The 70,863-nt window shown below is 49.6% G+C and overlaps 1 protein-coding gene across 4 annotated transcripts; it reads right to left on the bottom strand.

Moving 5' to 3' along the window:
- Positions 1 to 23,197: 23,197 nt before the first annotated feature.
- On the bottom strand, positions 23,198 to 67,791 carry LOC116945159 (dyslexia-associated protein KIAA0319-like protein). Of its 4 annotated transcripts, none has more exons than XM_032959355.2 (22): positions 67,576 to 67,791; positions 61,887 to 62,058; positions 53,658 to 54,247; positions 52,940 to 53,050; positions 51,453 to 51,702; positions 50,834 to 50,932; positions 48,796 to 48,893; positions 47,707 to 47,794; positions 46,391 to 46,483; positions 45,378 to 45,507; positions 44,341 to 44,569; positions 43,964 to 44,087; positions 42,987 to 43,119; positions 42,027 to 42,175; positions 41,128 to 41,279; positions 40,129 to 40,267; positions 37,919 to 38,078; positions 36,333 to 36,475; positions 34,246 to 34,368; positions 33,347 to 33,437; positions 30,141 to 30,256; positions 23,198 to 28,110 (listed from the first exon to the last, which is right to left on the bottom strand). In XM_032959355.2, exons 2-22 carry the CDS (start codon positions 62,005 to 62,007, stop codon positions 27,938 to 27,940), a joined length of 3,312 nt encoding a protein of 1,103 aa, XP_032815246.1. In that variant the 5' UTR covers positions 62,008 to 62,058; positions 67,576 to 67,791; the 3' UTR covers positions 23,198 to 27,937. The 4 variants fall into 4 exon arrangements, with proteins under 4 accessions (XP_032815246.1, XP_032815244.1, XP_032815247.1 ...); XM_032959353.2 differs by having other exon boundaries at positions 61,887 to 62,047; XM_032959356.2 differs by having other exon boundaries at positions 30,168 to 30,256; positions 61,887 to 62,047.
- Between the last annotated feature and the right edge of the window lie 3,072 nt (positions 67,792 to 70,863).

Below are 70,863 nucleotides of genomic sequence, written 5' to 3'. Positions count from 1 at the left end.
ACCACGCTCAGACCGCGGACCTTTAAGCTGTGTGCGAGCAAACAAAGTGTCCTGACAAAGAAATTAGCATAAAAAATAGCATTTGATTGGCCGATTTTAGAAAAGAGGTGGTGTACGTGCCGGTAGATTTGCCGTTTGGCGCGGGGGGGGGGAAGGGGGAGTTTACCTATTGATGGTGTGAAAATGGAATTTCTAAGAGCTGCGAACAACATAGCCATTTCTATGAACAGTCACAAGCTAATCACTCAGTTATTTCAATGCTAAATTCTCTGAGTTATTTCAATGCTAAATTCTCCTGTTTGATTTGTACTATGTGCCTCTGTGAATGTGTATGCTCTGACTTTAACATAGCTATTTCTGTGACCAGTCACAAGCTAATCACTCAGCTATTTAAATGCTAAATTCTATGCTAATTCCTTTGTCAAGGGGTGCCTCTGTGGATGTGTATGCTTTAACTTTAACATAGCCATTTCTGTGACCAGTCACAAGCTAATCACTCAGCTGTTTCAATGCTAAATTCTATGCTAATTCCTTTGTCAAGGCGCTCTGTTTCTTCTCACACAGCTTAAAGGTCGCGATCTGAGCGTGGCTTTTTCGCTCCAGCGCTGTCCTCCAGACAGTTTCGTCCCTTCACCTGATGAAGGCCGCTTGTGTTGTGGCCGAAACGTCGTGAGAATTTGATTGTGTTATTTTATTTTATCAATTTATTATTTTATTCTCATTCTACGTGACTTTACCGAAATAACCAAAGAAGATTAATCCTTGCAGTCACGAAAGCTTTAAATCGAAATTTAACTATTCTATTATTGCGTATGATGTCAATTTGCCAAATGTCCACGAACTCTGCGACCAACTCCACTCTCGCCCCACGAGACTCCTCTTCCACGACAAGAGGGATTCAGGAGAGAGAGTTCATGGAGCTTTGCGTCGAAGGATACAGACAGACTCCAGTGGTTCTACTGTAGGTCCATCGTTTGGATTTCATGGCCATAGTTGCATTGTGGCTTGTCTTTGATGTATCGCTGTGTCTCTATGTATATCTATGCGTCTGTATGGGCTTACGATATGGTCCATAGTTTGGGTTTCATGGCCACAAATACGCTACCGTGGCTCGCGTCTTTAATTTCCCATTTATGAAAGAGACGTGCCCATTGCCCTGCTGATGATGTTCTGATCCGAACAATGATTTCGCCAGCGTCTTCGATATACTTATCTGAACGGGTTCTCAAGCGCCTCTTGTTTGAGCTAATACTGGTGTATGTGTACACCTCGTGCGCCATATCGGCCTTCATAATCAAGTTTCAAGTTTAATTTATTAGGTATAGCCCTGTGAGCCATGCGGCTCTTAAGTCGGGTGCAACCGAAACAAAATATGAATCTACATTGCAGAAAACTATTACACCACAACCAGACCAAAATAAAGCTACAAAAACAATGTAACAACAGTAATCATAGGAACTGTGATTTTAAATTTAACAATAAACGAAATACATAACACGTACTACAAAACCTGCAGCCATAGCTGGCAGCACGACACTCCCAGTGTATGATGTGTGAGTGAGTCAGCAGTAGCGTGAGTGAGTGTATGATGTGCGAGTCAGCGTATGATGAGTGAGTTGGTGTATGAGGTGTGAGCGAGTCAGCGGCAGTGTGAGTGAGTGTATGATGTGTGATTCAGCGTATGATGTGTGATCGAGTCAGCGGCAGTGTGAGTGAGTGTATGATGTGCGAGTGAGCCAGCACACGATGAGTGAACCTGTGTATGATGAGTGAATGGGTCAGTGGTTGTGCGAGTGTATGATGTGTGAGTGAGTCAGTGCATGATGTGTGAGTGAGTCAGTGCATGTGTGAGTGAGTCAGTGTATGATGTGTGAGTGAGTTAGTGTATGGTGTGTGAGTGAGTCAGTGTATGATGTGTGAGTGAGTCAGTGCATGATGTGTGAGTGAGTCAGTGTATGATGTGTGAGTGAGTCAGTGTATGATCTGTGAGTGAGTTAGTGTATGATGTGTGAGTGAGTCAGTGTATGATGTGTGAGTGAGTCAGTGTATGATGTGTGAGTGAGTCAGTGTATGATGTGTGAGTGAGTCAGTGCATGATGTGTGAGTGAGTCAGTGCATGATGTGTGAGTGAGTCAGTGCATGGTGTGTGAGTGAGTCAGTGTATAATATGTGAGTGAGTCAGTGCATGATGTGTGAGTGAGTCAGTGTATGATGTGTGAGTGAGTCAGTGTATGATGTGTGAGTGAGTCAGTGTATGATGTGTGAGTGAGTCAGTGTATGATGTGTGAGTGAGTCAGTGCATGATGTGTGAGTGAGTCAGTGCATGATGTGTGAGTGAGTCAGTGTATGATGTGTGAGTGAGTCAGTGTATGATGTGTGAGTGAGTAAGTGCATGATGTGTGAGTGAGTCAGTGCATGATGTGTGAGTGAGATAGTGTATGATGTGTGAGTGAGTCAGTGTAAGATCTGTGAGTGAGTTAGTGTATGATGTGTGAGTGAGTCAGTGCATGGTGTGTGAGTGAGTCAGTGTATAATGTGTGAGTGAGTCAGTGCATGATGTGTGAGTGAGTCAGTGTATGATGTGTGAGTGAGTCAGTGCATGATGTGTGAGTGAGTCAGTGCATGGTGTGTGAGTGAGTCAGTGTATAATGTGTGAGTGAGTCAGTGCATGATGTGTGAGTGAGTCAGTGTATGATGTGTGAGTGAGTCAGTGTATGATGTGTGAGTGAGTCAGTGTATGATGTGTGAGTGAGTCAGTGTATGATGTGTGAGTGAGTCAGTGTATGATGTGTGAGTGAGTCAGTGCATGATGTGTGAGTGAGTCAGTGCATGGTGTGTGAGTGAGTCAGTGCATGGTGTGTGAGTGAGTCAGTATATAATGTGTGAGTGAGTCAGTGCATGATGTGTGAGTGAGTCAGTGTATGATGTGTGAGTGAGTCATTGTATGATGTGTGAGTGAGTCAGTGTATGATGTGTGAGTGAGTCAGTGCATGATGTGTGAGTGAGTCAGTGTATAATGTGTGAGTGAGTCAGTGCATGATGTGTGAGTGAGTCAGTGTATGATGTGTGAGTGAGTCAGTGTATGATGTGTGAGTGAGTCAGTGTATAATGTGTGAGTGAGTCAGTGCATGATGTGTGAGTGAGTCAGTGTATGATGTGTGAGTGAGTCAGTGCATGATGTGTGAGTGAGTCAGTGCATGGTGTGTGAGTGAGTCAGTGTATAATGTGTGAGTGAGTCAGTGCATGATGTGTGAGTGAGTCAGTGTATGATGTGTGGTGAGTCAGTGTATGATGTGTGAGTGAGTCAGTGTATGATGTGTGAGTGAGTCAGTGTATGATGTGTGAGTGAGTCAGTGTATGATGTGTGAGTGAGTCAGTGCATGATGTGTGAGTGAGTCAGTGCATGGTGTGTGAGTGAGTCAGTGCATGGTGTGTGAGTGAGTCAGTATATAATGTGTGAGTGAGTCAGTCCATAATGTGTGAGTGAGTCAGTGTATGATGTGTGAGTGAGTCATTGTATGATGTGTGAGTGAGTCAGTGTATAATGTGTGAGTGAGTCAGTGCATGATGTGTGAGTGAGTCAGTGTATAATGCGTGAGTGAGTCAGTGCATGATGTGTGAGTGAGTCAGTGTATGATGTGTGAGTGAGTCAGTGTATGATGTGTCCGGCAAAACAACCCCCTACCTCCTCGCGGTGCCGGACGGGCAACTCTGTCGTGGACAGCGCTGTGGGGGGAGATCCAATTTTGATTGGCTCCTCCCCTCATGGCATATGTGTCCACCACAGGGGCTAAACGGGGGCTCTGGACGGGTGCGAGGGGCTGGTAACCCCTCCACCTTCAATTAATTACCACGAAACCACGAATTAAACTGAAATATGTAACAACTAAGCTTGTGCCGGAGGCCCCGGGGGGCCAGGCGTCTATGACGTCTCCTGGCCAAACCCCAATTGGCGGAGCCAGGCGATTGAATACCTACCCTCGGGGCTACTCCAGAAACAACGAAAAGCCACTACGGGTGGCCACGTGGAATGTTCGAACGCTCACTGCAGAGGAGAGGCTGCCACTCCTCTGTCGGGAGCTGGACCGGTACCGCCTGGATCTATGCGGCATTCAGGAGGTCCGGTGGACCGGCTCTGGCTCCTGCCACCATGAGGGGTGGACAGTCCTCTACTCGGGGCAGCAGACTGCCAAACAACAGGGTGTGGGTCTTCTTTTGAACAAAAGAATGAAGGGGGCGTGGGAGCGTGGCGGTGAGGTGTGGGAAGCTGTAAGCCCCAGGCTACTTTGGGCTCGCCTTCCCATCAACCGGAGGCGAGGAATGGTGGTCGTGGTTACTTATGCCCCCACCGAAGATGAACATCCGTGGAGGGATGCAGGCAAAGCCGATGAGTCAGATGCCTTCTATGACCTCCTGTCACAGGTGCTGGCTAAAGTGGCCCCTCGGGATAGAGTCATCATGTTGGGTGACTTCAATGCCCGAGTTGGTCATGATACTGGTACCTGGTCTGGAGTGATTGGAGGGCATGGGCCAGATCAGCTCAATAACAACGGTAGGAGGCTGCTAGATTTTTGTGCAGCCCATGGGCTTGTAATTACCAACACGCTGTTCCGGCATCGGCGCATCCACACAACATCATGGATGCATGCCGGGTCCAAGCAAGAACATCTGCTGGACTACATAGTGACGGACCAGCGAATGCGAGCCCATGTCCTTGACACCAGGACCTACCGTGGAGCTGATCTGCCCTCTGACCATCGACTAGTCATCTGTAAGATGCGCCTGCCATTCTTCCACTCCGGTGGTGGGTGTACACCCAGGACCCCATTCCAACCTAAAGTGGCCTGGTCTCAGTTATCTGATGAAAGTTGCAAGCGAGAATTTCATCATCGCTTGCGGCTGGGATTGGCATCGTCCCCGACTCCTCCTGATGTCGAGGGTAAATGGGCGAGATTTAGGACTGTGACTCATGCAGCTGCAATGGCTGCTTTGGGTACGCGGTCCAGACCTCCCCAGACACCCTGGATGACAGAGGAGTTGTTCAGGATGGTTGAGAAAAAGCGACAGGCCCACTGTCATCGGCTACAGAATCCCACGTCAGAGAATGAGGAGGCTTACCGCAGCCTTCGCTCGGAGGTTCGGAGAGCCGTGAGGCGCTGCAAGGATGGGTGGTGGTCGCGGGTTACTGAGGAGATGGAGTCTGCCTCAGTGGCCCGTGATCACAAATCTCTATTTAACTCCATCAAAAAAGTAACCTGCAGCGCCACACCTATTACCATCATTAGGGGAAAAAACGGTGATCCAATTTCCGACCCCCAGGAACAGGTTCGCAGATTTGCTGAGCATTTCTGTGAGGTCCTGGGGGAGGGAAAATCCCTCAGCCAGGAAAACACCGTGGCACAAAGTGAGGATGACCCTGCTGAGGCTGCGGTGCCTCAAATATTGGATGAAGTCACCCCCTGTGAGTGGCTGGCTGAGGTGCCATCTGCTGAGGAAGTATTGAAGGCGATCTGGAGTCTGAGACCAGGAAAGGCAGCGGGCAGAGATGATCTCCCAAGCGAAATGCTGAGGGAGGGTGGCGTTTGTGCACAGACTGCCCTATATGACATCATAACAACAGTCTGGACCACTGGACGGGTTCCGCAGGATTGGAAGGATGCCCTGGTGGTCCCCCTTTTTAAGAAGGGGGACCGCACAGACTGTAACAACTACAGGGGCATCTCACTCCTCAGTGTGCCGGGAAAGGTCCTGGCAAGGATTATTCAGCATCGCCTTGCCAGGCACGCTGAGGAGAGGCTTGCGGAGCCCCAATGCGGTTTCAGGAAAGGGCGGTCCTGCACAGATGCCATATTTTCTGTCCGTCTCCTACAGCAGAGGTGTAGGGAATTCCAACAAGACCTACATCTCTGCTTTATTGACCTGGTCAAGGCCTATGATACCATCAGTAGGCCTGGGCTCTGGGTCGTTCTTCGTGCTTTTGGAGTACCTGACCCTCTGCTCACGATCATTAAGGACCTTCATGATGGTGAGCGGGCCCGGGTAAAACTACGTGGCCGGGAGTCAGAGCCATTCCCTGTACACCTTGGGGTGCGACAGGGATGTCCTCTGGCTCCCACATTATTTAACATCTATTTTGACCACGTAGTTCGTGAAGCCTTCAATAGCTGTACCGGGGGAATCTCCATATGGTACAGATATAATGGGAGGCTAATCGATGCCCGGGTGCGGTCAAGGGATGGCTCCCTATTGCTCAACCACGTTATGTATGCTGATGACTTGGTAATAGCTGCTCAGTCAGAGGAGGAGTTGGAGACGCTGCTGCTGAGACTGGAGCGTGCCACTAAGAGGTGGGGCCTTACCATCAGCCCCACCAAAACTAAGCACCTGCCTGGGTATTTTGTACCATCGGACACTCCACCCCCACAACTCCCAATCGGTGATGGGGCAGTTGTGGAGAGAGTGGAGAGTTTCCCATACCTGGGCAGTGTGCTTATGACTGGCTCCAGTTTAACAGCAGAGGTTTCACTCCGAATCAGTCGAGCGGCAATATCTTTTCATCAGTTGCGTAACGCTGTGTGGAAGCTACCTGGTCTGTCGCTCCGCACTAAGCTTCAGGTCTTCTCGGCCACGGTCATTCCCTCCCTTCTCTACGCTTGCGAAACGTGGACCCCCCTAATGGAACATCTTCGCCGGTTAGAAACATTTAGGCTGGCCTGCCTACGATCCATCCTGGGTTTAACCAGACTGGATTGTGTGAGGAGCTCACAAATCCTTGAAAGATCTGGGCAGGGTCCCATCGGTGAGCTCCTCCGGCAGGCAAGGCTGCGATGGCTGGGTCATGTAGCCCGCATGCCCAGCCACCGCATGCCGAAACAGCTTTTGTTTGGCCGGATTGAGGGGGCTAAGCGGGCGCGGCACGGGCTAGAGAAGAGATGGAGTGATGTGGTACAGGAGGACGTGGAGCTGAGTGGACTTGCCGATGACTGGTACCAGCGGTGTCAAGATCGGCCTCTGTGGAGGAGGCTCGTGAAGGATGCTACTGGGCAGTTGGAGGCAGTCGCCCTCCAACAACAACGGAGGGCGGAGGAGCGACGCTCACAACAGCGAGCGGAGCGCCGGGTGGCTAAAGCACAGCAGGTTGGCACAGTAGGGGGCACAGGTGGTGCATCAGCCAGTCATCTCAGTCAGTCGACCCGTGGCACCTGGGTCTGCCCCGTGACCACCTGCCAGCGGGCGTTCGACACTTCACGTGGCCTCAGGGTGCACATAGCCTGGCACAAGCGTCGTGGTGACGTCACCGCCACTTAGTGGCGAATGGCGGTTGTTGTTGTTGTGATGTGTGAGTGAGTCAGTGTATGATGTGTGAGTGAGTCAGTGTATGATGTGTGAGTGAGTCAGTGCATGATGTGTGAGTGAGTCAGTGTATGATGTGTGAGTGAGTCAGTGTATGATGTGTGAGTGAGTCAGTGTATGATGTGTGAGTGAGTCAGTGTATGATGTGTGAGTGAGTCAGTGTATGATGTGTGAGTGAGTCAGTGTATGATGTGTGAGTGAGTCAGTGCATGATGTGTGAGTGAGTCAGTGCATGGTGTGTGAGTGAGTCAGTGTATAATGTGTTATTGAGTCAGTGCATGATGTGTGAGTGAGTCAGTGTATGATGTGTGAGTGAGTCAGTGTATGATGTGTGAGTGAGTCAGTGTATGATGTGTGAGTGAGTCAGTGCATGATGTGTGAGTGAATCAGTGCATGGTGTGTGAGTGAGTCAGTGTATAATGTGTGAGTGAGTCAGTGCATGATGTGTGAGTGAGTCAGTGCATGGTGTGTGAGTGAGTCAGTGTATGATGTGTGAGTGAGTCAGTGCATGATGTGTGAGTGAGTCAGTGCATGATGTGTGAGTGAGTCAGTGCATGATGTGTGAGTGAGTCAGTGTATGGTGTGTGAGTGAGTCAGTGTATGATGTGTGAGTGAATCAGTGCTTGGTGTGTGAGTGAGTCAGTGTATAATGTGTGAGTGAGTCAGTGCATGATGTGTGAGTGAGTCAGTGCATGGTGTGTGAGTGAGTCAGTGTATGATGTGTGAGTGAGTCAGTGCATGATGTGTGAGTGAGTCAGTGTATGATGAGTGAGTGAGTCAGTGTATGATGTGTGAGTGAGTCAGTGTATGGTGTGTGAGTGAGTCAGTGTATGATGTGTGAGTGAGTCAGTGCATGATGTGTGAGTGAGTCAGTGCATGATGTGTGAGTGAGTCAGTGTATGATGTGTGAGTGAGTCAGTGTATGATGTGTGAGTGAGTCAGTGTATGGTGTGTGAGTGAGTCAGTGTATGATGTGTGAGTGAGTCAGTGTATGGTGTGTGAGTGAGTCAGTGTATAATGTGTGAGTGAGTCAGTGTATGATGAGTGAGTGAGTCAGTGTATGATGTGTGAGTGAGTCAGTGTATGGTGTGTGAGTGAGTCAGTGTATGATGTGTGAGTGAGTCAGTGCATGATGTGTGAGTGAGTCAGTGCATGATGTGTGAGTGAGTCAGTGTATGATGTGTGAGTGAGTCAGTGTATGATGTGTGAGTGAGTCAGTGTATGATGTATGAGTGAGTCAGTGTATGATGTGTGAGTGAGTCAGTGCATGATGTGTGAGTGAGTCAGTGCATGATGTGTGAGTGAGTCAGTGCATGATGTGTGATTGAGTCAGTGTATGGTGTGTGAGTGAGTCAGTGTATGATGTGTGAGTGAATCAGTGCATGGTGTGTGAGTGAGTCAGTGTATAATGTGTGAGTGAGTCAGTGCATGATGTGTGAGTGAGTCAGTGCATGGTGTGTGAGTGAGTCAGTGTATGATGTGTGAGTGAGTCAGTGCATGATGTGTGAGTGAGTCAGTGTATGATGAGTGAGTGAGTCAGTGTATGATGTGTGAGTGAGTCAGTGTATGGTGTGTGAGTGAGTCAGTGTATGATGTGTGAGTGAGTCAGTGCATGATGTGTGAGTGAGTCAGTGCATGATGTGTGAGTGAGTCAGTGCATGGTGTGTGAGTGAGTCAGTGTATAATGTGTGAGTGAGTCAGTGTATGATGTGTGAGTGAGTCAGTGTATGATGTGTGAGTGAGTCAGTGTATGGTGTGTGAGTGAGTCAGTGTATGATGTGTGAGTGAGTCAGTGTATGGTGTGTGAGTGAGTCAGTGTATAATGTGTGAGTGAGTCAGTGTATGATGAGTGAGTGAGTCAGTGTATGATGTGTGAGTGAGTCAGTGTATGGTGTGTGAGTGAGTCAGTGTATGATGTGTGAGTGAGTCAGTGTATGGTGTGTGAGTGAGTCAGTGTATGATGTGTGAGTGAGTCAGTGCATGATGTGTGAGTGAGTCAGTGCATGATGTGTGAGTGAGTCAGTGCATGATGTGTGAGTGAGTCAGTGTATGGTGTGTGAGTGAGTCAGTGTATGATGTGTGAGTGAGTCAGTGCATGATGTGTGAGTGAGTCAGTGCATGATGTGTGAGTGAGTCAGTGTATGATGTGTGAGTGAGTCAGTGTATGATGTGTGAGTGAGTCAGTGTATGATGTGTGAGTGAGTCAGTGCATGGTGTGTGAGTGATTCAGTGCATGATGTGTGAGTGAGTCAGTGTATGTGTGAGTGAGTCAGTGTATAATTTGTGAGTGAGTCAGTGTATGATGTGTGAGTGAGTCAGTGTATGATGTGTGAGTGAGTCATTGTATGATGTGTGAGTGAGTCAGTGTATGATGTGTGAGTGAGTCAGTGTATGGTGTGTGAGTGAGTCAGTGTATAATTTGTGAGTGAGTCAGTGTATGATGTGTGAGTGAGTCAGTGTATGATGTGTGAGTGAGTCAGTGCATGGTGTGTGAGTGAGTCAGTGTATGATGTGTGAGTGAGTCATTGTATGATGTGTGAGTGAGTCAGTGTATGATGTGTGAGTGAGTCAGTGTATGATGTGTGAGTCAGTGTATGATGTGTGAGTGAGTCAGTGTATGATGTGTGAGTGAGTCAGTGTATGATGTGTGAGTGAGTCAGTGTATGATGTGTGAGTGAGTCAGTGTATGATGTGTGAGTGAGTCAGTGTATAATGTGTGAGTGAGTCAGTGTATAATGTGTGAGTGAGTCATTGTATGATGTGTGAGTGAGTCAGTGTATGATGTGTGAGTGAGTCAGTGTATGATGTGTGAGTGAGTCAGTGCATGATGTGTGAGTGAGTCAGTGTATGATGTGTGAGTGAGTCAGTGTATGATGTGTGAGTGAGTCAGTGTATGATGTGTGAGTGAGTCAGTGTATGATGTGTGAGTGAGTCAGTGTATGATGTGTGAGTGAGTCAGTGTATGATGTGTGAGTGAGTCAGTGCATGATGTGTGAGTGAGTCAGTGCATGATGTGTGAGTGAGTCAGTGTATGATGTGTGAGTGAGTCAGTGTATGATGTGTGAGTGAGTCAGTGTATGATGTGTGAGTGAGTCAGTGCATGATGTGTGAGTGAGTCAGTGCATGATGTGTGAGTGAGTCAGTGTATGATGTGTGAGTGAGTCAGTGTATGATGTGTGAGTGAGTCAGTGTCGGCTCCCTCTGCTCGCGCCGTCGCCCCCCCCCCCGGCTCCCCCGCCCCCCCCCCCGGCTCCCCCCCGGCTCCCCCGGCCCCCCGGCCTCCCCCCCGGCCCCCCCGCCCCCCCCGGCCCCCCCCCCCTCCGGCTCCCCCGCCCCCCCCCGCTCCCCCCCCTCCGCTCCCCTTCCCGCTCCCCCCCCCCGCTCCCCCCCCCGGCCCCCTCACAAACGGCCCCCGCCAGCCGCTGCTGCTGAGAGCCCCCCGGGGTGCGCGCGCTTCAGGCGGCTCGCGAACCAGCGGCGTGACTCGGTGATTTAATCAGCGTGGTGCGTCCGGCAATCGGTCAGCTGGAGCATCAACGTGATTCGTCTCGCACGGTCGCACCCAGCCAATGATTTACCGCCAATACAATCGTGACGCTCACGGTCTCGAACATCTAATGCTGCAGGGGTGCTTCGTCTTCACAAAACGCAGCCGCTACAGCTCCGCGGTTGTAGTAGCAGCACCTCTTTGCAATATTACGTTATTGCTCTAATTAAATTAAAATACCGAACGTTATTTGAAGACATTCTCATTACAAAAAAAAATCAAACCGCGTTTTAAATAAGTCTTGTTGATCTATACTCTTTGGGTCTTTCGGTAAAGTCACGTAGATAGAAAAACGAATTTTAAAAATCACGACGTTTCGATCAAGCAATCGTCCTCAGGACCGGTTCAATATATTAGTCACTGACGTTGGCCGTGAGCGGGGATCGAACTCGGGTCGCCGGGTTCGTAGCGTGGCGCGCGACCCGCTGCACTTCCGTTCCCCACACACCTACATACGCATTCTCACACACACTCACAGCTAAATGCACGTAACAATCACAATTACGTTTACTTTGTAAAAACATTACTAACAAAACGTACAACTTATTTCAGCCACAGTCCGGAGGCGTGACGTCACGGCGGCCACGTTGCACAGGGCCTCGAGGCAGCGACGGCGGCCATGTTGCACGAGGATCGTTTTCGTGGCCGCTGATTGGCCGGCGCGGCGGGCGTTATGACGTCGTCCCCCCCTGCCACCACGCGAATGTCAACAGCCTCGAAAATCCCACAACGCGTCACCCCACACGGATTACCACGCATTCTTGTACAGGGAAAGTGAGTTTTCAGGTCCATACGGCGTACAGCCGTTTTTAATGTGTTTGCCTATTCGTTTGTGTTTCTCCCTTTATAGGATGAACGTTGAGATTTACAAGGGCACGGGGTGACCAATAAGGTTTGAATTGGTTTGTAATAAGATAGGGCACTGATAAGGGGTTGACCGGTATAGTGTAGTGTATAATGTAGTGTATAGTGTAGTAGTCATACCTCTCAACCCATACGGTTTATCCGTATTCTGGTACAGGAAAATTGAGTTTTCAGGTCCACATGGTGTACAGTCGTTTCAATACGGGCAACAACTAAAAATGTGTCTATTTGTGTTTCTCTCTTGTGATGGGAGTTTGTAGGATGAACTTTGAGATTTATAAGGACACGAGGTGACCAATAAGGTCTGAATTGGTCTGTAATAAGGTAGGGCACTGATAAGGGTTTGACCGGTATGGAAATCCCTTCTGTTGAAATCGTGGTAACTTATAGATACCTGGTTAGCTGGTGCTTGGGCCCACGAATGCATTGTTGTTTGTATTGTTTTGTTGGTGTAACTCGCTGGCCCGCACCGACTGGACAGTTGTGAGAAAAGAGCTTCACAGCTCACCGGATTCCTCCAGGATAAATAAATAAACATTCTGATGCGCTGGCGTGTTTGTCCTCACGATAACTAACGTTCCAACTAAAGCGTTGTGGCAGCTTTATTTTATAATTGTACTTGTCATATAAGTTGGTTCACTTAGTGTTGTTTTAAATAGTTTTTGATTATTTAATATTTTGTCCGGTGCTCAACTATTCACCTGCCTATTTGCAGAACAGGTCTTCAGAAAACATAAAAACACATTAACATCAGGCCCCACGGTTGTCAGTGCAGTCTCCAACCCTCATGAACACTGCGGCATCTCTGTTTATGTGCCACGATGAAGCGATATTGCCCAAAACGTCGCCGATTATTCTGTAAATGGTTTCCTTTTAATACCACAGTGTTGTTGACTAGAGTGTTGACGTTTTTTTGGAGAAAATATTTTTTATTGTGCTGATACACTACGTACTACTGCCAAAGCAGGATCGCCAAATGATGTTCGCAAACTCATGGCTGGGACGAGGAATCATTATCCGAGTTTTTCATTCCGCAATCCTGGAGCCTCCGAGAATTGCTACTGTTTGTACATTCTGTACAGTGTGTATATATACACACTGTACCGTAGTCGTTTACAAACATGAAGGCAGACAAAGAAATCGGTTTAACCACACGCATACAATAACACCTGCACACACACACAACGCCAGCGCTCCCCCACACACCTACGCTGCATGTGTGTCTGTGTGTGTTTATTTAACCATTGCAAATATCAATCCCGTTCACTGTCTTGTTCAGACTAAATTAGTGCAGGCAGCAATAGTGAGAACTCTCCTCCCAGCCGTGCCAAATTCCCACCCCGAGATCAATTTGGACGCCGCTTATGAGCGGCCCGAGAGCACAACATGGGAATGGAAGGCCCAACCCAGGCTCCCGACACAAAACACACGGGCCGCTTATCTCGTTTGTCTGCTACACGAAACAACACCGGACTTTTGCTTTCTATTAAGATCAGTGCGAAAGGTAAATGCATGAAGGCGTGGCCCTGCGATTGCTTGCTCGCGGCATTGCTAGCGGAAGGGTCTCCCGCGAGAGGAAAGCTTTGGAGAAAGCTCAGAGTTTCGATTTAAAGCTTTCGTGACTGTAAGGATTCATCTTCTTTGGTTCTTTCGGTAAAGTCACGTAGAATGAGAATAAAATAATAAATTGATAAAATAAAATAACACAATAAAATTCTCACGACGTTTCGGCCACAACACAAGTGGCCTCTCGGGAAGCTCTGTCGTCCCGACAGGTTTGTTCCTTTCACCTGAAGAAGGCCACTTGTGTTGTGGCCGAAACGTTGTGAGAATTTTATTGTGTTATTTTATTTTATTATTTTCATTCTACGTGACTTTACCGAAAGAACCAATGAAGATGAATGCTCAGAGTGTTTTGGTCTACTCTTCCACACCGGCCAGACGTCTTGCAAGCGGTATGGGGGGATACCCATACTTGACCCTGCCATACGCGACCTAACCGATCGACTGTGGAGTTATCAATTTAGGGGCCGTCTATAAATGACGTCACGCGATTTTGGACGATTTTTGACCCCCCCCCCCTCGTCGTCACACGGCGTCACAAAAAGTCAGACCCCCCCCCTCAAATATGACGTCACAAAGCTCTGCCCCCCCCCCCCAAAAAAAATAAAACATGCTTCAAATCGCTTTAAACTGTTGTCATTGTAGTGCGTATTTAATGTGGCGCTGCACTCTGATGTTGTAGGAGAAAACATTTATTAAAAAGTATATTTAATTAAGTAGACCGTGTTGTCTATATTTATTTAAAGTTGCGCATTTTGATGTGACGTCACATTTCTCAACCCCCCCCCCCCCCCATCGTCACACATCGTCACAAATATCTGACCCCCCCGCCCCCCGTCGCCCCTAGGTGCGTGACGTCATTTATGGACGGCCCCTTACACCCCGCCGCGTGGGGATATCGAATCGGCGTGTGCGTTGCAAGTCCGGTGTGCTGGCCATCACCCCGCTGGGGGCGACGTGCCCCCCGACTTTAATAATAACGGCCACATAGGTGTGCGCTTTTCGGGATGCAGCCGTCAAATCTCACACCATCCCGCTCAAGCCCGAACCCAGAGCCATGCCTTAGGGAGGCACGGGGAGGAGAAATGAGACGTGGGTGGGAGGTGGTGGGGTAGCGTGGCGAGCAAAGGAGTGAATACCCCCCCCCCCTTCACTATTACAACCCCTCTCGCTTGCATCGTCCGGCGCCTGGACACACCCTCTGGTGCAGTTGGACCGCCTGCACACTCGATAGCGACCTCCAATAGGTTATAGTCCATGGGTCCGATGTGTGTCAACTGATCTCTGGGTGAGTCTGTGTGTCTCTATTTGGGGTCAATGGGTCTCTCGGTGAGTCTGTGTGTCTCTATTACGAGTCTATGGGTCTCTGGGTGAGTATGTGTGTCTCTATTTGGGGTCAATGGGTCTCTGGGTGAGTCTGTGTGTCTCTATTACGAGTCTATGGGTCTCTGGGTGAGTATGTGTGTCTCTATTTGGGGTCAATGGGTCTCTGGGTGAGTGTGGGTGTCTCTATTACGAGTCTATGGGTCTCTGGGTGAGTCTGTGTGTCTCTATTATGAGTCTATGGGTCTCTGGGTGAGTCTGTGTGTCTCTATTACGAGTCTATGAGTCTTTGGGTGAGTCTGTGTGTCTCTATTACGAGTCTATGAGTCTCTGGGTGAGTCTGTGTGTCTCTATTTGGGGTCAATGGGTCTCTGGGTGAGTGTGGGTGTCTCTATTACGAGTCTATGGGTCTTTGGGTGAGTGTGGGTGTCTCTATTACGAGTTTATGGTATATAAATCAAATATATGATTAACATTTTAATTAAATCCCCACACACTAAACATTTTAGTCCACTCTTCGATTGGCCGTCCGGTCTGATACTAATTCATCATTCGTCTGCCATGATCAATTCGCTGCTGGATGTAAGGCCTCCCTGCCCACGCGCATGCCCATTTTATCCTGCCGCATCCGTGTCAGCTTTCGTTTCAATGGCATCGGCTCCGCCTGTGGATGTCATCGGCACCTGGAGGACAATGGAAGGGAGGCGTTCCATGTCGACTCACCAGGTGAGTCTAATTCGCCCTACGCCCCCCCCCCCCACCTTCGCATCAATTAAGTAATTACAGTCGGCACGCGCTCTTCTCATCCACACATCCACACGGCACGCGAGGGGGTGGGTGGTCAGGACCACGCCCGGCTGCCTTTGTCTCCCCAGTGGCGATGTTAACACATCGCACCAGGCACTCATCTGAAGCTTAGTCGACCTAGGGGAAGGCCAGGACCAATTCAAATAATCGTCACTGGTGTTAGCCGTGAGAGGGAATTGAACTGGGGTCACCGGGTTCATAGCGCGGAATCGGAATATGTATTTACACTGGAGGAATCCGATGAGCTATAAAGCTCTTTTTCAGAGATGTCTATCAGCGCAATGTGCTAACCACTGCGCCACCGGTCACTCCACGCACACTGTGGAGTGAAATCACCCGGAATGCGCCGTTCTCGTCCGATCCTCGAAGCTAAGCAGGTTTAAGCCTGGATGGGTGTTTGGACTATCTTATTATTATTACTCCGCTTGTTTACCCGGAAAAGCCTCACCGAGTCTCGCGCCTCTTTTTCAGGAGGGTCCTGCCAAGTTTTCACAGAAGGTTGGCCATGATCGCGATATTTCTATCGACTCATTTGCGGTGTAATTTTTTTTTGTAAGTTTGCATCGTGACGCCGGGCACACGACGGCCTATTATTTTTAGAACGACGTTACGGGGCGCGTCGTAGCATCGCGTAGTTAATACACCCACGGTATTAACCAGGGCGGGCAATGGGTTCGAACCGCGAACCTCTGTAAAAACGCGCTGGTTACTCCCTTCCCCACTTTTTTCACCCCCGTCCCCCACACTTACACCCTAAGAATATCTGGACAAGACCCAACGGTGTTTTCATCGTGCGTTTATTTTTGTACATTTGGAGCTTGCGTCTCTCTCTCCCTCCCCGTAGTCGCGTGGATTTTTCTCCGGGTCGTCCGGTTTTTCCCTCCACGTTTAGAATAAACATCACGCGTTTAGAGTATTTGGCTGTTATACATTTCCACACGACGTTAAGCCACTTCGTTGAGCTATCATTTGTGGCCAGGTCGCTTTTTTAAAAAGCTGCATAGCTCAATCAAGTTAAAGTAAAAAAACCCAAAAAAATGCAACTCTTGTTTCTCCCGTTCGTCCACCCTAAATGGTAACGCGATTACCGCGCTGACGTCAATGGTTACCCAAATAATGACGGGGGGCGGGCCTTGTGTACACACGCACGTGTACCAGTGTCTGTGTCTAGCACAGACCTGTCAGCCACCCGAGACACACAGAGATGTAGAGATATATAGTATGGAGACAGAGACACAGACACACACAGAGATGTAGAGAGATTCACAGAGAGACAGATAGAGGCAGACACAGACAGTCCGAGAAATACACAGAGACAGGAGAGTGAGATGAGAGGGGAGAGGCAGGAGAGTGCGTGGAGGGGAGTGGAGTGAGATGAGAGGGGAGAGGTAGGAGAGTGTGTGGAGGGGAGTAGAGTGAGATGAGAGGGGAGAGGTAGGAGAGTGGTGGAGGGGAGTGGAGTGAGATGAGAGGGGAGAGGTAGGAGAGTGCGTGGAGGGGAGTGGAGTGAGGTCAGAGGGCAGAGGTAGGAGAGTGGTGGAGGGGAGTGGAGTGAGATGAGAGGGGAGAGGTAGGAGAGTGAGTGGAGGGGAGTAGAGTGAGATGAGAGGGGAGAGGTAGGAGAGTGCGTGGAGGGGAGTGGAGTGAGATGAGAGGGGAGAGGCAGGAGAGTGGTGGAGGGGAGTGGAGTGAGATGAGAGGTAGGAGAGTGCGTGGAGGGGAGTGGAGTGAGATGAGAGAGGAGAGGCGGGCAGCACTGAGTCCATCGACGACATTGAGGGTAGTGTTGTCGTTAATCGGGGATCGTGGTGCTGGGTGCCCGTGGAGGATCTGCAGATGCGGTGATGTGGTCTGGTTTGCGGTCTGGGTGCTGAATCTGGATTTTATGTTTTTATTCATAGCACAGCCAGGGCCGCAAGCGTGCACACGCTCAGCTCTGCATACAATCCCTGGGGCCAAACAGCTGCAGATAAATATTTGGCATACGGATCATATTTACACATGGAGCGTATACAATACCCACGCACACTTGTGCTCTCGTACATTTTATTTACCAACTTCGCACACGGCCGCGTGTCTTAATGAACGTTTCAATGAACACTCCACATCCAGTCCACCTCTGTGGATGTGACGAGTCCTGTGCCACCTTCCGGTCTACCTGCGACAACAGAAAACCATTTCTGCACCCAGCACACCACATCCAGAATACCTCTGGCTATGGCTCGGAATAGCCACCTATTCCAGTCCACTCAGAGCGACTTGCAAAGTATTCGGTGGCAAATGATGCCTGGCGATGAGGTTACAAGGAATGGAACGCAGCCACAATGGACGTTCTCTGGGCAGATGGAGTGATGGAGTCGCCTGGTATGCAGGAGGTCGCGGCTTCGATCCTGACCCTGAGATCTGTATGGAGTTTGCATGTCTCTCTCCCCGTGGTGAGATGTTAACTACCTCGCCTGGTATGCAGGAGGTCGCGGCTTCGATCCTGACCCTGAGATCTGTATGGAGTTTGCGTGTCTCTCTCCCCGTGGTGAGATGTTAACTACCTCGCCTGGTATGCAGGAGGTCGCGGCTTCGATCCCGACCCTGACGCCTGTATAGAGTTTGTGTGTCTCTCTCCCCGTGGTCGCGTGGATTTTTCTCCCGAGTCCTCTGGATTTTCTCTCCACATTTAGAAAAACGCGTTAAGAGTATTTGGCTGATTTAAATTTCCACGTCATAAGCAACTTCGTTCGGCTAGCTATCATTTGTGGCCAGGTCGCTTCTGAAAACGAGCAATATACAGTAGCTCTGTGGACCTTACCTGGTTAAATATAAAGTAATTATATTCGCTGCAAAAAAGTAAGCAGGCTTTTGGCAGGACACGGTCCTGGAAGAGATGATTGCAGCTGGTTGAGACTATCGATGGAACGGCAGACGAAGGAGGGAAAAGACGCACCTGACGACAATGACATCGGCTCGTGCACGAGCAGAGCCTCTGGGTGCATCTTTACGTCGCGGCGTTGTGAGAGACGGCGGCGACGACGGCGGCGGCTTGGGGAAGCCTTCATCCAGCAGTGGACCGAGAACGGGCGTGAAGTCCCGGGCATTCGGTGGCGCGTGAGTGCGGCGTGGGAACGCGCTCGGGGAACTGCGGACTCGATCCCGCGACGCTCGCTGAGCGCCCCGAACGAGGAGTCTGAGACGCGTGAAGTGAGAGCCCCGGAGAGTGGAGAGAGAATTGAGGGCAGGAGAGAGAGAGTGGGAGATCAGGTTCAGAGAGGTAAAAGATTGGAGAGAGTGGGTTTTTTTATACTCTTTGGTTCTATTCGGTAAAGTCACGTAGGTAAAAAATAAAACAACAAAAAATCACGACGTTTCGACCACAACACAAGCGGCCTTCATGAGGTGAAGGGATCAGGCTGTCTCGAGGACAGCGCTGGAGTGGAACACAGCCACGCTCAGACCGCGACCTTTAAGCTGTGTGCGAGGAAACAAGGTGCCTTGACAAAGGAATTAGCATATTCTTAGTTTTTTCGGTAAAGTCAACGTGACTTTACCGAAAAAACTAAGAATATGAATTACTGCAGTCACGAAAGCTTTAAATCAAAAAGGAATTAGCATTAAAAAATAGCATTTAATTGCCCGCCTTAGCATAGAAGTGGTGTACATGCAAGTGCACATGCCGGTTGGCGCGGGGGGGGGGGGGAGTTTACCTATTGATGGTGTGAAAAGGGAATTTAAGTGCTGCGAAAGTTTGGGGTACCACTACTTGAAAAATATACTGTACCATTGAAAATTAGTTTAATGTTTGGTTCGATTTAGAACATCTTTCCAATGGTTGCTTAATTTGAAACCATCTTCTCGGTTGAAATTGTGTCTGTGCTTGTAGATCTGAATTGCCTCGTGAACAAATCTCTGATAAAAACCCGTGGGTTTGCAAAGAACCTTGGTATCGGAGAAAATGATATCGTGATCACCCACAGCGTTGTAACAATGATCAGCTACGGAAGAAGAATTCGTTTTACCGTGTTTCAAATCTGATTTGTGCTCGTGAATTCGGTCAGAGACATGTCGCTTTGTCTCCCCGATATAGCAATCACCGCAGGTACAACTCAATTTGTAAACCCCGGGGTACTGTAAGTCAGGAATGACATCCTTCACGGATGGTATCAGATCACGAATTTTGTGTACTGTATTGAACCGGACCTGGATCTTGTGTTTGTTTAGAATTTTGGAAATCCTTTTAGTAACGCCTGCTATATATGGTAGTGTGATGGTTTTGACCGGAGTATCAAGTGGTTGTTTCTGTATGGAGGGAGAAACAGCTTGGCGGATGGTACGGTCAGAGTATCCATTCCTTTTGAGGGCCAGGTGTACATGTTTTAATTCACTGGTCAGGTGGTGTTGGTCCGAAATGCAATGAGCCCTATGGTATAAAGTTTTGATGAGAGAATTCTTCTGGGCTGGGTGGTGGTGGGAATCAGGCTTCAAGTAGGAATCCGTGTGGATGGGTTTCCTGTAGACAGAATTCCCCAATGAGCCATCAGGTCTCCTCTCAAACAGAACATCCAAGAATGATAGCTTGCCATCTTTCTCCACCTCCATGGTGAATTTGATGGCGGGATGTCTGGAATTGATGTGGTGTAGGAAAAGGTTCAGAGCTGGGAGGCCATGTGGCCAAATGACGAAAGTATCATCCACATATCTCTTCCACAGGGAAGGTCTGAGGGTGGAAGTCTGGATGGCGTCTGATTCAAATTTCTCCATGAAAATATTGGCTATCACTGGTGACAAGGGGGATCCCATGGAGGTACCCTCATTTTGTTTGTAGAAGGAGCCATTCCAAGTAAAGTAGGTATCGTTGAGGCAGTGCCTAACCAGTGCAGGTGTATCGAGGTCTAGTCCATGTTGGACCAAATTTTCAATTATTTCAATGGTATCAGGCACTGGGACCTTGGTGAACAAAGAGACCACATCGAAGCTGAGTGGGTTTTCCCTCCACAGTTAGAAACATGCGTGTAGATTATTTAGATTAATTGGCTGCTATAAATTTCCATATAAGCCACTTCCATAAGAGGTTGTTTTGGGTTAGATCGCGTAAATATATAAATGTGTCGTTAAAACCCGCCACCACCCGACACAGCCAACTAGTAAGGGTTGTCACGTAAACAGAACATGCCAATTCGTTACTAGTACAGCACTAGTGTGTAGTAGTGTAGTGTATAGTGTAGTATGTAGTAGTGTAGTGTACTCTATAGTGTAGTGTATAGTGTAGTGTATCGTAGTATAGTGTAGTGTATCGTAGTATAGTGTAGTGTATAGTAGTATAGTGTAGTGTATAGTAGTGCAGTGTATAGTGTAGTGTATAGTGTAGTATACTAGTACAGCACACCGGTGTTGGAGAGTCAAGCCACAACATTTACAACCTGAGTACGACGTTTCGCCAGTAATTACAACTAGCTTCATCAGGCGACATCCAGAAGTGTGGTCACCACATCTCCACCTCTATATAAGGAACGAAACAGGTCGACTTCTCCACAAACCTGGCTGTGGTGGTGGCGGTTTTTAACGGCACATTTATATATTTACGCGATCTAACCCAAAAAACCTTTTATGATGGATGATATTGGTCACCAAAGCCTCCTACGAGGTGTTAAAGTAAGCCACTTCATTGAGCTATCATGTGGCGAGGCCGTTACTGAAACAGAAGCTAATAGCTCAGTGGGCTTTACCTGGTAAAATACAGAGTTAAATTTTATTTCTATTGTGTTTTTTTATGATTTGTTTACCTTTCCTATACTTTGCACTCCGATCGTGTTTTTGTTTTGTTGTTGTGACATTCTGACCCGCCCCCTGCTGGATATCTGCGAAAAAAAGCTTCGTAGCTCATCGGATTTCTCCTCCAGTAATAAATACAGATTCTGATTCTGAAAGATTTGACAGTCATGAGAGTTGGACGGGGAGGAAAAGCGGATAGGGGGAGAGGAGAGTGCGGAGAGAGTTTGGTGGCAGTGCGTCTTGAACCAGCGGGGCTGTGCTTGGTTAATATAATGACATCGCCACAGTGGCTAGGAGATATTAACAACCTCGTCGAGTATGCAGGAGGTCGCCCTCCACATTTATAATCACGCGTTTAGAGTATTAATTCGGCTGCTATACATTTCCACGTGATAAGCCACTTCGTTGAGCTTTCATTTGTGGCCAGTTCGCTTTTGAAAAAGCTGTACAGAGCTCAGTTGATCTTATCTGGTAAAATAAAAGTAGTTTTAGCTTTATGACCATTATTGTTACCGGAGATTCTGCAATGACCGATATGGCACACAAAACACGATTCCTGCATATAATCCCAACCCTAAATCGCTACAATTAGATCAAATCGTGAGCCTTACAGAACATCACAAGATTTCATGAGGTTTTTTGGGTTAGATCGCGTAAATGTCGTTAAAACCCGCCACCACCCGACACAGCCAACTAGTAAGGGTTGTCACGTAAACAGAACGTGGCCAATTCGTCACTAGTACAGCACACCGGTGTGTTGGAGATCCAAGTCATCACATTTAAAATCTGAGTACAACACACCGAAGGACAAGTTCAAAGAGCTCACATAATCAATAATGTACGTTGCCTAAGTAATCCCCCCCACTTTGGGCAAGCGCGCAGCTGCGTGGTCACCACATCTGCGCCTCTATATAAGGAACGAAACAGTAAGACTTCTCCACAAATCTGGCTGTCGCCTGATGAAGCTAGTTGTAATAACTGGCAAAACGTCGTACTCAGATTGTAAATGTTGTGACTTGGCTCTCCAACACACCGGTGTGCTGTACTAGTATACTACACTACACACTACACACCGGTGTGCTGTACTAGTGACAAATTGGCCACGTTCTGTTTACATAACCCTTACTAGTTGCCTGTCGGGTGGTGGCGGGTTTTAACGACACATTTATATATTTACGCGATCTCACCCAAAAAAAACTCTTATGGATGATATTGGTCGTGAAAGCCTCCAACGTGCCACTAGATTTATGAGTGCCGACTGGAATCCCAAGCCAGCAAGGGGATGCACGGATTCATGGATTAAAAATTGTTTATTCCCATTACACATTCATCCCCCATCAATCGCGTCAGAATGTTTTTCAATTCGTACGCGTCGTGCATATTTAACGGTACAGCGAGTTTGGGGAGGCCTTCGTCCGGCAGCGGATCGTCCGTGGCTCATGGTAATTAAAAGGTGGACGTCGTCGATTCACGTGACCACTCCGGCCACTAGAGGCGCACACATTGTTCCATTGAAGAAACGTGTGAACACTTATCCATTAGGGTGCCACGGTGGCTAGGAGATGTTAGCTCCCTCGCTTGATCTCGACCCTGACGTCTGCTGCGGTATATTTGGAGTTTGCGTCTCTCCCCGTGGTTGCGTGGAATTTTCTCCGGCTTTTCTCTCCACATTTAGAATCATGCGCTCAGAGAATTTGGCTGCTATACAGTTCCACATACGCGTTGAGTTATCATTTGTGATGTAGCTGTATCATTTGTGATAGCTAGGTCGCTTCTGAAAAAGGGCTACATATAGGCTCAGTGGGCCTTACTTGGTAAAATAAAAAAAATAGTTGTATAGCTATTCAAGCTTTGACAGTGCTGTTTGTTGCTGGCCTCTCTTGACGTTTTGGGCCTCAGGCCCCGCGCTCGGCAGCAGTGACAAGAAACAAGACGACACCCACCGCTTCCGAGAGGGACAAGACGCACACCCACCGAGGCTTTTTTGCAAAGTGGGTGGAATTTTTATTCGTCGTTTCATTTTTACTTTACATTCATTTGTTTCCAGACACAGCCACAAGGCATTAGAATAAATAATCCCTCCGAGAAAGGACACAATTGTAGCCGGGGAAACAATACCAGGCTTGAATGATGCGCGGGAATTGCACCAGACCCCAAAAGCAATTTTCATCTACGGACAACGGTAGTTTAATGCGGAGGAGAAGGCATGGCAGAGCGGGAATTGCTGTCAATTATTGACAAAAGAAAATAACAATTCTTGGCATCAAAATGAAATTGATAACAAAAATCAAGGCCCGACGCTATGTGGAAGCCGTTACAAGCTTGGATAGACAGCCGATATCACGGGGATTCTACTCCAGCGTGGTAAAAACATCCCCAAAAATATATTTGCACGTGGACAAGCGGAGATCTCTCCAAAGCTCTCCGACACGAGTTTGGGGGTTTTGCCGCGCGTCCTTCGGCAAGAAGTCGCACGTGTTCCGTTCGCGCGGAAGCTCTGAGCGTGCCGCAGGGGAACGTCGGACATCGTGCCGGACGGCACGCGGCACGACCCGCAGACGGAGCGGGGGACCCAAACAGCGAAAAACCGACGCAGAGGTTTCCTCTAAGCCTACAGCCGCGCAAGCATGATGCAAAGCAGGTGAAGAGCATTGCCAAATGTGGCGTCTTTTGCGAGAGTTTGTAATTGCACGTGGCGACCCTCATGACCTTTTGAGCAAACTCAACGCAAAACTGAGAAGCAATGTAAAGATGTGCGAGCGTTCTTTCACAGTAGTACGCATCGTGTATGGGCACGCACACACATACATATATACTACACATCAGGAATAAAGCAAATCCTCCCACAGAGTGGTTTTACCCTACGACCGCAAAATAATATGAACAATTCCAGTTTAATGGAAAGTAAGTAGTGCCGAAACAGGTAGCGGAGAATGTTTCATCTGTGGCCCGAGTCGATGGTTCGAATTAACGAGGACGAACAAAATTACTGGGCTGACATTGTGTCACGTGCAAGGCTTCATTTCAACCAGGCAGGTCCGGGATGCTGGCGACCCAGAAAAGATTTCCACTCCCGGCACACCGCATCCAGTATACCCCCTCTCGCCTACGCTGCTGCTGCAAGTCACGTGCCACCTACTCTCGTAGAGTATCAGCCAGCCAGAAAACAATCGGTGAAAATAATTACGCTCCCGGCCGTGTGAATTGCCCAAAACGTAATGCTCACGTGCCCGCTGACGACTTCCAGCTGACCGCCTGGCGCTCCCAAGGGAAAGACGCTACTTCCCCTCCGATGCGCTTTCAGGTTTGTACCACGTGTAGTTCGGCACGATACTCGAATATTCAGTGGCTCAAGAAGCTCCCAGCAGGAGCTGCGAAACGTCGGGCATCGTGGCGGATAAACCTGCGGTACAGACCGAAGTACACTTTTCCTCTCTCTCTCTCCGACAGGGTAAAGGAGAAAAACATTTAGCCTTGCATTACTTAACAGCGATGCAATTTTCATTCAGCTCATTGGGCTTAATTTAATGAGGTGAGATTCCAGCGAGTTGAATTATCACACCTGTGAGAGGGAGACCTGGACAATTCCACCTATCGGGGACAGTTACGCCAGCTTTGTTCGCACCAACATTTTTAGGCGCGAGTCGTGTTCACATTACGGGTGCCCGTTTGGGGCTCGGGCACACGGCGGGGCTGCTCGTGCGAACGACGTCGCAGACTCGATAACGTCCTCCGCGCAGCGGACGGCGCACGCGAGACAACAAACCGGGTGGCAGCAGCCGCAGGAATCGAACCTTCACATCGGTTCAAAGTGGCTCAGGGGCGAACACTCGGACACGCGCGGCCACCCAACTTTGCATTGCGAACACCCGTAGCGTCATTCAGCTCTGCCCTTCCTTCTGGAGGCTAGGTGACTGGGTGCGGTACAGGTGGCTGGGCATGCCCCTTGGAAAAAAAAATATTCCGTGACACCTGATCACAGGGTAAAGGTGCAGCCCTGCAGTTGTTTGTTTACGCCACTGCTGGCAGAACGGCGTTCACTAGAGGGAGCTGTCGACAGCCCCATCGAGAAGGTATTTTTTTGGCCTACTCTTCCACGCTGGCCAAACGTCTCGGGGTAAAGAGTACCCAGACTTTACCTGCCGATCGACCGTGGTGTTAACCGCTTCCACTTCTGGGTAGACAAGACGCGGTTGGGTGTGGTGGGGCGGTTTAAGAAACGTGTCCAATTATTTCAACCTCCCCACTAGGAGGTCGAACAGAACCAGCGACCTCTGCATCGCAAGTCCAGTGTGCTGACCATTGCACCGCAGCTCGTGACAAATAATGAGACGCGGCGGCGGCGCAAGCGGCCGTCGGCCGAGCTCCGGCATCGCCAGTGCCCAGCCGCGCTGCCCACGCCACGGCTTCCCCTCGAGCCGGCGTCCAGACCCGCGCGAGTGGATCGCCCATTCAATTCGCGCAGGCGTCCCCCCCCCCCCATCCCATTCTCCCATCCCGTCCCCCGCCCTAGCCGTCGGTCCCATCGGATTGTCATTAGCGGTCGCAGATATGGAGTCAAGCTATGCCGCTGGATTGGCTACGGGTGGCGTGGCGAGTCGGGGGTGCGAGCGCTACGTTTTGGCAAACGCAGGCTCCGCCGTGACGACGGCCGAGGTTCTAGTCCCCAGTTTGCCGACCCGGTTGGAGGAGCAACAGGTCGCAATGTAGTCCCAACGTCCGCACGACCAGCAGCTTCGCGTCGTCCCACTGCGAGCGCGAGACGATTCTTTGTTGCCGTAAACCGGCGGGTGGGTAGCCTCAATTACCTCGAGCGCACAGCCACTCACTCGTTCACAAACGCGCGCCTCGGCCGCTTCCACCACCCGCGAGAGAGGCCCTTGCGGCAATTGAGGTGATTGAGCGCGGCGCTAAAATTAGAAACCGCCAGGTGAAGAAAATATTCCCTCTCCCCTCGTGCGGCGAAGACGCTTGCAGCGAGGGATAAATGTTGTGTTGGCCGATGTTTCGAAGCGGGGGGCCTCACGTGGCGGCCGCGGGCCGTGTGAAGGCCAAGTCGCGGGGAGCCGTGGCTTCCCCCACCACTCCCGTAAACAAATCAGGTAAACATTTCGGCCCCCCTGGAGTTAAAAGCAACTCCCCTCGTCGGGAGCTTGACGCGGCCCATGTGCTTTGGCCAGCCGGCTCGCCCACGCGCGTGCGACTCAATAAACACGACCGGCTAATTCGAAACAGACAACCCGACCGTACTGCAGAAACGTCACGCGGCACGCACACGCTGCGCGGTGTCTTGACGCAGGATTTTCCCATATCTTCGTGACCCCCCAATCCCGCGTCAGTTTTTCCACATTCTCCCATTTACCTCCTTTCAAGTACAAATTGAGTTCATAGGCAACGCGAGCGCCTGACTTAGTTTGTTGTCCTTCCCCCGCACCTCCGACTAGCACGGTTGGCTACGTACGGTGCGCGAAAGAAGTTCAACACGTGTACATCTCGCTAAGCAAGGTCACACGGCACACGCAGAGAAGGGCGATCCGAGCCGAGTCGCGATCGCAAAGCGGCGGCGGGTTTACCGACCGTCGTCGGGCGTGCGAGGACGTGCGGCGCGCAACGACGCGACAATTTGTCGTTGAAGCGGAAGAGACCGACGACCGTGACATGGCGGTCCGTGGCGTCTGGGAAAACGCCGCTATAAAGTGACCCCTCACCCCTACCGCTCCCGCGTTGCTCACAAACCAGACAACCCCCCCCCAACTCCTTCTCCGTACACGTCGGAGTGCCGGGGGGGGGAGAGGATGGGGGCTCGGCGCCGGCAGCCCCTCCGGCTTTCAGTGCGACTGTAATGCACCGGCACGTGACACACGGTAAACAATGCACTGCTTCAGTGGCGGTGTCGCATTTCGGTTAATGCACCGGTGTGTGGTACAGTATTCCGTATTTCCAGTCTCCCCTTCTCGGCGAGCGCGTCAACACCGGACACTGCGCGACACGTCAACGGGCCGCGAAACGCAATCCGCTCCCCGAGAAGCGATGGCTGTGGGGGGGGCGCCCCCTCCGACGCGGTCGGTCCCCGGGAGCGAGTCGCTTTCTCGACGACAGTCTCCTCTCTCCCGTTACTACGGGACGGACCATCGGCGAAGGCGCGCACTCCCAGGGTTCGTGCCGTCGCTTCGCACCGCGTTGCCTTTCCTTGTTTTTTTTCCTTCCCGTAGATTGCATTTGTTTGAACGTTCAAGCAATGCCACAAACCGAGGCTCAAGTCGGTTCGGCAACAGGAGCAGCAGTAGCAGCAGCAGCAGTAGCGGCGGCGAGACTTCCACATTCTCCCCTGGGTTCAGAGGGTTCAACCAGCAGAGAGCGCTTTCGGAAATCCCAAGTGTTGCTCTGCACCGCTTTTTTTTTTCTTTCTCCAAGCGTTCACTGGCGGCGCCGTCGCACGACCCCCGCTCCTTACATTCGAGAGTCAGTTCGGCGACGGTCGTGACAGCAGCATCAGCAGCAGCAGCTTCGGCAGGAGAACATCGCAGCTGTGCGTTGTTCGTCTGGCTGGCACGGTGCGACCGCTGCGTCTTAGCGTGGGACAAATCTACTACAGGGGAAAAGAAGGGAGAGGCCGGGAGCTGGGAACGCGAATGCGGAGAGAGGGGGCAGCCGGGACGGGGGGCGGCGGCGCTGGCGGCGGCAGTATGGGTCGTCCGTCTCCGCTGTGCGGCGCTCTCATCAGATGCTGGGTTTGGACGCGACGCTGCCGTTGCGGAGGGCGCCGTTGTGGCCGGCGAAGAGGCGCTGCTTCTCGTTGCCGTTGCGCGAGAAGACCGTCTCCTGGTCCGAGTCGAGGTCCGAGTCGGACACCATGATGCTGGTGCTCTGCTGGGGCCGCTTCTTCCTGATGCCTGTGCCGGCGGCGCCCGGGGGAGACACGCGGGGGTCAGGGACGCGCGGGGGTCAGGGACGCGCGGGGGTCAGGGACGCGCGGGGGTCAGGGACGCGCGGGGGTCAGGGACGCGCGCGGGGGTCAGAGAGACACAGGCATCATACGACTGCGTTGCCCCCACTGCACCAGCCATGTGCTAACCTCTCTGACTTCTCATCACGTGTTTACTGCGCCACTTTGTTTGACCCGGGCCTCCTCTTGAGAAACAGATGGTCTTGGTCTCAATGAGTTCTCACGTACAGCCCTTCCGTTAAACCACTGCCGGATGAGCACCATCCATGGTCGTGGCGGCTATTTTGACATTTCACCACACTCGTTGGTGAATGCAGGGGACATAGATGCGGGTGCACAGAATTACAGTTCAACAATTAATTTTGCTGCACTGCCTCTGCCATCCACCGCGTAGCAGCTTGACTGTGCGTGGTTGGTGCTTGTATGGGCACCAAGGACCGGTTCAAGACGATATCACTCGCCACTGATGTTAGCCGTGGCCGGGAATCAAACTCAGGTTGGTCATCGGGTTCCCAGTGCAGTGCGCAAACCACGGCGCCACCACTTGCCCCCGCATCCCTCTCTTACTCGAAATACAATTATAGAACATTTCACTTGAAAACACTGTGCTCTTCAAAAAGTACGGCTTGAATTCAAATAATGTCGCGCGAATGTTAACTCCTCTCTGCCTTGTTGTGATGACAGCCCTGGCTATTGCTCAATAATCCGTGTCTCTATCCTCGCGTTCTCTAGACCAGCCTGCAACACACAACACAGAGCGGACGCGCGCACACACACGCAAGCACAAATGGTTGCAGTTTCACGACAGCAATATTGGGTTTGGAAGTTAAATCGTCCGACGTAGAATGCTTCAAATCATCATGACCCGCCATCGCGATTCAAGCATCGCTTCTTGCGAGACAATTACGACACCAGCCGAGAGCAAATCATTGATTCCCACTCGCACGTTTTGACTCACGGGTCGTGGAATGACGATCCTCAGTCGTTAAAACTCATCGACTTATGGAGGTTGGTGGGGGGTTGGTGAATGATTACACGCCGCGTTATTGCAGTGACCCCCCCCCCGCCCCCCCGGTTCATTACTCAACGCGGACGACCTCTGTCAACGCGGCTCAAACGCCCCAGGACGGTGCTCGCCGAGCCTGGACGGTGAACGGCGAGTCCGGGCGTGTCAGGGAGAGCGCCTCGGCTGCCCCGATGCTCACTCTGGCATTGTCAGCCTTCTCACAGGCTCCCCTGCTCGCCCCTCTCCTGGACAAAACCTCGCCAGTTGAGGCGCCGTGGCACGTCAAGACCTCAATGGCACCCTCTGCTGGCCGACCTGCTGGAATACAGCCCGTCACTCCTTTGGCACGACCACCAACGGCGGCCACCGTTATTGCGAGGCTCACGCCGTGAAGCCTTCCTCGACGTCGAGGGCTCATTCGACCACAACGACCGGTTGGTTCCTCTCATTCAGGCTGCGTTAATAATAATGATTATCATAAATACAATTTATTACGGCGCACGTCTAACCGAACGGACGCATTGTGTTCAACCACCAAGATTCATCTTTTTTCCTCACACTGCTCGACTTTGGAGCTCCCTAACGTCGCATCTTTTCCCGAGTAACCTTGTGTCAATTCAATGAACACGTTGGTTCTCATCTCCTATATTATCACATTCGTGCTGTCCTGTGTTCCACCCAGTTACGTTCCGATTGTGCCGTTGGTATCAAATCGTAAGAAGACATTTACATTGGAGACTATCGCAGTGCACTGCCTTGAGTCGGAGAGCAATCCTGGGAGAGGGGCTGGATCTCTAGAGAGCTCCCCCTCGTTGGAGTCCCTTCCGCCAGCAGTGGCGTGAGCGAGCGATTGCAGGGCTGCACCTTTACTGTTACCCCGCCCGTCAACTGCGGACCAGGCCCCCCGCACGTTACAGGCTTTCAGGCCGACGCCGGACAATGTTTAGAATAAGTTATTTATTTTTGTTTACCCGCGGTGCGACTGCGGGAGCACCCACCCCTGTGGCTGGGCTTCATCTCCATCTCGTGGTCGTCCATGTTGTTGAGCATGCTGTAGCGTGGCTTCCGGCGATCCTTCGAGCGTGCCCTAAGAGCGAAAACCCACACGGCAGCGTCAGGCCCCGCGCCCCCTCCCGCGGCCAAGACGGCGGTGACGGCGGCGATGGTGGTGATGCTGGTTTTGGCGGTGTTGACGGTGGTGGTGACGGCAGTGGTGATGGTAGTGGTGGTGCTAGTGGTGATGACAGTGGAAGCGTTGATGGTGGCGGCAGTGGTAATGGAGGTGGTGATGGCAGCGATAGTGATGGCGGTGGTGGTGGAAGCGATGGCGGCAGTGGTGGTTCATAGTTAGTTAGTTAGTTCATAGTTCGTTTATTTGGTATAGCCCTGTGAGCCATTCGGCTCTTGAATCGGGTGCAACCGCAACAAACAAAAAACATGAACAAGAAAACATCTTAAAGTGATTATGTGACTGTGCAAACAGAAAATACAGGAAAAAATATCAAAATATTCCTGAAATAGCACCGTACACCAACGCTGTGTGCAAAAATCCCAGTGGGATGCAAGTCAAAATAACAACAACAACCACAAGACAACTAAGATTAAGGCCATCAGTCAACTCCGTACTACAATAAACAAAAACATGGCCAAAACAAAAAAAACGTTTTCGAAATCACCAAAATAAAAGCCATAAATCTAATGTAACAGTGATCATAGGGACTGTGACCGAATTTTTTACAATAAACTACATAAATTAATTATAACACCAAAATCTAGAGCCATATTTTAGGCCACTGAATAGCAGTGGCAGCTAGGGTTGTACAACTCCTCTAGAGCAGTTTTGAGTGAAGATCTCATAGGTAGTGATTCAAGTTGCAGTTTATTGGCAATAGCATTCCAGACCCTAGAGGCATCAATAGCAAAGGCCCTTCCTCGAAGTTTTTGTACAGCAATAGGGAATGTGAAGCTGGTAAATGAGCGAAGACCTGAGGTCAAATTTGTTCTTTGAAACAGAGAGGAGATCCAGTAGGTAGTCTGCGGAATTTTTTGTAAGTACATCGTGAATAAATAATATCTGGTGCACAAGCCGTCGAACATTAAGAGATGTTAAGTTTGACCCAATGTAGAGATCACAGTGGTGAGCCCTATATGTGCAGTTCAATGCAAATCTTAAGGCCGAGTGATAGATGGAATCAAGCTTCTTCAGTACAGTACTTGGGGCTGATTTATACACGATGTCACAGTAGTCAAGTAGAGGCAGTATGGTAGCTTTTATCAATTCCAAACGGAACATTGGGGGGAAGCAGTGCTTGTGTCGATACAGAAAACCAATATTTATTTTTGTCTTTTTACCAATATAATCAATGTGATCTTCAAAACTAAGTTTTGAATCCAGGATGACCCCAAGATACGTATAGATCTTGACTTGCTCTATTTGATAATTATTCAAGGAATGTAATTGGGGAAAAATAACTTCCTGCTTTAGTCCCGGAGAGAAGCATAGCACCTTGGTTTTGGAGGTATTCAGGACTAGTTTAAGAGAAACTAGCTGATGTTGTAATTTGTTGAAATCACCCTGGAGCTTAGCAATCACGTCATCCGGAGTGCGGCCAGCAGTAATCAGTATCGTGTCATCTGCAAAAAGATTTACCCTGGAATGATCCAGTTCAGTGCCCAAGTCATTGACATAAGGAGAGAACAAGAGGGGGCCGAGGATGGAACCCTGTGGAACCCCTTTTGTTATCTTAACACTGTTTGACCTCCAACCATCTGTGAATACAGTTTGGGTGCGAGAAAAGAGGTAAATTTTTAACCATTGTACTGTGTTCTCGGAAAAAACCGAGGCAACTTAGTTTACTAAGCAGGGTGTTGTGGTCAACTGTATCAAAAGCTTTGGACAGGTCAAGAAAAAGACAGGCACAGTACTGCTTATTATCAAGGCTATTGTAAATTTGATTAAAAGAGTCTAATGCAGCAGATGTGGTGCTGTATTTTTTCCGGAACCCAGATTGTTTTAGATGTAGTAGATTGTTGGTGGACAGGAAACTGCTCATTTGGTAGTTCAATAATTTTTCAAAAATTTTCATCAGTGGGGACAAAATTGAGATAGGTCGGTAGTTATTGGGATCATCTTTAGGGCCCCCTTTGTGAAGTGGACGGACATAGGAATGTTTCCATTCTAGAGGAACTGATGCTTCTTTGATGGACAGGTTGAAAATATGGGCTATAGGTTTGTATATTAGGTGACCAATAGTTAGTAGAGCAAAGACGGGAAAACTATCTGCTCCGGTAGAGGAGGACCCTTTGAGGTAGGACAGTTGTTTCAGAACATTACTTTCGTGGATTGGTTGGAAACTAAATTCGTTTAATGTTTGGACAGGAGTGTAGGAATTTGCAGGAGCAGGGGTGACTCCCAATACATTATCAAAAAGATTACCAGCTTCAGAAAAATGAAGGTTAAAATTGCACGCCTGTGCTCTGGCGCTTTGCAGACGAGCGTTGCAGAATCTCACAGAAAGTTGTGAACCTCCCAGACCCGCTGCCAGGCTGCAAGGTGGTAGCCAAGAGCAGGCAGCAACGTGGGTTTACTCTGGAAACTCCGGTCTGCTGCCACATGCCCAGGGCAGGATAGAGACAAGGGTTCTATGGGGTGCTGCAGCATAGGGTCTTGGATTTTGAGGGTTTCCCAAAAAATATATATTCTGCTTAAAAACATTTAAAATGCAATACTGTTGCAATGATATACCCTTGAGTGTAATTTGGTAATTAAAGCCATAGCATATATATGTGTATTGCTTCTGCCCAAACTGAATATCTGTGAAAAAGAGCCTCATAGTTCATCAGATTCCTCCTACAGTCGAAATAAAGATTCTAATTCTGACTTCCAATGTGCCAGAAATGTAATGGTTTTGTTTGTGTGAACTTTGATTTGGCTTTACAAAGCGTTTTTACATCACATTTAAAAGCCAGAATGTAAATCACCAAAGGTGATTAACAACGGAGAAGTTGGCATCATCGGGCACGGCTGGTGGCAAAAGTCAAGGGATGTAAGTGAAAGTACAAGATACTCAAACTCAACCCAGCCCTGCGCACGGCTCGCGTGCATCACAGGGGAGGGGGGTACCCCCCCCACTGCCGCTCTCCCGGCAAACGAGAAGGGGCGAGCGGACGCTCGTACCTCCGGCACCAGCACACGGTGAGCCACGCCAACAGCCCCACGGTCACCGCCACCGCGAACGTGGTGAGCGTCACGTAGAGCACGCTCCAGTCTGGGAGACACGAAGACGAACATCAGAGATCCGCCCACGCCCCCCACGTGCACCGTGTAACAAGGCTGTCAGGGCAAGCGCTGTTGGGCGAGGACCCTACGAAGGCCGGCACAGTGTGTGAAGGGGTCAAGGCACAAACGCGACGCTCGGCCACCTTCGTCTCCCCAGTTGCACAACGATTCTGGCTAACAAAGGCCCAGGCCTGGTTCTCACACGACTGCCACCGACATTATCTGTATCCAGAAACCAACTGCAGTGGATTTGTAGCACAGCACGTGAGCCACTACATCACTGCTCTGCAGACCAACATGCAACACGAAGATCCCACCATGTATAGCCCCCAAACTATGAAAACAAGTTATCTTAGCAAGCACCTAACTAGGCCTATGTGGCACACGAGGGAGTGGTAAAGCCAGAACCACATCCGGCCGCCTATTCACCCCAGTGTTGATGTTTACACACATCACCAGGTACCCATGTAGGGCTGAGTCATCCCAGTAAAGGCCCAGGAGCAGTTTAGAATAAGGGAATTTACATGGCTCAACAACTTGAAGCGCCTCGCATAAGATCGCCAACGTTCCGATGGCCCAATGCAGTTTAGCCAAGGGGACCCCCTGTCCCTGCACGGCACAAGGCCTACGTAGCACCGGCTTGCGAGTGGGCATCAGTCTGCCGGTTCAGATAAGCGCCATCGACGTTAGCCGTCGCCGGGAGCCAAACTCGGGCAACCGGCTTTGTGGCGCAGCACCAGATCCGCTGCACCGCCCGTCCAGCACGCCCGAAGGCTACAACGTCACCGAAGACTTACCGCAGTTACTCTCGCCGTCGCCCAGCTGCGTGCGGATGACGTTCTCCATCCAGAACGGGAAGCACGTACAGCGCTTGGTGAACGAGTCGCAGCGGCCGTGGCCCGAGCACGCCAGCTGGCACACTGCTCGCAACGCGTGAGCATGCATGCGCGTGCGCAGAGATTAAGATCACCCACGTAGCCTTTTCGAGACTGTTTGCGCAAGCGCTGCTCGTGAGCGGGAATGAAGGCGGGCACGGCGCACGAGGGGGGCGGGTGTGGGGTTCGGAACGACAGTCAAGCCACCTTTGTCTCCCCAGTGCTGATGTTTACACTCCGCACAAGGTACTCATGTAAGGCTCGGTCGACCTAGGGGAGGCCCGGGAGTGGTTCAGATATCACGGACTACCGAGGTTAGCTGTGGCTGAAAATTGATTTCAGGTCGCTGGGTTCATAGCGCAGAACACGCTTTCGCGACCAATATAATCCATAATACATTTTTTTGGGGTTAGATCACGTAAATATATAAATGTGTCGTTAAACCCGCCGACACAGCCAATTAGTAAGGTTTGTCACGAAATAGAACATGTCAATTCGTTACTAATGTAATAAACGATTTCCACGACGACTCTTGACCGGTGTCTTTTTAATAATAGGGACGGCTTTCTTTTAAAGCCGTCCCTTGGTGTGGACAAATCAGTTTCAAGGACAATGCATATATTATCATAGTATGTTTTTTGTTTGCATTTTGACTGCAGGTATTGTGGTTCATGCAGACATGAATCCTTGTAAAAAGGTTTCAGTTTTGTTGCCAGAAAAAAGGGGGAAAACCCTATTATTATATTTTGGTACTGGCAAAGGAGGTCTAATGATGGTGGTTTTTTTTATTAACAGAATTTCTGCACAGCTCCACTCTTTCTCTCTCCGAGTATTTCTCCTTTTTCTAACTGCCGTGGACGAGCCGTTCTCTTCGTCCCACTGTCGAGGTTCACCTCGCCCTCTTTCTCCGATCCCGCCGCTGGCTGGCGGAGTGGCGGGAGGAGAGGCGAGCTTCGCTGGGGATCCGCCACGTGGTTCATGGCGAGGAGAGATTGAGCAGCGACGCAGTCCGGACCGAGACTTCCCACAACGACCACGAGTCCTCCCCTGCCTCCGCTTATATCCCTCTCGGCGGAGCAAAGCTCCGCCTCTAGCCACGCCCCCTCGTGGAACCTTCCCCATGGTTTCCGAACGTTCTCACTGACTCCGCCCGTTAACTTTGGCACAGATATATCCCCGCTTAGGATTGGATACCGGTTACCCGATAGTGGCCATGCAGTTACCCCTTGTCGCCCACTAGATGGCGCTCTCTCATTACACTAGTACAGCACACCGGTGTGTTGGAGAGCAAAGCCACAACTAGCTGTCGCCTGATGAAGATAGTTGTAATTACTGACGAAACGTCGTATTCAGATTGTAAATGTTCTGGCTTTGCTCTCCAACACACCGGTGTGCTGTACTAGTGACGATTTGGGATGTTCTGTTTACGTGACAAATCTTACTAATTGCATTGCCTGGTATCTACCGCATGCCTGGCCATGGCTATCATCCGTGGCAAGCGAGATATCTTGACACATCCTGGGGCACGACCCTTCACAAACCCGCCAGTGACCAGCATGGTGAAGAACGGTCAAACAACCCCTTTCACCGACACGGCTTGGGGAAGGAGGCCTTCGTCCAGCATAGGATTGAAAAAGGGTTGTAACTTGAACTTCTTTAGCACTGTACATAGCCAACCGTGTTAATCGAAGATGACTTATCAAGTGGAAATGCATAGCAACCAAAGAGTCTAAACGTGTGACGTTGATTCTAAATGTGAAAAGGAAAACCGGAGGACCCGGAGAAAAATACACGCGACCACAAAGAGAGAGACACGCAAACTCCAAATATACAGCAGGCATCAGGGTCAGGATCAAACCCACGACATCCTGTAAAGCAATCTCTAAATCCGTACGCGTTTTAGAATGATTCGTGTATGAACAAAGTAGCCTCTCTCTTTGCTAGGCACGTCATCCGTCACTACGACGCTCGTATGCGAGATGGGGGCGATGGGGGGGGGCGGTGCTCACCGAAAGTGTCCACGCGCAGTGTCCGGAATGCCAGCAGGTTGGTCTTTTCCCTCTGCAGCAGTCGCCGTAGCATGCGGGCCACGTCCACGCCCTTGTAGATCATGTTGGGCTGTTCCGTGAGCACGTAGAACACCAGCTGGGTGCTGCGCAAGGAGGGACACGGGCCGCGTGAAGAGGACGCGCGCTCGGGCGGAGACCGCCGGCAAAGGCACGGCTCGACCACCGAATTTCATTTGACCAGTAAGGCCCCACTGAGCGAAGAAGCTCTTTTTCAGAAGCGACCGGGCCACAAATTATAGCTCAACAAAGTGGCCTTACACGTGGAGATTTACAGCAGCCAAATACTCTAAACGCATGTTTCTAAATGTGGAGGGAAAACCGGGAGTCAAATCCCTGCGCCCACAGGGAGAGAGACACGCAAACTCCAAATATACAGGCGTCAAGATCGGGATCAAACCCACGACCTCTGTTAAAATCGCGTCACCGTAGAGCATCCGAGGGGACAACCGCCGTGGAGATATCGCGATGAGATCAGTTCAGCAGCACTGAACCGTGAAGCTTGGCGATACCGTGGGGAGGCTTTCATCCAGCAGTAGATAGATACAAACCAATGATATTGCAAAATCCTACTCACAAGTCAGCGAAACACAAGACCTAATGAAATGACCACTGACTAGCATCATCACCTCGGTGAGATGTACACACACTTGCCTTAAACCGCACATTTGAAAGGCTCGATAAATGGACCGCCTCTCACCAGTAGCATAGCGCGGTTAACATGTGCCCTGCAATAAAGAATACGAATTTCCCCCCCCCCCGCCCCGGTTGCACCGCTCCCCCCACACAGCGATAGCTACGCCGCCGAGCTCTCGCGGTCATCGCGGAGATGGCAGCTGACGAGACGGTTCATAAGGAACGGGGATCCGGCCCGGGTCTTTCGCACTGCGCCGGCGTGGCGAGCGGCAGGTGCGCTCCATCAACGACGTCGCTTACGTCGGCGCCACGTTAATTGTGTGCGCGCGTGCACCTGCACTCACATGGCCTTCCCCACTGACTGTGATGAACGGATTAATGTGAAGTACGCTGCTGCTGCTGCTGCCGCCTCAATGGACACATCAAAGGCCCCGCTGTTAACTATTCTAAATCACGGCCATCAAGAAAAACTCAGCAAAAATATATTAACGTTCAGGCGTGCAAGTGGCAGGTCGCTCACTCTTCTGCTCTCGCCATGGTCTGGAGCTCTCTTCCCTCAACCATCCGTGCCACTGTTCAAGTCGAACCTCCATACCTACCTCTTCTCCTCTGCCTATAACCGATTGCCTCTATAAAAAATTTAAGTAAATTAGTATGCCCACTGTATCCCTGATATGAGGTTGCATTGCATTACTCTTGTAGTATCTGCACACACGCTGCCAATTAACTTCTCTTTACCCAGCCGAAAGGTGCCACGGTCAAAGCACCTGACCCACAATTGGAAGGTTCCAGTTCAAATCCGAGTCAGGGGTTCACCAGACCGATAAACCTCACCGCCATCCCCACAACCACACCCAACGGCACAACCACCACCACCAGCACAGCCCACGCACCTGCTCTGCGTGTAGGCCTGCAGCCTCTGCACGTGGATGTCCGAGTCTTGGACGCTGAGCAGCACCGACAGCTGGCGGATCAGCAGCTCCTTCTGCTGCTGCTGCAGCTGGCTCACCGGCACGTCCAACACCAGCTCCACCAGCTGCGAGCTCTTGGGGTCTGCGGGCAGTGGCGGGTGGGTGGCGGCAAGTTAGTTTGTCCGTCCATCCGTCACAAACCGCTCCGTCGTGACCTAACACACGCAAATGTTGGCGAGGACCAAACACGGCATCAAAACCCCGCCGATGTGTGTATGTTGAACTTCTTTCGCACCGTATGCAGCCAACCGCGCTAATCGGAGGTGCGATGATGGCGGCTCTGCGACCGAGGAGCGCTCCCGATGTCCCGAAATGGGGCGATCACGACTCTCGGTGACGGCAAGCATCCGTGTCTGTCGGTCTCTCACCGGAAAATAGCACGCGCTGCGCAGGAGCTATGGTCAGGGTGTGCGGCTGCGCACGCGAGCAACGGGCGGCCAACCAGTAAATGACACGTCCATGGTGACGCGCACTTAGCGGCAGCTGCTGTGGTGTCGATGCTGCCGCTTGGCTCTATTCAGGAAAATGAGATGCAAGGTTGAAGAGGCGGGGCTCAATTTCGGCCGGGTCTGTATGGCTCGGAGATCCGCAAAATATATCTGCGCTCGGCACACGGATATAGGATATCTCCCCCGCTATGGCTGTGGCTACGAACGGAAAATATTTGGCAGGAAATTAAGCAGCTCCCGATAGCAGCGATTCGTTACGCTCGTGATGCGTGCGCGGAATTGTGCGAGCGAGCGTCACTTACTAATGATCCCTGGACATGATACGGAAATTATAATTTCGGGTAATGAGAATGTACAAAAACTCTACATTCAAAACAAAAATTAAAGCAATACAATTAAACCATAAAAACAAGACCAAAAATAAATATATAAGCATTTGATTCTTGAATCTAATCGTGGACCCCGAATCGTGCAACAACTTAATGGAATTACCCAGGTGGGGAAATTGTTACACGCATACTGCGAAGCGCAGCGAATTAATGCACAGATCAACCACATTTCATTTCCCAAGCAGAAAAGACAACGGTTTTGTCATCCAAAAGACAAGGGGATAGCGGGGGGGTTATCATCTTCAACGTGCGTCTGTACACAAAACCGCAATGCACAGTAACACAAGCCCACACTCTTGGAGTGCGTTTCCGCTCACACCGAATGAATAGTGGGACAGCGCAAACGGCACCGTAGATGAACGGGGCCATTCCCCTGCCCACGGCTTGTCGCTCTATTTGGCACCAAAACAGATGGCGCAACAAAGAGAGTGAAATTGAAAATGAAACTTAGATTAACATAATGAACCTTCTCTCCCGTGTGCATTTCACCATGAAGCCGACATATGCCCATATTGTGCAAACGTAAAAGACATATGCAGCGAGGGGGGGTGAACAGTTGGGGGGGAGGGGTCGGGGTGGCGCGGCCTTGCTGAAGAGGGATTACGGTGGGTGGGGATGGAGTTCACGGAATTGTGTTAAAAATGCGCAGTGAATGAGCCTCTAATTGAGCAGCCCTGGCTGGACCACCACCCGAGCTCTCGCTCTCCCTCTCCCTCCTCTTCTCTGCTTTCAGAATTTCTCTCGTACAGCGGAGGAAATGGGCTCGCTGCCGTACGGCGCTGCCTGGTATTAACAAAGCGGTTAAATGCTGACCGCATCTCAAGACGCTGTTTAGAAAGACACGCACGTTGAGGGTGGGAACGGGTGCCATGACGCGGCCCAGTGGTAGAGCGCTGGCAGCTTGTTGCAGAGGTTCACGGTTCTGATCCGGCAGGCCAGCCTGGTTATTACTGCGAATGTATTAACCATAAATACTCCGCGCCGTCTGCAACACAGCGGATGGTAAAGAAACCCTCACGAGCATGACGTTGTGTGCCGGCATCTGGGATCATGTCCTTCCCTCGCACCTCCGATTAGAACAGTTGGCTACGTAAAGCGCAAATGAAGTTCGACATGCGTTATCAAGGCCCCCTCCTGGCAGACGACTGCCTGCTGAAGTTATTGCGAGGACACGCCGTGGCGATAGAAGATCGACAAGGCGGGCGCCCAACTGAGCGCGATGCGGAACGGGGAACGGCGGGGGGGGGGGGGGGGGGGGGTGGAGCGAACGCGCTAGGGCGCAGCAGCGGCCTACCCGGTTTCACCTCCACCGTGGCCATGTCCTGGCTGCTTTCGCCCTTGTTGTCGGTGACCCTGAGGCGGAACACGTACGTTCCCTCCACCAGGTTCGTGAGCCACAGCACCGGATGGTGCTCGGAGCCGTTGAGAACCACCTGGGACAATCGCACGCACGCACGCCGCCCCGCGGTCACCCGACCCGTCCGTCGCTCCGTCGCGTCCCGACGGTGGCGCGTTCGTCGCTCGTTGCAGATGTTCGCGGTTCGAAGTTGGCAGGCCGCCCTGGTTATTACTGTGGTGCCTATTTAACCGTGATAATACTAAGCACTGCGGATGTCATTTGAAACGAGTAGACCATTCGAGTCGGTGCCACGCTCCAAATTTGGCAACTTCTAAAAATTACTCGCTAATCACTCAAATGGGATTACACATATCAACATCATCCCCTGCTGTACAAATACTGCGGATTGTGTGAAACATAGTAACTTCCTTCGTGATAGTCTTGCCCTATAAGAGTGGCACAAATACCAAAATCACTAAATCAATATGATTAAAAGTTTTGCAGCTAAACACGTGTGAACCGATACCAAATCATCACAAGTAGCAGTTTGTGGCTCCAGGTTGAGGAGGCTACAAGTCCACCTCAGGTTTTCCAGTCTCTGGTGGTACCTTGTGGTAAAGGTGAACTGACTGAAAAACTGGAATGTGTTGGCAGTAAGCGTCATGATCAGTGCTTTCTCACATAGAGACCCTCAGCCTCGCGCAGAGACCCACAGTCTCACACAAGAAACCCACAGACTTAAACAAAGACCCACACTCACACAGAGACCCACAGACTCATAGACCCAGACTAACACAGAGACCCACAGACTTACACACACCCATAGACTCACACAGAGACCTATAGATTCAAAGAAAGATCCACAGACTCACACAAAGACCTTCAGAATCATAGAATTAAGCTCAGTTGGAAAGCAATACAAATTGAGAGGCGCCGGCGCGACGGAGCACTCACGCCGGCGGCGGGGCTGCTGCCGTCGCGCGTCCACTCGTACGACAGCGAGCCCTGGTCGTCCCAGGAGCGCGACCCGTCCAGCATGACCGTGTCGTCAGGCAGCAGCAGCACCTTGTTCCCGCCGGCCGTGGCGTGAGGGGGTTTGTTGTTCTCTGCGTGCGTGAGCGGGGAGGGGCGCGAGCATGAGCGGGGCACGGCGCAAGCAGCAACAGCGCCCGGAGTGGGGAACGACGGCACGGGTGTGAACGTCGCGCGGCGCTCGGCGACGAGAGCGCGGGGGTAAACAGCGCGAGCGCGGAGGCAGCGGCAAACGTGCGAGTGTCGACGGGTGACCAGGAGAGGGGGATGTAGCTACTTCCCAAACAGATCCGCCGTTGGTGACTCGGACGTCACGGCACCTGGGGTGAAACCGGGCTCTCGATTGAAGCCTGCCGATGGTCTCGGCAGAGTCGGTACGACCCGAAAATACGTCGGACATCTACAAAGCACAACCGCAAAAACCCACGCAGCAGCGTCGCTCTAGGCCAGGGGTCGGCAACTAAATTAACAAGAAGAGCTTTTTTTTTTATTCAGTATATTTCAGGAGCCGCAATGCATGTGGCGAATACGAGACAGTGGTCCTTAATAAATAACGTCACGAAGCGGTCCTTTAAAGAGCCGCGTACGGCTCTGGAGCCGCAGGTTGCCGACCCCTGCCTTCAGTCTACAGCCGCAAAGCAGAGCGCAAAACATCTGCGGAGCGCCTCCGAGCGTCGCATCTTCTCCGGGGTCCGCGCTTGCACATGGCCGTGACCCTGCGACCCTCTGTGCGGACAGCCGTTTGTTTCGTGGGCCGCTCGTGTTGCCATCGAACCGCCGGGCGGGCGTCATGAAACTGCCGCGCTGGCGCCGGGCCTCACCCTCTTTGACGGTGACGGTGACGGACGCGGAGCTGCTCAGGCCCTTGGCGTCGAGCACCGTCAGGGAGAAGACGTAGGTGCCCACCTGCAGCTCGCTCACCGTGGCCACCGCCTCGTCCCCGTGATCCAGCCGCACACCGGGCGGCCCGCTGCTCGCCGCGCACACAAAGATCCCTCATGTAGTCCTTGCAAAGTAAATGCTGGTTAGTGAGCACCTACGAAGGCCGGAAGGGCGCACGAGACGGGTGGCACAGCGAGAACCACGCCGGGACACATTTGTCTCCACGGGTGCTCGTTTACTGCTGAGTCAGCCTGGAGGAGACCCAGGACTGGTTCAGATCAAACTCGCTACTCGAGTTAGCCATGACCCTGAATGGACCCCTGGGTTCCGGGTTTGCAGGGCGGTGCCCTAACCACTGTGGCACCGCTCCATCCGCTCGCTGAAAGCCCAGATAGCTCGGTCAGTATAACATTATCTAAGGGCCCAGGGTTCAAGTCCCTGTTCGGGCAATTATATCTTCTTACACATTAAATAATATTTACATACCCAAAACATTAAAAAGATATACTTTGGCCACATTCAATGCTGTTTCAAATAAATCAGACAAAGATCTCGCATGTAGCGTTTAACAAACTGTTGGGGTAAGTGCTGTTGGCCAGCACCTACGACTTCTGACCTGGCGCATGATGAGGTGGCGTGGCCAGCATCACGCCTAGCCACTTGTGCCTCCCCAGTGCTGATATTTGATACACCTTATCAGGTAACTCATTATAGCGAGTCCAAAGACTGGTTTAGATAACTGCCACTGATCTTAACGCTGAATATACAATAATCCATTTGGCTATGCTGGTCTCTCCTGGCCACCTCTCAGCCAAAGCCGATACAACTCCCTCGTATTCCCAAGGCAGTGTGCCTCATCCAAGCATTAACCGAGCTCAAACTTACTCAGCTTTGCCCACCTGATTTTCTCCCAGTGATAGGATGCAATGCCCTGGTCGTCGGTGCTCTTGCTGCCATCCAGGCTGGTGCTGTCCACCGGGATGGTCAGCTCCTTGTCAGGCCCGGCCTCAGCCACGGGGGGGCGGTTGTTCTCTGCATCGCATAGCAAACAAAAAGCAAGCCAGGAAGCTAGTCCGTTAACCAAGCCTCATTCTCATTCGGGGCCTCGGCTTGAAGGGAATGTGCCATCGGGTACGTGCCGATGTGCACACAGACGCATATTGGCGCTCGTTCTTTAGAACGCGCACCAAACGTACTAGTTTCCCGCATATTTTTTTCATAAAAATACATTCAAAATTCTTGATTTGCCAATGTTTAAAAAAACTACAGACCTGGGCATTGGTGTTTGGACGAGCTGTACGTTATGCTTGATAGAGAATGTTTCTGTAACACGTTAAGGATTGACAGACACAATAGTTCCCAGGCATCCCAGTAAAGCCACTCCCAAACTCGTTATGAGGTAGGTATGCAACAACAATCAGCCCCCAGCTTCCCACTGCATGGCACAGACATGCACAAACACACATGCCACCAAAATACAAAGATGCCCTGTATAGCCTGTAACACACTGTTAGGGCAAGTGCTGTTAGCAAGCACCTATGAAGGCCAGAACGGCACACGAGGGAGTGGGTGGCCAGCACCACGCTGGGCCGCCTTTGTCTCCCCAGTGGCGATGTTTACGCACCGTACCAGGTACTCATTTGAGGCTGAGTCGACCTAGGGGAGGCCCAGGACTGGTTCAGATAATCGTCACTGATTTTGGCCGTGAGCAGGAATCGAACGCGGGTTGCCAGGTTCGTAGCGCAGCACGCTAACCACTACACTACTGCACATGCCACCTCACACACACACACAAGCAACCACACACTAAAAGCTTCACACAATGATCACCCATGTAGCCTTAAACAGACTGCTGGGGCAAGACCGCGCAATTCACCAGGCTGAATGACTACGGTGACCTCTGCGGTGCTTTGCTGTTCGGCCGCGTCGGTGACCGTTAGCTGGAAGGTATAGTCGCCCTCCTGCATCGATGACAGCTGTAGGTAGGGTGTCCGCACGCCCTGCACACACACACACACATAAAGACACCCCCGGTTAACCTTAACAGACTGTTGGGGCGGGTGTGTTTAGCGAGCACCTATGAAGACCGACACGGCAGAAGAAGGGGTGATTTGACTAAAACTACACTCAGTCGCCTTTGTCTCCCCAGTACCTGATGTAATTACGAGCCTCCTGGGCAAACCAGCAGAAGCCCGGGCAATCGAGGACTAGAGAGCGGTTAACTCCTTCAACCAGGGTCACGACCTCTCTCACCTGCATCTCCAGGACCTTGCCCTTGGTGTTGGAGCCGAGCGTCCACTCGTAGCTCACGATGCCGTGGTCGTCGGAGCTCTGGTTGCCGTTGAGCGTGACGAAGTTGCGCGGGAGCGTGATCGCTTGGTTGGGCCCCGCGTTGGCCACGGGGGGGTAGTCTACCGCTTTGTTCACCGTCACGTTGGCCGTCGTCCAGTTGCTCACTCCGTCCGAGTCAACCACAGTGAGCCTGGACGAGAGAGCCACAGACCCCCAAACCATCGGCACCTAGTTGTCCATGGTCACACGCGCCCAAGTTGGTGGGTTTTCGCGGACGATGTTAAGTTGGTGGTTTCGGTTCTGTTCGCATGGCCTCCGTATGTAAGAGGTCCACAGGTGTTGCTGTCATCAGAAGGAGTTGTAACACAGAAGGCCTCTGTAGCTCTGAGCATATTTTGTGGATACGATCTCGACTCTGCAAGCTGGACTGTACTGCATGAGTCTGAGGATTTCTTTACTGAGAAAAAATAACTGATGATGATGGACATTGTTTGTGTTGCTCTAATCATCAAGTCTGCGACTGCTGATGTAGATGACAGCTGCTGCCAATGCCACTGATTATGTTGTTGCTTCGACTGATTATGCAACTGCTGCTGCTGCTGATAAAGACGATGATGATCATGCAGCAGATGGTGATGGCCTCTGCATATATCGTTGCTACTGCTGCTGTTAATAATGCTACAGCTGATAATGATACTGCTCCTGATGCTGCTGACGATGATGAGACTGCTAATATTTTTCTGCTGCTGTTGATGATGTTGTTGCTGCTCACTCTGATAAGGACTCTGCTGCTAGTGGCTATGTCCCCGCCGCCAGTAATGATCGTACATGCCCGTACCGAATCTGGCAGCCTGCACGACTCCCAGACCCGAGAGCAAGAAACGAATGCATTGCGTGACCATCCCGTATCCTGGGTCACTCTCGCAAACGCGACTGCAACGGTTTATTTCGAGCTCTCGCCTCGATGAGCCAAGCAAACCGGACATAACTCGGTTCACCTGAAGGTGTAGCTGCCGGCCACCAGGCTGGACAGGTGCAGGATGGGCAGGTTCGTGACCCTCTCCTCGTGGAGGGGCCCACGGATCTGCTCCCAGCGGTAGCTCGCGATGCCGTCGTCGTCCTGGCTCACTGCACGATCGGCACGAGACAAGTGCCGGCGTCACGCACCGGCGTCACGCGCCGACGCGCGACGAGGGTGGGGCGCAAAATACTCGTATCGTTATCCATTGATTGTCGGCAACATCAGCCGCCAAGACCTCTTGCTAATCAATCCAGATCCTGTGCATGATTTTATCTCATCGCTCCATCTCCTGGGTGGACGGACTCTCGGATGCATTCAAAATCCTTGGCCTGCACTCCGTGATTACTCGTGAACATCTACAAGACGATTTGGATGCCTTTGACCAAATTAGAACTTTATCAGCGGTCACTAATATTATATATGAAGGCTAAGTGCTTTGGACACATGTTTATATAGACAAAGAACGATGCAATTAGACGGGCTATGAAGAGCAAATACTATTTAAATGTGTACAGCGACTTATAGACTCACAATAATCCCATAGTCTCACGCAAAACCGCAAAGAGCCTCATAGACTCACTGGGAGATCCACAGAGGGGCAATGGAGATGCGAAGGTTGCAGGGCAGAGGTAGTAGAGGGAGACCGAGCAAAAGATGGGAGGATGCAGTGGAGCGAGATTCGACCTGGATGAATTGTGCCTTATGTCAATTATTATTATAAAATGAACAGAACAGGACATGGAGAAAGAAAACCAGAGCAGCAAGCAAGGGTTGACAGTTCTTGAACATGAACTGGGGAAGCCAGCACAACAACAATTAAATCCATCTGTGTGGAGCTTTGCGTGTTATCCCCTGAGAGTTACATGTGTTTTTCTTCTTCTCTCAATGAACTCCAGCATCCTGACATAAGCCAAATCCTCTTCAAAGTCACTAGTCACCCAAACGCAGGACCCCGTCAGGAAAAGGAGTGTATTGGCCAAGTAAGCTCACGTTTGCCGTCGATGAAGGTGGAGGAGGTGGGCAGAGAGATCTCCTGGCTCTTCGGAGACACGATGGCCACAGGGGGCTGGTTAACCCGTGGGGCTGTGAGCATCACAAGACAAAGATCCCCAATATAGCCTTAACAGACTGTTTGGAAAAGTGCTGTTCGCGAGCGCTTATGAAGGGCGGCACGGCACACCAGGGGGTGGGTGGCCAGCACCACGCCAGGCCGCATTTGTCTCCTTAGTGGCAAATTTTAGAAAACCACACCAGGTACTAATTTGAGGCCGAGGAGACGCATGGGAGGCCCAGGATCGGTTCAGATAATCGTTACTGGTGTTGGCCGTGAGCGGAATTCGAACTCGGGTCGCCGATTCATAACGCAATGCATTAACCACTCCACTACCGCTTCTCACTGTGAATATCCAGGCACACATACACACGTGCGCAGAGACGCAAAACGACAAAGATCCCCGATATATCCGAAAACAGACTGTTGGGGCAAGTGCTGCTCGGGAGCACCTATGAAAGCTGGCATGGCACACGAGGGAGGGAGTGGGTGGCAAACACCACACACATACGCTCATACACACATTCACTCACTCACACATCACAAACACATTACGAGACATATACAAACATGTGTAATCTATAACTTATACGGTACGCATTTATGCATATGCATATCACACTCGGGCAAACAGAGAAATATATATGTAAATACAGGTTGTGTCTTTTAAAAGTGTACCCAGCTATTTTGAAAAAAACGTTACTTGGGTGCACTGTTAAACGACACACCCTGAATATAAACAGTGCACACCATCAGTCCATATAAACCGTGCTGTAACAGTTGAAGATGTTGTGCAAGTGTGTTTGGGAGATTTACCTAAGCTGAGTTTGGCGGCATATATTAGTGTATACGGGACATGATTCCATGCTGAAGCAGCTATGCGTCTGAGCGAGTGTGCTCATTCTGGTTTTCACTCTCAGGAAAGTTATATTGTTACGAATTTGGCATTGAGGAGCAGAGTTATAGTTGGAGTAAAGCGATGGTTGTTAAGTGGCAGGGGGGAGCATATAATTGTTTCCACGCGGATGCCCAATGAGCCAGTCTTCTATGGTGGGAGGGGAATGCCGCCGCCACCACCAATCAGTGGTTTAATCACAGGAAGCTTGCTGGATTCGAATCCAAGATCTTGGCGGCGTTCCCTTTGCAGCGTCAGCGGTGCTATGTCAGCGCCGGCTCGTGGTGTGAATGTAATCGGCAGTGCCACAACGCGTTCGGTGCAATCGTTCCACAAGACGGCGGGACTACGTGCACTTACCCGGCTTCACCGTCACGTTTATGAAGCCCTCTCCGTAGGCGTTCTTCCCGATCACCGCCACCTTGTACATGTAGAGCCCTGCAGACAGCTGGGCACACAAGGATCAAAAGTACCCCCGTGTAGTCCTTAACGCACTGTTGGGGGCAAGCATTGCTAAGCGAGTGCCTCATAAGGACTGGCAGGGCACATCAAGGGGTGATGTGGCCACATCACACCCGTCCGCCTTTGTCTCCCGAATGCTGATGTTTAAACGCTGCTCCAGTTATTCAGTTAAGGCTGAGTGGGCTTATGGGAGGCTCAGCGCTGATAATCACCTGTCTCTGACGTTGGTCATGGCTGGAAATTAAACCGAGGTCACAGGTTCATAGCACAGTGTGCCAAGCACCGCTATCACCGCTCCTCCCAAGTACAAACTCTTCTCTGAGTAATGGCCACAACTAACATCACAATCAAAGCGTATCCCACTCGCATAAGCCAGAGGTGACGCTGTTCTCCACAGGCCAAGGCAACCTCTGAGCGTGCGGTGCAAAGTCCACATTCACAAGGCAGGCCTTGTGTGACTATTGGAGCAGAAAACAAGCTGCCGGGTAAGTCCATTAAGGGAGCCTTCATTCATCAGTAGTGAAAACTCACACCCAGAGGCACACATTGTAGCGTGCGTTGATCGCTCGGGAACACAGGCAGCCGGTTCGCAGTTCCCTTCAAAAGCTCCTTAAATGAATGCATTCACATTCACAACACATTTCTGGTTTAGGCCACCTAACCAGCTGTCCAAGTGTATGCCGTAAGACCCTCCACCACCCTACACAGCAACGTGTATGAGCGTTTAGCAACACGGCAATTATTATGTCAGCTCACCAGTAAGTTCTCCAAAAATACTCACAAGTAAACCTGTAAATTATATTGTGTCGAAATACATTTTCATTTCCGTCTCATTTTGGGAAGGCATATTGCTATGCTCATTTTCATCATCAAATACACATTTACAAAAGCACTCCGCCATGCTCTTGGTCGTTTTCCTGCACCTCCAATGAGCACGGTTGGCTACGTATGGTGCGGAAGAAGTTAAATATACAGTACATACGTTACCTTGGACAGCTTGAGGGTTTGCGGGTGCTTATCCTCGATGGCGCCCTGGTAGTCCTCTGGGTGGCTGATGAGCATCCACTCGTACTGGTAGGTCTCGCCTGCACCACGTCGCATTGTCGCAGGCACAGCAGTGTCGTCAGTGTTGACAAGGGATCGCTCGTCTAACCACAGAGAGCTTGACATATGGTCGCACAGTTCTACGTGCTGATCATGTCCCAGTGACAAAATACAGAACGTGGCACATCCTCCACCCACACTGAGGTGCCGGTCTACCAGACCGACTGTGTCATCTTATCTATACCGTATTCAACAACCATTCTCACCAACACTGCAGGTCGCAACAACACAGCCACTCACCACACTGCAGACCCACCAACACACTCACTCACCACACTGCAGACCCACCAACACACTCACTCACCACAATGCAGGTCACAGCAACACACCCACTCACCACACTGCAGGTCACAGCAACACTCCTACTCACCACACTGCAGACCACAGCAACACACCCACTCACCACACTGCAAACCACAGCAACACACACACTCACCACACTGCAAGTCACAGCAACACACCCACTTGCCACTCTGCAGGTCACAGCAACCCACTCACCACACTGCAGACCACAGCAACACACCCACTTACCACACTGCAGACCACAGCAACACACCCACTCGCCACACTGCAGCTCACAGCAACACACCCACTCACCACACTGCAGGTCACAGCAACACACTCACTTGCCACTCTGCAGGTCACAGCAACACACCCACTCACCACACTGCAGGTCACAGTAACACACCCACTCACCACAATGCAGGTCACAGCAACACACCAACTCACCACACTGCAGACCACAGCAACACACCAACTCGCCACACTGCAGGTCACAGCAACACACCCACTCACCACACTGCAGATCACAGCAACACACCCACTCACCAAACTGCAGGTCACAGCAACACACCCACTTGCCACTCTGCAGGTCACAGCAACACACTCACTCGCCACAATGCAGGTCACAGCAACACACCCACTTGCCACTCTGCAGGTAACAGCAACACACCCACTCACCACACTGCAGGTCACAGCAACACACTCACTTGCCACTCTGCAGGTCACAGCAACACACCCACTCACCACACTGCAGGTCACAGCAACACACCCACTCACCACACTGCAGATCACAGCAACACACCCACTCACCACACTGCAGGTCACAGCAACACACCCACTCGCCACACTGCAGGTCACAGCAACACACCAACTCACCACACTGCAGACCACAGCAACACACTCACTCGCCACAATGCAGGTCACAGCAACACACTCACTTGCCACTCTGCAGGTCACAGCAACACACCCACTCACCACAATGCAGGTCACAGCAACACACCCACTCACCACAATGCAGGTCACAGCAACACACCCACTCACCACTCTGCAGGTCACAGCAACACACCAACTCACCACACTGCAGGTCACAGCAACACACCCACTCGCCACACTGCAGGTCACAGCAACACACCCACTCGCCACACTGCAGGTCACAGCATCACAGCAACACACCAACTCACCACACTGCAGGTCACAGCAACACACCAACTCACCACACTGCAGACCACAGCAACACACCCACTCGCCACACTGCAGGTCACAGCAACACACCCACTCGCCACACTGCAGGTCACAGCACTTGACTTTCTGCTTTTTCCCTCCCACTGCTCCATTTTGGATTCCCTCCCATCATCATCATTATCGTCTATTTGCTCCAAGCTCTTACAACAAATAACCTTGCTCAATTCAAGGAAAGTGTTAGCTCGCATCAAATTAACAACTTATATTGTGTTGTTTGTTTCTGGCCGCTTGACGTTTTTGGCCTGTGCTCAGCAACTGTGTTATGAATATGAATGCGTGTGTGTGTGTATGTGCGTGCGTGTGTGTATGTGCGTGCGTGTGTGTATGTGCGTGTGTGTATATGCGTGCGTGTGTGCGTATCTGCGTGCGTGTGCATGGTGTCGCTCGCGAGTCCCACCTGCCGGTGGCTCCGGGCTCGCCACCGCGTTGAGCTCCACCTCGTCCTTGGGGAGCGTCACTTCCACGCTGCCGCCAGCCGACACGACCAGCGCCTTCACTGTAGGCACATGTGCACCGGCGAGGGACGCTCGCTCACTCACTCACCCACACACACATACCTACCCTTACACACACTCACTCAACCCGTTCAACTCACTTGTTCACTAACCTACTTATTCAATTACTCACTCATTCACCTATTAACCTACACACCCACTCACTCACTCACCCATCCACCTACCCACTCACTCAATTCACTAGCTCACTCATCTACTTACTCAATCACTTACCGATCCCCTTACTCGTTCACAGTTTCCTCTCATCCACACTGTTTTCAATCACCATACTGAACATCACCACACTTCTCTTTCTGCTTCATTCCTTGCACTGCTCCACTTTGGAATTCCCTCCCATCATCACCGTGTCTTTTCCCAAGTTCTGATAACAACCTTGCTCAAGTCAAGGAACGATTTGGACTCTCATCTATTAACACATTGATAGTGCCATTTTTTTATAATCTCATGACGTTTAAGCCCTCTGGACCTGCGCTCAGTTAACTGTGTAAAAACAAAAAATACCCGGCTTCGTCGTCGATGAAGTGCTCATGGGCATTGGCGTGGTGGCGGTGGCGGTGGTGGGAGGCCAGCTGGCGTTGGATGGCGGACTGGCGCTGCTCCACGTCTCCGAGGTGTTCCTCGAGGAGAGTGGCAGGGCTGGAAGCTGCCCAGTCGCACCGGCCAATCTGTCTCCTTTCTGTGTAGTGTCGGCACCGTGCGACGAGGAATCCCCTGCCGGCTTCCGTTTCTCAGTGGGGTTCCGAGGGGACGGCTGGCAAGTGGCAGCATTCGTATGAGAGACAGAACAATTCGTCGAATAAGTCGATTAATGATTCGATAAAAATTTCCCATCGACCGCTTTGCGTGTGGTCGGTAATACGGGCCCCCTTTAAACATGGCGGCCGGCCCCCGACATTCTGTATCCCCAAGGCGAGAAACCCCATACAAGCCACGGGCCGCGTGACGCTGCTCACAACGCCGATGACATCACTAAGCCAGGCCCATCACCTCCAGTCCAGCGGCACACGCGTGAACAGAGTTACTACTTTTTTTTCCCCCCAACTATTTTAGAGCTATCCGATTAATTGGACAGCTAATCGGGAGATCAAATCAATCGGATAGGCTAGCTCTAACTTGTTACTCTTAATCTAACAAAGAGGACAAGACTCCACATAGCTACCGCAGAAACTATCCATTTATTTTCTTTACCTTCAACCGAATTTCCCAGTGGGCCACATTCTAAAATCGGCCACGTGATGTTATGACATCACGGGAAAATGTGTATCTCTCGTCTACAGGCCTCCCGCTTGTGCATCTCACTTTCATCAAATTATCATCGATTGGCTACAGCTTTCTTAACTCAATCACTTATGTCTCAATATTTTTGTCCTTCTTAAGTGTGGTGGTGGAGTTTTCTCTGGGTCCTCCGGTTTCCTCCCACGTGAAGCCAAACACTCATTGGTGGAATTGGTTCAAGATCACAATACAGCAGGACCCTCCCAAAATCATTCTCGTGGCTTTCTTGGGTAAATAATTGCCATTGCAAACAGAGTAGTCTCCAACATGCATGACTGTTGCAAAGCGAGAGTTGGCGATGGCTTGGGGAGGGCCTTCATCTGGCAGTGGATTGATCATGGATGATGATGAAGATGTCGACACACAATTTTACGCATGTTACGTGAAAGCGAGAAACAATTTTAATTTTTTATTTAAAGCTTTCGTGACTGCTGGGATTCATATTCTTGGTTCTTTCGGTAAAGTCATGTAGAAGGGAAACAATAAAATAATAAAAATAGTTTTATATTTTTATTATTTTTATGGTTCCCTTTTACTTAGAAGGGAAACAATAAAAGAAAAAAAATAGTTTAATATTTTTATTATTTTATTGTTTCCCTTCTACGTGACTTTACCGAAAGAACCAAGAATATGAAACAATTTTAAGTCGATGAATCAATTTAACGTTACAAGATGAGAGATCGGTGCAGTTAAGGTTGGCTTATGTCACATACCGGGCTCGTGGAGGAGGCCAAGAGGGCTTTGCCGGTGGTAAGACTGTTGCCATTCAGTTGGTCTTGGCTGAGGAGCGTCCTGACGTAACCCTCCAGGTCCTCGTCGAGAGGCTGTGGGATGGGAGACGTCTCCATTGAGTTGTCAAACATTAATGAGAAAAATCGTGCATTCATCCTTGCCAGCATGTAACTAGCAGTGCGGAAGCCGACGGCTAGACGCAGGGCAAATGCAGTTCCTTTTGCTTTGGTTTGTGTCTCAAAGCTTTGGGAATCCCAGCACGACGAGCGATCCACATGCGCTGCAACACGGTGGAGAGCTACCCATCATAATTATTTCTCAAGAAGCTAACTTTCGGGCCACGCCTGTATCATCAGGGGCACCGTGAAGGCGAGATGTTAATTGCCTCGCCAGGTATACAGGAGCTCGTGGGTTCGATGCCAACCCTGACTCGTGTATATTTGGAGTTTGCATGTTCTTGCTATGGTCGTGTGTATTTTTCTCTGGGTCCTCCAGTTTTTCCCTTCACATTTAGAATCAACACACGTTAAGATCATTTGGCTGCTATAAATTTCCACTAGAAAAGCCACTTTGCTGAGCTATCATTTGTGGCCATGTCACTTCTAAAAAAATAGCTCAAGTGGGCCTTACCTGGTAAAATAAAAAATAGTTGAGTTTTTTTAGTCTATAGTTTCATTATCGTCGTCATCGTCGCGGTACCTGGGCCGTATTCATAGCTCCAAACAGCGCTGGCGTCGTCTGCCGCTGCTCCGGGCTACTCAGCGGTTCCGTGACCACACTCTGCGCTGCTCCGGTCGTGGACGTCGCAGGCCCCATCAACTGCTGGATGTACTCCAGCTCCGAGGTGGCGACCAACTCCGGCAGGGAGCTGGTGCCATTCACTGCCGGCTCCGCTTCGGGCACGCCCTTCCGGCCCATCACCTTTCCCGTGTGGGCACGAGTGGACGCAGACCATCGAGCCTCCGTCACCGGCGCCCCTGAGTCGGCTCGATCCGTCGCGTTAACTGGTCCCGCCAATCGCTCGACAACGGCCATGGAAGTCTGCTCCAATTTCTCCCCCTGGAAGATGCAGTCCCCGTGCACCCGGCAGCTCACGGCGTAGCAGCGGTTCCTGTAGAGCCACGCCAGGTTGCAGGTGGGCCGCAGGCAGCAGGCGTGCAGGCAGGCGTCCCACAGCGAGCCGTTGGTGACGGGTGGCAGGTCGTTGACGGGGGTCACGTTGTCGGAGACGTTGGCCAGGACCACGTGCGACACCGTGTCGTGGTAGTTGCACTCTTCAACGCAAATGCCTTGCGGCGGTGGGCAGGGAAACGTGGGAAGGCAAACGACAGTTTTTTTTCAGCCGTTCGGTCAAAGGGTTTGTTTGATCAGACGACACCACACAGGTCAGTGTGGGTCAGGAAAGAGGGAACCCAGGACCAGTTCAAATATCTTTCGATGTTAGCCACGGTCGGGTATTGAATTCTGGGCACTGGATTCGTAGTGCGGTGCGCTAACCACCACTCTGCCACTGCCCCCCCCCCCTCAATCCCCCCCAACGCCAACCCCCAATACATTTAATACTTTCTGGTTGTGGTACTCTTGCAGTGAGCAATAGACCACCTCATGTAAGGAAATGGTCATGGAAGGTCACATCACATCCATGCTAGGTGACACGCCGTTTATATGCCCTGCGAGGAGTGTTGTGTATAAATCAAACCCAAACTCCTGATTCTCGGAGCTGGAGTCAGCTAAATTAAGTGAGACGCCAAATGTAACGTGATTTATTCATGCGGTATTTAATAACCAGTAAGCACATAATACTTCACTGATTAATCAATTAACGTCGATTCTTACGCTTGTAATAAATGCATCGAATCATGCATATTAGGGTCCATTGTGGCCATTGGCTCTCGTGACCTCTGTAGCCAATAGAGGTGCTGCATTCCCCACAATGCCAAACAAAGAAGCGATTCTTGAATTTAATCACCACCCCGGGGGGTGGGGAGTAGTGCAATGGCAGCTGTAAGTGCTGCCCTGGCTGTCCCTAGAGCTTGTTAAGTGCGTCGGCTGCCCTGATGATGCCCGAATGCTCGTTAGTGCTCCCCTAGCTGCCCGGGCTGCCCCTGGGACTCGTCGTTGTTGTTGTTTCTGGACCTTGGTTGCTTCATTCTGGGCTGTGCTGCGATGTTGTTCTCTCTCTCTCTCTCCAACCCTCCCCCCAACCCCGGACACCCCCTCACCCCCATTCTTGTAAAACGTCCCAGGATGCAATTGCATTTGGACGCTTTACAAAATTAAATTATTGTTCTAATATAAGAGATTAGGCAGACATCTATAAGAGCCACATGGTTATTTTTTTGTTGCGTCTCCTGTTACATACAGACTGGTGCGTTCCAAATTGTCGGTGCGGCACAGGAAAATGTTCCATCCACCCAACCGCAACATCATCCGTGGGGGGCACCAGAATCAGAATATTTATTTATGCCTGGAGGAATCCGATGAGCTATAAAGCTCTTTTTCACAGATGTGCAGTAGGGATGGGTAGGAACGTTACAACAACAAACAATACAAAAACAAGATAGCAGTGCAAAGTACAGGAAAAGAAAACAAATCACCCAAAAATACACAAATAAAACTAAACCATCCCCATCCTACCATGCAAAGCCCACTGAGGTGTTAACTTACTTTTCATAAGCGACCTGGCCACAAATGACAGAGTGGCTCATCACATGGAAATTTATAGCAGCAAAATAATCTACACGTCAACTTAGGACATCATCAGGCATGCCCCTAGGGAACCAGGCTGACTCCAACAACGCCGCCGTTGCACTGGAGAAGCCGGTTCACACCGCGCCGGAGAAGTCGTGCTCTCACAGTGGCCTGGCGGTGTCGCACGATCCTTCTCTCGGCCTAGCCCGGGCTGGAGCGTCACCTGCCACGTCGTGTCGCCCCAGTCGGCCGTGACGCAGACGTGGCCAATGACATTTGTCAGAAGCCGAGCGGTGAACTTTAAGCATGAAGCCAATCTCGACGAGGGTCAATGAAACATAACAAACGCAACGGCAGCCACAATAGCACGCGGGTCACCCCGGCCCGAAGCAGGCTGCGGCTGACACGGCAGCGCGAGGACAGTCGATGAGTTCCATCAGCACTGAGATTCTCCGTTCACCGCCAACCTAAACACTCCACAAGGCCAAGCTATCTTCGTACATTCGTACTGCCAGATATCTACGGCACGTGGTAATACAAAATTGTAACAGCTCGCACGATGCTGCAACGTCAGGACGATATTACCGTTACGACTTTTATTTCACGCTATTCCGTCGCATTTTTTATTCTTACTTAAAGGAGTATGCGGACATGAACAATCGCCCTAGGAAGGGGACTCTCGGGCATTTTGCCAGCAGGGACCCCGAGGAAAGGGGCTCGGTTGGGGGCTTTGCCAGGGGTTGACGCCGCAGGGTAGATGGTGCTACATTGCTGTCTCAGCGTATGTATCCCACAAGTAACTTTAACACAAATGTTTGTGAACCCCCGGCGGCTATGAGAGTTTGCATGTGAACGTTTTGAAGCGTGCTGAATCCAAATATGACATCAGATATATATTTCCCATAGAGCATGAATAATTAATGGAGGCTCAACCGCGAGCCTCCCCTGTTGCACGAGCAATGTTGCTGGCCCGGGATGCCTGTCAGGAGACCTACGAAAGCAACGCCACCCACGCAGCCTAAGATTACAAAACAGGTCGGGAAACCTCATTCATATACATAGACGTAACACTTGCCTCAAACGTATTTGATGAGCATAATGGAAGCCGATAGGTTGCTGTTACCTGTGACAAAAAAATTTTTGCATACTTGTGAAGTCTTTATGATTTTCTTTGCACCCCCATATTTGTGAGCAGCAGTTTGAGTAATTTCGCCGGATTTCAATGGGGATAGGTCCCTAACAGCCAAACAACTTTGAATTAAAGTTTGGTTCATGTTGGATCATCTTAATGAGAGTAACACTCTCCCTTCCACCCCCGCTATGCACGGATGGACAGACGGGCGGGCAGGCAGAGCTAACGCGTCAACTCTTTCAACCTTGGTTGTTGAAAGCGTTAATAAAAACCAACAGTTATATTAGATGAGTAAAAAACGTGGAAAAGTCGCCTCACAACAGCCTGTTACCGCCTTGTCTATTGCATGGTGGTCGCCTATCCAAAAATATTTCTGGACTCAGCCCCGAGATCTGGTTTGGTCATAAGCAACCTTTAGGACAAACCAGAACAAATAAGAATGTTTGTTTTATGTATACACTTGGAAACTTATTTGCCTCAACACCTTTTGAATATGCATTTCATATAAACTACACGGAGAGTTGAAACGGTAACTCCGAGTGACAAAGTCAAGAAAAAACATCTGTCCTATCTATTTTCATTTTACCAGGTAAGGCCCACTGAGCTGGACAGCTCCTTGTTCAGAAGCGACTTGACCATAAATGATAGCTCAACGAAGTGGCTTATCACGTGTAGATTTATAGCAGCCAAAAACTCTAAACGCATGTTTCTAAATGTTGAAGGAAAAACCGGAGGACCCGGAGAAAAATCCACGTGACCACGGGCAGATAGACATGCAAAAACTCCAAATAAACAGGCATCAGGGTCGGGATAAAAACCACAACATTCTGTATACCAGGCGAGGCAGTTAACATCTCGCCACTGTGGGTATCAAAAAAAGCTGACGATTTGCTCTGGGGCAGTACGTTTTCACGTGGCAATACTGTACACGTCGCCAAAACGCAACAAACGCAACAAACACGCTGCGGGTGGCTTGCATCACGACTCGAGAGTAGCGACGTTATACTCCATACAGACATGGGCATGATCTTAGCACGGCCTTGGCACAACAGGCACTTAATCACGGACTAGACGTGCTTAAAACAATTACGCTTATTATATTATTCTTGGTTCTTTCAGTAAAGTCACGTAGAAGGGAAACAATAAAATAATAATATTATATTTATATTTTATATAAATATAAGCTTTCGTGACTGCAGGGATTCAAGAATATGAATCCCTGCAGTCACGAAAGCTTTAAATCAAAGTTTATTTTATTGTAAAGAGGCTCTTGTTATCATGAGGCAAACAGTGCTTTGATACCCATCCAGACAACACACACACACCGAAAGTGTTCAGCCTCAAGTTGTTCTAATCTCTGTTTGCCAGACAGGGTGATGTATTCACCACAATATTATTTTTCTTACCAAAAAGCTAATTGGCGACATTGCTCGCAGAATAGTTTAAAAAATACTAATTCAGCAAATCAGCCAAATAATCCAATGCAGTATAATGAGACTCCTTGTGACCTTGCTGAGTACTCTAAACATTTTTAAATATCATTTTGTGGTGATAACAGTGCATTGTCGTACTGCTCTTTCTATGCTCCCCGACGTCACCAACCCCACACTTCTTCAGAATGAAGTGTGGTCTAACAACCCACACGGCATGAGGAGGCCCAACATCCAGCAGTGGATTGACAAAATAACATTTTACGAACAATCTGATGGTCACAAATTCAAAGGAAGATAAGGCCCTAGCTTAATCGCAACCATGTACCTTGCTTAATCGCAACCATTATTCTCTTTGCTTAAACCAGGAGGGCCTTGCCGAGTCTCGTTACCATTTTTCAGGAGGGTCCTGCCAAATTGCCGCAGAAGGGGGAACACATTGCCGCTACGTGGTCTCCAATTGAGCAATACGCGGTGTAATTTTTCATATTTGGGGAAAAGCAATTGGACGGTGGCGCTGGCAAACAAAAGTCACCACTCTCCCGAATTAAGTCACGCAGATCTATAACCTCCGCTGCGAAGCGGACGGTACGTATCTTTATAGTTACTAACACAACCGCAGTAACAACCAGGCCGGCTGCAAGATTCAAACCGTGAACCTGTGCAATAAGCGGTGGACGCGCTCCCGCTGGACCCTGTCACCGCCCTCACTTAAACCCCCCGGGGGTGGCTGTGAAGGGAATCTCAGAAGGGCCGCTCGTTTCACCCTTGAGGGCCACTTCTGTCCTGTGGCAAACACGTTTACACAGAGTGTGGAAGCAACGCTGTCATCTGGAGAGCACCCTTGGAGCTAATGGAGTATGTTTGTCTTGATCTACTGCGAAAATATTAAACTGGTTTTTTTAGCTGCCGGTCGGACCGGCAAGACTGGATTTGGCGGCATACCACAGCCACCTTTCTGCCAATAAAACCAAATGTGCGGTCAACAGTTTTCAAGGCATCCTGTTCATCACGTGTGCGTGCATTAATCTAGTGCACAGATCAAATATTTCACTCGCACAGATCAAACATTAAAATAAATAAACAAAATTAAACAATTAGGTGACTCATTTAAAAAGGTTACTTCTATGCATGAAATGATTGACAACCCACACTCAGCAAAGTGATGATTTGTCACAATTCAGAGGGGCCATTCGTATAAAGATGTAAATGTTCTCATCTCGTTTTCACCATCTCCTTTGTATTGCTTGGAGTTTTCGTCTCATTTGTATGATTGTGTCCACACCATTAGCCTGAATTTCAACATTCATACTCAATTTGCAGGTAATTTGTGTACATTGCATACCGCTGATTTTTTTTTCCTTCGTAAGAAAGCACTTTATGAAAAATGCTTTCGCAGGGTGTGTGTCTATCCGGGATGGCCCTTCCAAAGCGCAGTGGTCATAAAAAATGTTTTAATAAATGCAATTGCTAAGCACAGTAGGCCCAAAGGCCCAATATACCAAGCGGCCAGCAACAAACTAGCACCACTGAAGGTGTAATCGATAAAGAGTTCGTGTTTCTTGAATTGAGAACACGGGATGATTGGGTGCTTGTATCGTAATTTACCCATCATTCCATGTCTGTCGATCACAAACATAAACCGGCAGCGCTAAAGATTTACTGCCTCATGTGGAGTGGAGTGGAGTAGTCTCCTCTGGCCTTTGGGCAATGTGGTATTACTAAACTCCAGGCCATGAGCCACCGTGGGGGTGATGGGCTTCACCATCGCTCACTCACTCCACGCTTCGTTCTCCATACGACGAGCATTAGCACACCCAAATCAAATAATCTGTATGAGAATCATTTATCTGCAATGTATGCAAATGATATGCCAATTATATACACATTTGATGTTTAGGGCTTATGGGGCAAACAGTACCGTACAAAAGAGATGGGAAAATAGGAGCCCAAAAAACACAGATTATTGGATTAAATGTTTTGACCAGCCATCGCATGGCCAAGGAGAGTAGTTATTACAAGCCATAGGCAGTGGTTGCTCAAGCAGAATTAACAAAAAAAAGATCAACACATTCGTCAAAAACAGTGGCCTTAAAATAAAAATATATATAATAGGTAACATTCTGGGCAATGGCCTTTCTTCATTGCACGTAAAATAAGATAAGGGAGAGGCCACACGGTGTTTTTAAGTGGATAAGAGTTGGAGACTGCAGCCTATGGTATAAAGTGCAGTCTCCATCTCCTATCCACTCTGTCTCTCTGGCCTCTATATGTATGAAGGGGCTTTGCCCGAAATGTCAGCTGTTTTTATTGTTCATTTTAAGGCCACGGCGTTATTGACTGATGTGTTGAGAGTTAGTTTCTGGAAACACTGTAAAGGAGCAAAACGTGCAGACTGCAACAAAACCCCATCTCCCAACAGCGCGTTCTCACGAAACGTAGCTTTTTCTCGAAGTTCTGCGAAAACCGAGCCAAATGCCATTGCAATTGCTGATTAATTCGTTATCAGCGTGGTAAGTAAAACTGCTTCCCTCCAGATCCCAGAGCAGCCAGATGACCCACAGCCAAATGTTTCGACTCCTGCTTATCGTGAGTTTACCCTTCAGCGCCATGACCGCGGGTGCAAAAAATACTAAAACCCAAAACAATGGGAAATGCCACGCCCATTGCCGCCTCCGAGATAAATTGGCCAAGTGGGTGTCTTGAGCTGCTGTGATGAGACAATAGCGATGATCGATGATGAGCACGGTTGGTCAAGTACGGTGCAAAAGAAGTTCAACATATGTACATGATGATAATAGGATGCATTGTTATAATGAAAACATCCATGACCAAAGCACGAATTTGCCACCACTTTCACGTGCTGGGAATTTCTTCAGTTCCTGAAGAAGCTCCCTGCACGAGGAGCGAAACGTCGGACATCGTGCCGAACAAGACGCGGAACAACCCGAAAACACATCGGAGCGCTACATAGCACAACCAAGAAATTATACGTGGTAGGAATAGGACAGTTGAGAAAAGTTTAATTGTAATAAAAAATATTATATTTCCATTTTTACAGGAAAGTCTCATGGAGTCTCGAGGGTCATATTTCTGAGGGTTCTGCATTGGGATGTTTGCGCAAGTTAAATTTTTATATGTATTGTGCGTATGGGGAGGAATCCAGCGGCGGGCAAAAACCCACCAAACACGAGCGAACAACACTCCAAGCCATGCACACATAAATTCAATAATTAATCGATCGACTGCTGTCTCTTGGCCACCTTCCAACATAAGAGGGTTGTGGGAGTTTCAGAAATTTGTCCATAATCCACAAACACTTGCCTCCAAAGCACCAGATCACCAGGCTTGGATGACTGAAAATGCCACCCCTACTTTCAACGAGCAAAATTAATCAGGCGGAATCGGGGCAGGCCACATCGTGAGAGCAAATTATGAGAGACGAGAGGCTATTTGACCACCGAGTGAAAATCCAAGGCAAAAAAAAAGCGGGGGAAGACAGCGGAAGAGACAGTAGTACGCAATATGAAATCACAGAGTTTGGAGGCCACTGCTGGATTGGAGCAAATGGGGACAGGAAAGAATAGCAGAAAAATAATAGAATACTTCCCACCGCCGGGCAAAGGCTGACAACAACAACCGCGACAACTCCGGTTGCATGCGAGTGCGCATTACCTGGCAAGATCAGGAGGCTGAGGGTGCACAGCAGCAGAGCAGCCCAGTGCAATCCTGTCCACGCCGAGCGGCGGAAGGGCGGCGGCACGCTCCGGTGGACTTTATCCAGGTGACACTCCATGACTAAGGTCTGCGTGTGCCCCAGCTCACATCACCTGCCACTGCAAACCGTCTCATGTCCACAACGCAACGACATATAGGGACAAAATGTTCCACATGTAGCTCACACAGGCTGTTGGGGCAACTGCAATTAGCGAGCACCTCGCATGTGAGACGGTGGTGTGATGTGGCCAGGGCCATGCCTTTGTCCCCCAATGCTGTGCTTTCCACACGACACTGGGTACTCATTTAAACTGAGTGAAATTAGAAGAGGCCCAGATTAGGTTCAGAAAAAAACCACTGATGGCAACCATGGCCGGGAATGGAACTCGGGATGGCCGATTTATGGTGCAGTGCCCTAACCACTGCACCACTCCCAACAATTCAACTAAACACACAGAGTTAAACACATGATGCAACCTCTTCGTAACGAGTATTTAATGTGACTTTTACTGCTCTGGTGAAACGCGATACAGATTTAACAATCGCTATAGCCAATGTAATGTGTTGGACCAACTAAGACAAAGTTTGGCCAAGACTGTGGCGTGAGTCATACATAGGCTGGCATTATCATTCACTAGATGCACATGTGCACACATATGCCGGCACTGTGGACTGTATGCAGGGTTTATTATCAGCCTGGTCTGTCTAGATTGCTAAACAAGAAAATATTTATACACACTTGCCACACAAACATCCAGTATACCTCTCGTTATGGCTGCGTGGTAACTCCTAGCCACGTGCCACATACTCCAGTCTACGAGTGTCTCGGAAAATATTCATGAGTAAAATGAAGCCCCGGCTATACGTAAAGGGTATGACCTAGTGTCATATTTATTGTGCGAGATATACATGTATAATATTATTAATGTACGGCCCTTAGTCAATCCACCGTTACGATGATGGCCTCCCCATGACAGTCAATCTTGAGATTTGTTAGATCACACTTCACCAGCCCTGTCAGGCGAAGGGGAGGGGTGTCCTGTACCAGTTCCACTTACTTTATCCGTGGCCAGAAATTTTACTCTGGTAGCAGGGTTCACATAGTTCATGCTAATCACTGTGCCACCATTCCCCTCATATACTGTGCATGCATAAATAATTGCACAGCAGATTATTTTCATATCAAAAAGACACACGGAGAGTCATGACAATTCTCATGGACGCACTAAAAACCTGAAATGTGGGACAAGTATAGCCCAGTCTATGCTTGTAACTCAACAAATCTGGCAACAATGTTGAAAGTATTTGTTTAGAAACTTAGAATAATGAACCTTTGTATCTGGCGGTATTTGAGGGGAGGCTGAATCCACATGACATCAAATGTTAAATTTGAAAATCGTCAAAAGAAAATGTCAAGGTAAGATGAACAATCGAATAAAAGTTTTAGTTTTTACTTAGGCCTATAATAATCAAGTTGTGTGGGTTAATCGCGTGCTTTCATAAGACTATGAAGCTAAATCCAATAAACCCACTGAAGCCTGATTACATTTAATAATGTTGTACAAGAGACAATTATGCTGCCGAGTGGCAGCTATGATGAGACAGCTTGACTCAAGATCAGAAGGGTTCCGAGTTCAAATCCCAGTCCAAGTTGACTCAACCCATCATCCACTTCGGGATAATAAAATAATCACCACTGTGTGGAAAAGTCAACAGTGATGGTTCTGTTGAAAAGAGTGTGAACCCCTCTGCTGCTGCTGATGATCTTGCTGCTGCAGCCAAGGGTAATTATACAAATGGTGATATGCCTTTTCAGCATATATGTTCATTGTTCACTGCTACTGTGGTTGCTGATGATGATGCTGCTAATCTTACCAATGCTAATGATGCAGCTGATGATGATGATGATGAAAAAACGAGAATGCTACTGTTGCTGCTACTAATCACGACGATTATGATGCAATGAATTTCCTTCTGCTGCTGCAACAGCCGCGAAACTATTTGAGTTGACTTTGAGAACCAAGGTGAGAACACATTGGCACACACACACACACGAGACAAGGATCACCCATATAACGGTTACAAGACTTTTGGGGCAAGTGCTGCAAGCAAGCACCTATGGATAATCATAATCAAAACATTTATTTATTCTGTACTGGAGGAATCCAATGGGCTATAAAGCTATTTTTTCAGCAGGTCAGCACCATGCTCAGCCGTCTCTGTCTCTCCAATGCTGATGTTTACAGACTGTACGAGGCTGAATGGACCTTGGGAAGGCCTAGCTGGGACCCGTTCAGATATACGGCACCAATATTGGCTGTGACCGGGAATCAATTCGGGTCCCTGCACTAAACCACTGTGCCACCGCTCCACACAAATGCAGCATAGACAAGGATATGCTGTATATAACGGCGCTGATATTATTACATACTCTAATTGTGAGCAGACTTGTACACGTGTACAGGAAACAGAGCACACTGCCACGTTAGATGCGGGGTGTGTGCATGTCTATATACTACTGCCATCACATATCACATAGGGACGTCACCATTAACAGTCTGATGGAACCGTAATCAACATTGCACAATAAGTACGCGTGATTCAATGACATAACACTTAGATTGCACCACTCACAAAACCAGAGGTTTGTGTAATACGGGCTTTGTCTACTTGCAATGGCAATCTAATTTAGACAACTTATTACCCTCCGAGAATTAAAATGCATAATCAGCAAATGGTGAAGCAACTCTACACGACCAACTTCGATTTTCTGGGTCTCATCAGCAGTCAGACTTGCCAAGCATCTGGTAAACAAGCAGTAACACAAGAAAATATTGATTTATATAGCTACTAAATGTGACCGCATCTTAAGACACAGTACAGAAACACAGGGCATATTCAGTACATATGTATATTTTTAGAGTCGGTCAGTCATAGGTCTCTACGCGAGTCTATGGGTCTCTGTGTTTGTTAGAGGGAACGGCAGTCGGTGACAGGTAGAGATGAGGTGTGGTCCTGAGCGTCACAGGGAGTCGACAGCAAGCATTAGAGGGGGAAGGGAGTTCAAAACAATGCGAGCAGCAAAATAAACGGAGGGAATTTCCAGCGAAAGCTAACAAAAGCATTCGTTTAACAAAGCTGACTTTGCTGACGAGACTCAGATTGTTGAAAACATTCCTAAACTTTGATTTTAAAATCTGATGGTTAGTAAAAGTCTGTAAGTCCAATGAGTCAATATATTAAAATATCCTTTGATTTTATGGGAAAAACATAACTGATGTTAATGCACTTAACTGCCTCATTACGCTCCACTGTGGTGGTGCCATGGTTCGTTCACTGCACTATGAGCCTCGTGAACGGAGTTCGATTCCTGGCCAGTGCTTAACACCAGCGGGAAAGTGTAATCTGACCCGATCTTGGGCACCCTCTCGCCCAACCTGCACTGACCAGCTTGATGAAGTATGGTCATACACAACCAATGAACGACAAATCATGGGCAAGCTTTCATGCAACAATGGATTGACAAAAGGCTGTAACAATGCAGTACTCCATTCAAGGAACACCAAAGAGCGGTGAAAGTTGGTCTCAAGTAAAGCGATACAATTCTCAAAATGTGGCGATTGTTGTGATGGCCAATGGCTATGTGGCTTAAGCCATGGGCCATCACAACACACCCACACACCCATACCTGCCCACCTAATTTATCCAAGCCCATAATGCTATTACCGTACTCGGACATGACTCCAATTGTGTGAGCAACATTCAGTACAGTAGACTGCCGTGCGTTGGTCCCTGGCAGCTCCTGTAGATTTATGAAATGTTTCATAACTTGCCAGTTGTGTTTTTTATAATGCACTGTTGACTTTAGCCACGGTAAACAATATCACCACCACCGTCAGCCATGATCTGCCTCCACTGCTAGATGACGGCCTCTGCAATGTGTTGTCATCTCTCACAATCCGCAAATACTACTGGACAACAATCCATTTCATAGCTCCATCTCATCGGCGGACGTCCTGTCGAACGCGTTCCCTTCGCTTGGATGTCACTCAGCCGTGAGTCCCGTCGGTCATCACTCAGCAACCTGTCCTGCCTCAGCTCGATTCGTTTTCTCACCAGTCAATATGCATCTTCTAACTTGCGTATGTTCTCTGATACATGCGTTACTCGGTGTGTCTCAGTGCACAGTCGACCACATCGATAACCGTGGCGCCGCGGTGGCAATATGTTAACTACCTCGCCTGGTACGCAGGAGGTCGCAGGTTCTATCCCGACCCTGACGACGATGCCTGCTGCTGCTGTATATTTGAAGTTTGCGTGTCTCTCTCTCTCATCATCACGGTGTCTAGGATATGTTAACTACCTCGCCTGTGGATGCAGGAGGTCGCGGGTTCTATCCCGACCCTGACGATGCCTGCTGCTGCTGTATATTTGGAGTTTGCGTGTCTCTCTCTCTCATCATCACGGTGTCTAGGAGATGTTAACTACCTCGCCTGTGGATGCAGGAGGTCGCGGGTTCTATCCCGACCCTGACGATGCCTGCTGCTGCTGTATATTTGGAGTTTGCGTGCCTCTGACGCCGTGGTCGCGTGGATTTTTCTCCGGGTCCTCCGGATTTTCCCTCCACATTAAGAATCAACATCACGCGTTTTAGAGTATTTAGCTGCTATTCATTTCCACGTGATAAGCCACTTCGTTGAGCCATCATTTTTGGTCAGGTCGCTTGTGAAAAAGAGCTATAGTGTCGCTCAGTGAGCCTTCCTTACCTGTTAAAATAAAAAAGCTCATGTATGGTTTTATAGTTTAAGCATGACGCACATTAATCAAGTTGTCAGACTACGCTTTATTGACCGTAGATATATTTTTACTAATTGCAATTCCAAGCCTTAAATGCTGTGTTTACTACACCTCTGTATCATCACTACGGTACAACAACACCGTTACACAAACTAATAACCGTCCCCAAGTCGCTCGAACTGCCTCACATTCAACACCGACAACAATCAGCATAATAATGAACACACAGCAGCAGCAGCAAACAGGCCTTAACACATTTCATATTCAAACGTGTGCCTTACACGCTAGACATAGGCCTGACTAAATATATACACACACACACAAAATACCGCACGTTCGTAATTAAATAAGAAATTGTGTTATTTTTTTTCAAGAGGCGGGTGGAGCGGTGGTGCAGCTGTTAGCGCACCCTCTTAACAAAACCCGGCGCCACGGCTCTCCACCAGTGTCGGGTCCCATCTGAACCGATCCCAAAATTCGCCCCTGACCAGCGTGGTGAAGTAATGACGAGGAAAGCGGGTGGATGTGAGGCAAGGCAGGGAAGACGAGGCCAGAAATTCATCCAGCAGTGGGGCGAATAACCCTGCAAGTGTATTTTTGTGTTGACCTGGGGGCACTGTGTCTGATGCCAGTAGGTGGCGGTCGTTGCCAACGCATAATCCCCATTTGAGTGCTTTCGACCGCTGCGAGAAAATTAACATTTCACGGTAAAAAAATAAATGAAGCGACAGCGATAACAACAGTATTAATACTAGAAGAACAACAACAGCCAATGACGAGGCCTCAACAACAACAACCATGGCGGTTACCGCGCAACGTAACGAGGTCGTCATCCTTGGCCAGGCCTTACCGTCAAATCACGCCGATCGCCCCCTCGTCCACCGCTGGCCACCGTAACCCGGGTGAAAGAGGCGACTCAGCTCGCGGTGCCGTGCTGCTGCGATTCTCGCTGCGGGCTGAGGCTGCCGGAGCCTCCCCGTAGGAAGCCGCCGCGGTCCGAGTGTTGATGGTTGGGCAGGAGGCTGAGGGGGAGTAGCTCAGCCGGGGGGGTGACGTCACCGTAGGGGTGGGGTGAGAGGGAGGGGCGCTCGCTCGCTGACGTCACGGCTACTGCACCTCGTCTGTTCCCAAACCCATTATTAGTTCATAGTTCCATTTATTTGGTTTAGCCCTGTGAGCCATTCGGCTCTTGAATCGGGTGCAACAAACAAAAAACAAAAACATGAACCCCATCCTCAGGGTGGGAGGATTTGTCAACATCGTCAGCAGCTTCATCAGCACCATGATCATCAGCACCATGATCATCATCAGCACCATGATCATCATCAGCACCATGATCATCATCAGCACCATGATCATCATCAGCACTATGATCATCATCAGCATCATGAGCACTATGATCATCATCATCAGAACTATGATCATCATCAGCACCATGATCATCATCACAACCATGATCACCATCAGCACCATGATCATCATCAGCACCATGATCATCATCAGCACTATGATCATCATTAGCAGCACCATCATCAGCATCATCATTATTATTCGCTGCAGTAGCAGTATCATTTTCTTCATCGGCAGCAGGATTATTTGCTTCAGCGCCATCATTATCAATGGCAGAATCCGCAGCAGCATAATTTGCATCATCATCAGCAACTTTATGTTAATTTTCATTACCATAACTTACATCATCAGGAGCAGCAGAGGCAACAACATCATGATTGACATTACCAGCACCACAGCATCATGAGCAACATCGTTGCCATTGCCACCACCATCATCAGCAGTATCATGCATCATAAGTAGAATCATTGTCTGGATAATCAACAGCAGCAGAGCGTTTATGTACGAGCCTTGTCCGTCCGACCGTCTGTAACGAGCAGACACTATAACCCTCTTAAAGCTGATCCAGTATGAACGAAACTGTGGTATTAAGTTGTGTTGCTATTCGGGACTTCACAGTCATCAGCCTTGAAAACTGGCCAAAGTGATCGAACGGTTCCCCAAAACTTGGAGACAATCCAGAGAGAAAACAACTACGAGCAAACATGCAAACATGTTTTGCCCTGACAGCTGCCAGCCAGCTTATAAGGAAGAACCCCAGATGAGCAGGAAAGCAGCCGGCGCCAACAATTGCCCAAAGCTCTGCGGTCCTCTACATATTAAGATCTGTTCAGCCAATTAATGTGTGAGGAAACTGGAGCACCCGGAGAAAACACATACGTGCAAGGGCGCAACGCTCTCTCACACACGGACGAAGCATGTGGAGTCCACATTCTTGCTGTACCTACCGCCTTCTCCTGGCGAGCCAGGGCATGACTCCTACATTTGGGAACGGACGTTTTGCTGGTAGTTACAACCAGCATGTGAGCAAAATAACTTGTGGAAGATGGCATAACAGAACTACTTATGAGTTCGCTTTAGTTCCCTTCTATCCACACGAGGTGTGCACTGCGCACCGTCACACCCAGCGAAATAAGCGTTCCTCAGAGCCAACAATTTTGGAAAATTAATGGAAAACCAAATTTGATAGAATATTTTTCGTGTGCAGTCATTGGCTGAGCCCATAAATTGAGTTGTCACGTTGAACAAACGCGGCGATGTGTGTGTATTTGTTTATGTATTGATTTTTTACTGCTTCAGCAGCAGAAGCTATCCACAACATTAACATTTGGGAACGGACGTTTTGCTGGTAGTTACCACCACGGCCATCAAGCAGTTGTTAAGAGTGGAAAATGCACGTATTCAATTCATAATAGAGTTGTCACATGAACAATCCTGCCAATTGAATTGCTTCGACACACAGGTACCTAACGGTTAAACGTTGTTGATTGCTTTCCAACACACCGGTGTGCTGAAACAGTAAATTAGAACGATTGTTTACGGGACAACTTTATTATATAGCTGTGTCGGATGGTGGAGGGTTTACAACACACATTTTAGTGAAACGGCGATCTGACTAGGAAAACAATATATTATGAATGTGTGAATATTAACATTGCTCGCGGAAGTCAACATGGTAAAATGAGGTCATAAACGCGCTCGACGTGGGAACCCAGTTTAATAACGGGCAGCTGCAATCTGGATTTGCACTGAGGAACTCAACAATTCCGGCTCAGTGCCCTGACGTGGGATGGGCCCTCTGAACCACACCGCATCCTCTGATTCACTTCGTTATAACGGGAGGCTTGGCACTAAGGTTATTAAATTCATATGCTGCAATGCACACTTCACGTTCCTTGAACCAATGGCCCAAACAAATTTATATCCAGGTCTCAAATATATTTGACAGCAAGGTCGCCGTTATAGCTTTGTATGAGAAACTCCAGAGAGTTTGACAGAGATTATCGTTTTGGGGATAACATCGAACGTGATATGAAACATCGACACAATATGAAATAACAAATGAAGCGTATCCAGTAAACAAATGATATGCCCATATTCTTGGTTCTTTCGGTAAAGTCACGTAGAAGGGAAACAATAAAATAATAAAAATATAAAACAATGAAATTCTCACGACGTTTCGACTGCAACACAAGCAATCATCATCAGGTGCTGTTTTCACAGCAAGAAAATGTGTAAAAAAATTATTGCTGTGGTTTTCACACCTGATGATGATTGCTTGCGTTGCAGTCGAAACGTCGTGAGAATTTTATTGTTTAATATTTGTATTGTTTCCCTTCTACCTGACTTTACCGAAAGAACCAATAATATGAATCACTGCAGTCACGAAAGCTTTAAATCTAAATTTAAATGATATACCCGCTAAGCTTTATGCCCACGGTGGACGCTGCCCACGGTGGGCACAGGTGGAATTTGCCACCTTCGGGTGTAGAGCCCGACCGCTCTTGGACCACGTCCTTTAAAGAAAGATAAAACTCCCCCGTATAGCCTTAACAGACTGTTTGGGGGCAAGTGTTGTTAGCGAGCACCTACGAAGGTCAGCACGGCACACGAGGGGGTGGGTGGCCAGCACCACGCCCGGCCGCCTTTGTATCCCCCAGTGACGATGTTTACACACGACACCAGGTACTCTCGACCTCAGGAAGGCCCAGGACCGGTTCAGATAATCGCCACTGGTGTTGGCTGTGAGCGGGAATCGAACTCAGGTCGCCGGGTTTGTAGCGCAGCG

The sequence above is a fragment of the Petromyzon marinus genome, chromosome 23 (assembly GCF_048934315.1).
Source record: "Petromyzon marinus isolate PM22_M1 ecotype Great Lakes invasive population chromosome 23, UKy_Petmar_22M1.pri1.0, whole genome shotgun sequence".
Lineage (NCBI taxonomy): Eukaryota > Metazoa > Chordata > Hyperoartia > Petromyzontiformes > Petromyzontidae > Petromyzon > Petromyzon marinus.
Note: the sequence above shows the minus strand (reverse complement) of the source record. Positions and strands in the feature narration are given on the sequence as shown.

Excerpts from the sequence above, each read along its gene's own strand:
- LOC116945159 (XM_032959355.2), bottom strand. The coding sequence starts at position 62,007 with ATGGAGTGTCACCTGGATAAAGTCCACCGGAGCGTGCCGCCGCCCTTC. Across the intron at positions 42,176-42,986 it reads TATCACTGGGAGAAAATCAG|CGGGCCGCCCGGTGTGCGGC; the intron begins GTGGGCAAAGCT and ends CGCGGCGAGCAG. Across the intron at positions 34,369-36,332 it reads ACTGCGCGTGGACACTTTCG|TGTGCCAGCTGGCGTGCTCG; the intron begins GTGAGCACCGCC and ends CGTTGCGAGCAG.